This window comes from Aplidium turbinatum, chromosome 15, assembly GCF_918807975.1.
Source record: "Aplidium turbinatum chromosome 15, kaAplTurb1.1, whole genome shotgun sequence".
Taxonomy (NCBI): domain Eukaryota; kingdom Metazoa; phylum Chordata; class Ascidiacea; order Aplousobranchia; family Polyclinidae; genus Aplidium; species Aplidium turbinatum.
The window spans coordinates 21,091,725-21,162,071 of NC_137486.1; the positions used below are offsets into that span (position 1 = coordinate 21,091,725).

General features: G+C 37.8%; 8 protein-coding genes and 1 non-coding gene across 9 annotated transcripts; 4 read left to right on the forward strand and 5 right to left on the reverse strand.

The window, feature by feature from the left end:
- Positions 1-10,015: 10,015 nt before the first annotated feature.
- On the reverse strand, positions 10,016-10,851 carry LOC145784248 (proteasome assembly chaperone 3-like). Its single transcript, XM_082596034.1, has one exon. The coding sequence runs from the start codon at positions 10,849-10,851 to the stop codon at positions 10,432-10,434; it is 420 nt and encodes a 139-aa protein (XP_082452160.1). The 3' UTR covers positions 10,016-10,431.
- Positions 10,852-10,877: 26 nt separating this feature from the next.
- Positions 10,878-12,825, reverse strand: LOC145784247 (DNA-binding transcriptional regulator BolA-like). Its single transcript, XM_082596033.1, has 2 exons — positions 12,555-12,825; positions 10,878-11,081 (listed from the first exon to the last, which is right to left on the reverse strand). Exons 1-2 carry the CDS (start codon positions 12,813-12,815, stop codon positions 10,878-10,880), a joined length of 465 nt encoding a protein of 154 aa, XP_082452159.1. The 5' UTR covers positions 12,816-12,825.
- Positions 12,763-15,470, reverse strand: LOC145784250 (large ribosomal subunit protein bL33m-like). The gene is made up of 4 exons (XM_082596036.1): positions 15,408-15,470; positions 14,088-14,106; positions 13,622-13,728; positions 12,763-12,901 (listed from the first exon to the last, which is right to left on the reverse strand). Exons 1-4 carry the CDS (start codon positions 15,424-15,426, stop codon positions 12,828-12,830), a joined length of 219 nt encoding a protein of 72 aa, XP_082452162.1. The 5' UTR covers positions 15,427-15,470; the 3' UTR covers positions 12,763-12,827.
- A 5,917-nt stretch (positions 15,471-21,387) lies between these two features.
- Positions 21,388-31,416, forward strand: LOC145784609 (centrosomal protein CCDC61-like). The gene is made up of 11 exons (XM_082596469.1): positions 21,388-21,573; positions 22,085-22,167; positions 22,302-22,468; positions 24,709-24,861; positions 25,375-25,474; positions 25,942-26,058; positions 26,944-27,026; positions 27,555-27,758; positions 28,307-28,414; positions 28,923-29,078; positions 30,534-31,416. Exons 1-11 carry the CDS (start codon positions 21,417-21,419, stop codon positions 30,730-30,732), a joined length of 1,527 nt encoding a protein of 508 aa, XP_082452595.1. The 5' UTR covers positions 21,388-21,416; the 3' UTR covers positions 30,733-31,416.
- Positions 31,417-33,296: 1,880 nt separating this feature from the next.
- Positions 33,297-37,994, reverse strand: LOC145784576 (optic atrophy 3 protein homolog). The gene is made up of 2 exons (XM_082596424.1): positions 37,856-37,994; positions 33,297-35,358 (listed from the first exon to the last, which is right to left on the reverse strand). Exons 1-2 carry the CDS (start codon positions 37,992-37,994, stop codon positions 34,940-34,942), a joined length of 558 nt encoding a protein of 185 aa, XP_082452550.1. The 3' UTR covers positions 33,297-34,939.
- A 6,971-nt stretch (positions 37,995-44,965) lies between these two features.
- Positions 44,966-50,014, reverse strand: LOC145784060 (uncharacterized). Its single transcript, XM_082595816.1, has 2 exons — positions 46,805-50,014; positions 44,966-46,016 (listed from the first exon to the last, which is right to left on the reverse strand). Exons 1-2 carry the CDS (start codon positions 50,012-50,014, stop codon positions 45,957-45,959), a joined length of 3,270 nt encoding a protein of 1,089 aa, XP_082451942.1. The 3' UTR covers positions 44,966-45,956.
- A 2,516-nt stretch (positions 50,015-52,530) lies between these two features.
- On the forward strand, positions 52,531-56,112 carry LOC145784061 (trypsin-like). Its single transcript, XM_082595817.1, has 6 exons — positions 52,531-52,570; positions 52,951-53,104; positions 53,329-53,476; positions 54,549-54,666; positions 54,812-54,954; positions 55,963-56,112. Exons 1-6 carry the CDS (start codon positions 52,531-52,533, stop codon positions 56,110-56,112), a joined length of 753 nt encoding a protein of 250 aa, XP_082451943.1.
- A 1,087-nt stretch (positions 56,113-57,199) lies between these two features.
- LOC145784905 (U5 spliceosomal RNA) lies at positions 57,200-57,311 on the forward strand. Its single transcript, XR_014291074.1, has one exon. It is a non-coding gene; the product is annotated as a U5 spliceosomal RNA (small nuclear RNA).
- Positions 57,312-61,967: 4,656 nt separating this feature from the next.
- Positions 61,968-66,722, forward strand: LOC145784854 (uncharacterized). The gene is made up of 4 exons (XM_082596694.1): positions 61,968-62,056; positions 63,300-63,385; positions 64,471-64,611; positions 66,085-66,722. The coding sequence occupies exons 1-4, from the start codon at positions 62,002-62,004 to the stop codon at positions 66,322-66,324; spliced, it is 522 nt and encodes a 173-aa protein (XP_082452820.1). The 5' UTR covers positions 61,968-62,001; the 3' UTR covers positions 66,325-66,722.
- The last annotated feature ends 3,625 nt before the right edge of the window (positions 66,723-70,347 follow it).

Consider the following 70,347-nt stretch of genomic DNA (forward strand, 5'->3'; position numbering starts at 1 on the left):
GATGGAGAACCCAGGGCACTTTTAGATTGGGGGCCCCCCATACAATAAATTTTTTTGCGCCGTCGGTGCGAAAAACTTTACAAGGTAACTTGAAAGTCACCCACACCAATGCCTTTATGCCAAGCTTAGTCACCACACCTTGTAACTAAAAATTAACCTTGAAAGAAAAAGGAGGCATTTTGCAGAAACTTCAAAGGCAGAGAGACAATAATAATACAAAATCACATGTTTCTATGTCGGGAGGCCCGGGGCAACTTCACCATCTGCCCCCCCTAAGTCTGGGCCTGTCTGTGCCCATTTAATAAACGACAAATTTTGAAAGAAACGTTTATCTTTGGACTAAAATCATAGGTATTCTGAATTGAGTAAAATTTAACGATTTCAGGTATCATACTTGCAGAGTCTTTGAACAGTGGTGCATATTGGCTCACTAATACTCAGTCCTCGAAATTAGCGGCGGCACACGGCAATTGCCGTGGTAAATGCCGCCGCAAACGTCATAATGGCCATTCTGCTACGGCAATAAAAATGCCGTCGCAAAATAAGCATTTAATTCGGACAAAAATTGTTCAAAATTTCTTCCTGTTTGATTTACTCGCAGCGTGAGTTTAATCAGCAGAAACATCGCACCAAGACCTCACCTCGGACTATTTTACTTGCTGTGAGCACTCACACAGTCTTCGAAATTAGGATATTTTTACTTCGCAAAAACGTTGACGAGGTCAAACGTCAAAAGTTGAAATTGCCTCGGCAATTGCTGTGAACGTTTATTTGTACCAAAACAATTTATTTGTACCAAAACAATTTATTTGTACCGAAAAAATTGTACCAAAACATGTAAAACGAGAAGAGAAAAAAAATATTCGAATAGTCTATCACGACCGCACTGTTTGATTTGTTGTGATGTAATAATACCAAAAGTAGCGATAAAGCGAGCAACGCGATACGCACGCTGTTACGTAATTCACGTTAAATAAGTCACGGGGGGGAGGAAGTAAGTTAATTTTGGGTTGGTTCAACGTTCGAGTCAGCACAAATCGATTTAATTTTGCCGGTGGGTTATAATGCGTAACAACAATGCCCAATAAGAAATTTACGTTTGTTTTACATTAATTCGACATCTAGCGACGTTGAATTATCATGAAATAACGTTAATTGCTCAATCAGGTACCGGTAACAAATCAAAAGCTCTCTGCGAGAAGATTGCCTCGATTTACGTATACACTCACATATTTTCGTCACAATTAGGATACTGCGAGCAACACAAAGTCTGTTGGATAAAGAACTAGTCAGAGTCGGAATCATCGGAGGATGAGGTTGTCGCGTCGTCACTGAAATACTTGAAGACGCAAAACTGCCCTTTCATGAAGGCGATGCCATATCATCGGAAGCATTACTTTTCTTTACTGCCAAAGAACCATTTATTCGATGAAAGAGTAACTTTTGCGTAACAATTAAGCCAGTATTTGTAAGGTTGCAAACTTTTTACAGTTCACAAGAGCATTGTCAGCGCATAAAATACAGTAGCTTGCGTAATACTCTGGGCTGCCGCCGTGTGACACGATGAAGTGCATGAAATTTCGTTTGATTAAAGCATACGGCATTTGCCGCCGCAATTCAAGGTTTGTTGATTTGGCGACGGCAATGTTTTTGCCGTCGTAGATGGAAGCTAATTTCGAGGGCTGAATACTTGAAATGAATGTGAGCAACTAAACTACTCGTTTATTCTCAATCAATGTACAGCTGTATGAAACACGATATTCAATGCAAGATCAAATTGAAACTGTGTTTTAACAAAAGTCTGCTGTTTTGAGTGGTGGGATGGCATTCGCTTTCTGACAACCAGGGCTGCGATTTTTGCTTTTTTTGGTGACGAGGTCACTCGACACGCGCCATCACTATTCGACAAACGCCGTGCCTTACGAAAAAAAAAAACGGAAAAAAAAGTGGAAAATAAAAAGGAAAAAAAAACTGAGAGAGAACTAAACATCGTCAGGTCGAGGAACAATCGGAGGGGGGGAGACATCACGTGATGCAATCATAAGAGTGCTGGCTTACGTAAACTTTCCTTCGCCAGGTACTTCAAAGCAAGGTCTAAAAGCGACGCTTCACACGAGAAACTCCCAAGGCGTCAGCGCCGCCATTTTGAACACTGCGGGAGAATGCTTTGATCGAAGTTCTAACGCCTGGCATCAAACATTTCGCCACACACGTTTTGTGCTATTCGACACAACGGGTTTCTTTTATAGATGAAATAACCGAAGTAGGCTACTTTAAATGTCAACGTGTTTGCAAGTTTGTATTTATGTTTGACTTATGCACTTGTTGTTCCAAGATTGCAGAAACGTTTTGCAATGTGAATAAAGAATAGTGGACAGATAACCACGGTTGCAACTTGACTTCCATCCACTAAAAGGGTTTCTGTGATTACGTAATGGGCGATTTTGCATTTGCATTCACAAATGCACACAGGGAATGGGGAAATGTTGCATGGCAGAAAATTTTCACTAAGGATGAAAGGAAAAGTATATCGGAGCTTGTGCGGCCTGCAATGCTATATGGTAGCGAGACATGGGTATTGAGAGAGAGTGAACTGGCAATCCTGAGAAGAACGGAAAGGTCAATGGTGAGAGCAATGTGTGGGGTGAAAACGAGAAGGGAAAAAAGGACTGAAGAATTGTTGGATATGCTAGAGATGAGAGAGACCATAGACCAACTGGCAAGGGCAAATGGAGTAAGATGGTATGGACATGTGATAAGGAGGGAGGAAGGAAGTTTTCTTAGAAAGGCACTAGATCTAAAGGTGGATGGGAAGAGGAAACGCGGTCGTCCAAGAAGAACGTGGAAACAACAAGTGAAGGATGAATTTAAAAAAGTCGGACTGAAGGAGGAAGATGCAAGGGACAGGGTGAAATGAAGAAAAGAGATTAAAACAATTGCTGCGCGGAAACAATCGGCCACCCCCACTAGTGGGGAACAAACCGACGATGGATTATGATGATGATATGATGATGATGACACAACCCAGCTGGCAAAACCCGTCGTTTTTACATTGATTCAACGTCTGCAGACGTTGAAGCGAAAAAATACACTAGAGTAGTCTATCACGAGTCACGACCGCACTGTTTGATTTGTAGTGTTGTAATAATACCAAAAGTAGCGATACGCACGCTGTTACGTTAAATCACGTCAAATAACTCAGGGGGAAAAGTAAGTTAATTTTGGGTTGATTGAACGTTCGAGTCAGCACAAATCTATTTAAATTTCCTGGCGGGTTACATTGCGTACCCAGACAGCAAAAATCATCATTTTTACATTGATTCAACGTCTACAGACGTGAAGTCAATGCAAAAATAACGAATTTTGCTGCCTGCGTAACAATGCCCAAGAAGAAATTTACGTTTGTTTTACATTAATTCGACATCTAGCGACTTTGAATTATCATAAAATAACGTTAGTTGTTCAACCAGGTACCGGTAACAAATTAATATCTCACTGCGGGATGATTGCCTCGATTTACGTTTACACTAACATAATTTCGGCACAATTGAGATACTGCGAGCAAACACGAGTCTGTTTGATAAAGAACTAGCTGTCAGAATCGGAATCATAAGACGCTGTATGGGAGGATGAAGCTGTCGCATCGTCACTGAAATACTTGAAGACGCAAAACTGCCCGTTCATGCACGCGCAATGCCATAAATTATGATCAGAAGCATTATTTTTCTTTTCTGCCGAAGAATCGTTTATCCAATTTTGTACTACTTTTTTAACTTGACCCCGTAGCTTTTCTAATTCCGATTTGTTTCTGTCATAAAATTCTTTACAAATTTTGCAAAATACCACACTAACTTCCTCCTGTTTGATATAATCTATAGCAGGTAAATTCCACTTTTTAACTGTATCTTTTTTCACGATGATTTATATTCGCAACGACACCGGTAAACAATAAGCATTCGATGAAAGAATAACTTTTGCGTAACAATAAGCCGGTATTTATTAGGTTGCAAACTTTTTACAGTTCACAAGAGCATTGTCAGCGCATAAAATAGCTTGCGTGATGCTCTGGGCTACCGCCGTGCGACACGCGATGAAGAAGCGCATAAAATTTTGTTTGATTAAACATTAAAGCATACGGCAATTGTCGCAGCAATCCAAGGTGTGTTGATTTGGCGACGGCAATGTTTTTGCCGTCATAGATGGAATCACTCAACCAGCGTGCGATTAAAAACTTAAAGTAAGTGATTCTGATACCACACAACTTGTGCGGTAACTCGCGGCCAAACGCTTATAATCTGACTCTTGTGACGTCATATTACTATTCGACAAACAAGCGTAGAATTTTTGGTCGTTCGACAAGAAAGAAAAAATCGCAGCCCTGCTGACAACACTGCACAACACAAAAAAATTTAATAAAGCAAAAAGTTGTTTCTGGATATTTACAGGGCATTGAGCGTGAATATGAAATCCGTTTTTCTCCATTTCTTTGTAATTTTGATATCAAATTTTTGCAAAACTGCCTTATTGCACACTATCATGTAGCATTTGGAATATATACAAGTTACTGTACATAACAGAACGTTTTGTCAATCATGCTTGCCTGTAGTAGTAGGTTACAGTATAATCTATATTCACTTTATTTTTGCCTTGTATGTTTGCAACATTGCAGTACCGGTAGTGGATCTAGAAGCGAAGTTGGAAGGGCACCAGATTTTCAGTAGGCCTAACGTAAAAATTTTAATCAAATTGATTGAACAATGCAAATGTTGTGGTTACAAAATAACAAAAAGACTAACAGGGGGCAAGCCCCAAGAAAAAGTTGGCAATCTTTATCTTGTTTTTGTCTGCTTTTGCATGTGTTGTGCTTCAACATTAAATTTTTTCCTTTTTAAAAGTCAAACTTTGTAGCTGATTTGATTAAATCCATCCAACTAAAAAGCAAATTTCTGTAGAAGTTAGAGTCGCAAGATTTGATTTAAAATTAAGTATCCAATCCTTTTTTTCATGGCTACAGAAGAATTTCAATAACCTATTTTTTAAAGAACTTTTGCCTTGTCTTGTAGGCTATAGTAGGATCACGTAGCCTTTCAGAGAAATTTAAAATAACCGTCCCAGGTTGCCTTACAGCATTGTAGATACACAAGGCACATTTCACTTCATACTTCTATTAACAGTGGAATAGATTAATTTATCTGTTGACTGGTTGGGTGAGCAATGTGTTTTAGTACAAAATACTGGCACATTTTTTCTCAGATTTTAGGGCAGATCCAGGAAGTGGTGTTGGGGAGGGATGATTTTAACAAAAAACAATGATGTGTAGGTCGACATAAATCCGACTTTACAAATACACCGTGAATATATTTACTTTTCTGTGTTTTAGGGAGGAGAGGGCGATTACTTCTCTTTGGATCTGCCACAGTTCTGTTAGACACAAAAATGCACACCTGTTATAGGCTACAGTACTAAATATATGTGATTCCTATCTAAAGTTTGACCGATACCGATATTTATGAAATTTTTAGGCCAATACCGATCTATTTCAACCGATATATATCAACTACGAAAAATTTGTTACTAACAAAGTTATTAAGCAACAAACCAAGAAAGTTTATGCATTGGTTGCTGTAATGGAAAAATCATTCTTAACACTAATCACAAAAAACATTAGAACAAAAAAGAAACAACCAAATGCAACATTGTTTTGTTTTCAATTCAATAATGAAAGTTCAACAGCTTTAAATTGTATTTGGGCATATTTCAAAATTTTGTGACAGAGGAAGAAAAAATAAAATTGTAACGCAGTTAAGTCTGAGTAGCTTCAAGTGTTAGGGTAATGTCTCTACAGCAAATATTTAACCTCACTTTGTTTTTATCATTACAGACAAACTTTTTCTTAATTTCTGAAATCTCCACCTGCTTACAAGCAAATTTTCATTAAAATTTCACTTAGAATGGTGGAGGGTGTAAATGGCTTTTGTTTTATTCTATTCGTCTAATTTCAATGTATCTAGAGAAGTCATGTATATATGAAACAGTATAAAAAAAATTAGCTGTGTGTTTGATACATAGTTTAGAAAATAGGTATGCAAGTTTGGTAAGCCACACATGTCTGTCCGTTACCAAAAAACCTCAAAAAAGTTTTTTTACAAACAACTATATGTTTTTTTAACTTCTAACATATATTGACTATCTCACATTTGGTAGCACATATCAACCCTATACAATTATCTTTCCTCCAATTTTAATCACTACATTTATGGAAGTTTGATATTGTGTCTGTCCGTTACCATATTTTTGATGAATTTGTGTACATTGTAATTAGGCTTTAAACACCAAGACTGTCAAAGATGACTGGGTATTTAGTCATAAAGGGAAGGTGGGAACTAGCCCTAGCACATTAGACCCCCCTTTATAGATTGAAAAAAAAATTTTAAAGTTAAAAAAAAATATATGTAAACGTTTTTTATTAAAAAAAATTCCCATTATAATTGTGATTCGTAAATGAAGATCATGTTTTGAGTCAGGAAAATATCAAAGATGTTTGACTGTTTGTTCTAACAATTGTTGGTTACTTGCTGCAAATGTCATTGACAAGTTTTGATTGCAAGTGAAGAGAGTAACTGTCAAATGTTATTCCAAAGTCAACATATCTACGAATCTACGGAATCTAGCGGAATCTACGGAAAATGTTTGCGGAAACTGCGATCAGCGAGGGTTAGGGTTAGAGCATAGATTAGCCTATGGTTAAGGTTAGCGGAAACTGCGATCAGCGACTTCGGCTTTGTGCTATCTTTCTCTCGATCTTTTCAGGGGGAAAATTTTAAAATGTTTGCGGAAACTGCGATCAGCGACTTCCGCTTTTTTTAATTTTTTCTTTCGATCTTTTTAGGGTACGAACTGAGGGTCCGAACTGTTCAGGGTACGAACTAGGTTGCATCCCAATTATGTACCGTAAAGGAAGTGGCTATTTTTCCACACTTAATGCCATGGTTACAATCAGGTGTTGCCAGAGTTAGGATTAAAGTTAGGAATGGTTAAGGTAAGGGTTAGAGCTAGGAATAAGATTAGGGTTTTGATCTTTGCCCAGGACTAAAAAAAATTTCCAAAATACAAGTTTTTGTTTTCAACAGCTTTAAACTTTTCTCAAATTTGGGCAGAATTCCTGATTTGGCAACACTATTGAGGCTATTACTACACTATGTAGTGTAAACACAGTCACAGCCTTAAGTAAAATGCAAATTTGCAGTCGACTTCCTGCTGTCTACATAGCAAGAAAAATCAGTGAAGACTGATACCTAGTAGTCCTGATATTCCACTGCCACTCACTAACAAAACCATTCACCCCAGTATACAGAATATGAGTCTCCTTAACTCATACTTGCCCAATCTGCATTCTGCAATAAAGCAGTCCCGTAATTCATATTCAGTAGGTACCGGAACCCAACCTTTAGCAGCCTGGCGCCCTGGCCTAAACATAGATTTAGCAACCGAATCTGGTTTTCAAACATTCGTTGAGTTTTGCTTCCACTACCTTATGTCGTAGTTTTTACTCGACAAGTTGAAACACGCTGAAACAACAAATAATAAAGACATCTGGTCGGACAAAGAAAAACAACATCACTCACCTACTTGCACGACTTGCACCACAGCCACCAAGAAACCAGACAAGACCAATACAAAGAAAAAAACAACAAGAACTGCGCTACCAAACGGACAAAAATAAAACGGGAAGAAAGGGAAGAGAAAACATTGTAGGCTAGAGATGTTTTTGGCGAATATTGTTTCATCTGTTCATATGCTCTGACATTTGATAAGCTCTGCTCAGTCTGTAGAAAGGTGGGTCTTACGAAATATAGGCTAATAGGCCTGCATCGTTTTAACACGGCCCCTTCCTCCGCTGATCAAAATCACAAACCCAGCAGGATACAGAAAGGTAGCCTATACTTTTTCAGTGATAAAAACTCAGTCCATACAAAATTATAACTTGCACTGACAAAACACGCAAGGTCTGTTTCAACGTTTTGTTCTTCCTTCCTGTTTTCCACGAATTTGTTTTGTTTGTCATGTTCAGTTTGTTTTTATTTCCGACCATCACTGTTGTTCATCATCATCATGCCTGTTGTTTTCGTTGCAATAGTCCCAGACGAAAACACATCGAAAACTCTCACATTCAGCTCGAAACGGTATGGAAAAAAGTTTTAACAATAAAAACATAGTTTTTTCGTAAGCTACCGGTAGGCTATTTGTAGAAACTGTTTTATGACAAAATATACATTACAGAATAACTTAAGTTCTTGGATGAAGAATGTGGCTACCGGTATTGGGGAGCTTAAATTTTAGCTGGGTAATTAGGCTATGCTTTCTATTGCCACCTTTCTGGTTAGCTTCGCAAATAGCCTACTACATGATGGGAAGCTAAAACCCACATTGCTGACAAGACTTTTTGCAGTTCCGCAGGCCGTAGCCCTAAACAGAGGAGTAGGCATTTTTCTCTGGAGGTAGCGTGGCTTAATGTACATAATTAGCCTACGAGAAAAATCAAGGGCAATAGTCGAATGGCGTCATGCTGCAATCGACGGTTTGCCTTCAAGTGTCTTGCCAAGTATGTAGGTAGGCCTATAGGGTGGGCTACATGCTCTTGAGCTGTGTCGAACCATGCGGCCGTGCAACCTTTTGCAGTAGCTTACGGCTTACAATCATAACCGTAAAATTGATCTTGAACTGAAGCGAAAATTCAGTTGTCAAGCTACAGATTAGCATGTGTTAATATACGTAGGCTGGTAGGTCGCCCTAGCCCAGTTTTAATCTGGTGATGTTTCCCTTACAGAAGGTGGCTGGATACACTTTCATGTGCCGTCATCGGCTTCACACCAATCTGTCTAAACTTCTAAAACGTAGTTTTTGTCAAGCCGACCTTGCTGAATTCAAAAAATTGCAAAAAAAATGACCACCCTCCACTCAAGTGAAAATCTCCCTACTATGCCTTAGAAAAACCCGTAATATGCAATCTCCTCTTGACTGCGGACGCTATTATGGTCAGCCCTTAACAGCTTTTTGTAGTTGCTCATTTGCACTTTATTGACTTGATCGTGTAAACTTTTTTTTTTGATTAAGGCTCTGTAGAAGCTTAATGCTATTGCCTACTTGAAAAAGCTTTGGTTGGTCAACCCGGTCAGTGAAATATCTGCTTGTTATTGAAATGTTGCCCGTAGCCTTCACAAGTCCATTCGCAAGGTACCGCTAAAAGGTGAGTTGTCATTGAAATACATTTTTCAAGATTAACTGCAGACAGCGCACACCATTTCGGCCTCCTCAGTGCAGTATGGTATGGCCATGTAGATACCTCCATGATTGTGATATTTTCCCATTTGTGGAACCTAAGCTCCAACAATGGTACTACTGCCAGCCTTGCCAAAAGTGCTCAAACTGCAAGCAGTGAGCTTTGCGCAATGCACAGCAATTAAGGTTCAGTTCAGTTTGTTTTTATTTCTGACATATTAGGCCACGATATTTTAACGGCCCTTTACTTTCATGGAGTGAACATATTCACAATTATTGTTACATTGTGCTGTAGGAGAAACTCCCCTGCTTCAACAAACATCAACTTCTCTGGTTGGGACAACACCCAATAAACTCAGTTGATAATGAAACTCTCCTATTATTAAAACTGTTCCAAGGCAAATGATATCAAGAGAGTACCAGAAGCATTCATGCGAAGGGTTCGATCTCTTACCAAGCACAGCCTGGAAGAACTGCGACAGTTGGCTGAAAATCACTAATTATGGAGACTTTTGACTGACGCTTTTTTGCACCAGTTGGATGCAAAATAGCGTCAGTACTCAGTTAAAATATTACGATCTACATATTATCATTATCTACACATTATCCTGTATATCGACCCCAGGACAAATATGTGGACCTCACAGTCACAACGCCCGATAAACACACAATCCATTGGCTGCTGCGCCTGGATGTAACAACGTAATCTGTGGCGGCTTCAAACGCAAGAAGAAGATCACCGTCAACCAATTTTAATTATACAGGCCATGAATTATAACAATCTAAAATAAAATAATTAAGTGACCTTGCAGTCTACAAGTTGTAGCCCAGGGAAGTCAAGGACGTTCTAGGTATCCCTGGTAGCCTACGCACTACACCAGCCTACCTAGTAAACAACAGAACACTTGGTAAAAATCCTCCAACGATCAGTTAAGTTCCCAAGCTGCAAGCTACTTGGCACATAAATGACAGACAAGATTTCGTTTATACATTTTTTTTTTAAACACAGCAAACTTTGAGAACGTTAAACTCAAAACTTTCACAAATACCACTTCAAAGTGGAATTGGCTGACATGTTCATAATTCATTTGAAGCAAAATCGTTTAATCAGCCACAGAAAGAAATTTACTTCATAATAAGCTTCAATCAGTGTCAAAGTTTGCACCAAACGTCACACTGTTCAACCAATTTGCAAATCTCAGCCAGGCGGTTAGCTGATGTATCCGACACTGCCAAGGTGCACAGAAGCGGCTTGCCTTGGAGAGCTGTGGGCGCCCCATCATTGGCTGTTGGTTGCGACAACATGTAGACAACTTCGGCAATGGCGCGCGAGAACACGTGATGTTCCAAGTTGTCATTTCCCATCAGGACAGTGGTGTTGAATGAAGGCTTGCCGCCCTGCTGGCTGTGACGAGGCGTTACCGATACCAACGTTCCCAGCTTCTTAAACTCGGTAATGATGACAATATTTCTGTCCCCAAAAGAGGCGCAGGCCACGTCAATCCGGGAGCCGCCAATCAAAGAATAGGTTGATTTAGTACGCAGCTGATTTTTAGAACCACTTGAAGACATTGTTACTGTTACACGAAGAAAGTTATTTATTTGCGATCAGCCTTAGAACCACCAAGACAAGATGGAGTCTTGGCTATCTCGTGACCCGATTCCTCCCACTGAGCAGGAGTTTTAGCTTGAACAGAAAGAGCGTGAATGTTTTCCTTCAGTTCGAGACTCAACAGACCGTTCACGGTTCGATGACGCTGGATAGGGGACTTCCCTTCGAAGGCTTCGGACACAATCACCACCTAGCGGCAACAAACAAATGTTTTTCACTGTTACATGACTTTAAACTGGCAATTAATTTTCTTCTTGGTACAAATCGTGACGGTTTTGTTACTTGTTTTTGTCGACTTCTATAGCACATACTACAATTGTAAAAATACAAAAACACTGTAAGTAAAAAAAACGAGGACGTCACGTAACATAATGTCACAATCAATATGCGTAGCCACACGGTAGGCAACATTATACTTCCTTGATTGGGAAGGCTATTTAATTGTGTAATTCTTGCAAGGTGTTATTGTCTATTGTTGTCCTAAGGTAACCTTTTGCTCAAGTGCCACGCAACCCTAATTGCAAAACTTGCTTCTAAAACATTTCGCGTTTAAAAGCATATAAACTGGCTATAAATTGTCCTGTAATTTGAATGGTATTTTTATGAGGGTAAATGAGACGATGAGATATTACGAGTGGATCAGAGTCGTGTTACTGTAAAAGTTGCTGTCGAAATTATTGGGAGTTTATTTTGATCATCTGTTGGAAATGCTAAGCAATTCGTAAACTCCTTCAAGAATTTCATTAACAATCTCACAAGTCAAACTACCATTTAATGGACTGTTTAACGTTTGATATCCCAATAAACTACGACATTAATCTTCTCAAAGTCTCTTTACGTGTAAGAGATAGAAAAAAACGTGACACACAGCAAAGATTGCGTAATTTTGCAAGATATTTTGACGGATTGTTGGAATATTTATCCCAGGACTGAAGGTGAGCTATTGCGGTTTGGCGCACTTCTAGAGGTTTTAAACCACCAATAATAATCAACATTCAACAGGTAACCAAGATTAAAGTTTATGCTTAAAGTGATGCTGCCTGCGCAAGTGCAAACTATTCCGCCATTACACCAGTAATCACCGGGTGGAGTTGAAGCGCGTTGCTCAAGCGCAAAGAGGAGAGCTTAACAATCGTTGCTTGACCTCACCGTTTCTTCGTGGTGTGGTTGTCAACTTCGAGTGTTGACAAACGTATTGACTTGGACATCACCGCACAAGTTAGATGTGCTATGCCAGGACGTTTCAAAGCTTTTTTTTATAATGCGAGCCCATTTGAGAAACCAATTTTCTATGAAATCCCTTAGTGGGCAGTTTCCAGTGTAACCTACCTACTCCAGGCCATTTTTATTTGTTTGGTGACCCTAAAATTACGATCTGCGATCCCGTTAAGGGTCGCGACCCATACTTAGGAAAGACTAGTGCTACGGGACAGAAGTGAAACGTTAGCATTTGTTTTTTTAGATGTTTTAGTTGTCAAACAAAAACATTGGTAGATCGTTTACAGACGTGATTCATCTTGGTGGTACTGTAGTTATGTCTGCCCAGGCAGCAATTCAATCGTTTTTTACATTGATTCAACGTAGAGGGTTGCATTGCTGTTGTTGTTTGAGTGAAAACATTGTCCAAGGGGCATTTTCTGCTAATATGTATAAGATACTTTACCTTAAAGTGGCTTTCTGATCCTTTAGGTACGGAGTGCTTGTAGCTTTCGTTGGTCACTTCAAGGAAGCTTGGTTTGAACTCTGCTCTTAACTTTTCTTCCAACGTTAGCTGAACTGGACCAATATTGCTTTGATCCATAGAAGATGCAAACTTGGACAAACAAAAGTGTCTACTGCTCTGTAATGGCAGACGATTTCTAAGCAAACAATTGCTACCACGTTTGCAGGGCAATTGTAAAAGTCTAACGGAGAGAGAGGACATGAAACTGACAAATTACTTTTTGCCGAATATCTGGTCTGGGATTGATCGGAGTTTCTTCGTTTCGACAAACAGAACGTGATCTTGCACTGAAAAGTATTGAATGGAGAAAGTCTATTAATCAGTAATAGGCTAATTTCTTTTTCAATGAGCAATACATCAATTACAGGGGTGTGCAACCTTGCAGCACTGCTGGGCCAAACAAAAATAATGTTTACTAAATGTTGCAAACTTGAGGCATAAATGGAAATCGTTTAGTGGGCCACACATTATTTAAAATCGGGACCTTTTCGTCGGCCAATAAGTTTAATCCTGTGGACCACATTAGGCCCACAGGCCATGGTTTGCACACCCCAGTCCGCTAAATTATGTAAAAAATTTGAAAGTATTATAGAAAATTGGTTATTTGTATTATAGTACAGTATTATATTTAATATTATATCATAGAAAAGTAGGTATATACCGATATTGTAGAACTTAGCATCATTCAAATTTTTCAAAACAACTGTGAATCTAAAAGTTTATGAGGCTCAGCTATGCTATGTACGATACTAAACACTTCACTGAAATTTTTATTTCACCTAAGAATTTCAATACTTGATGTCATTGGATAAAACTGTAATGTTGAAATATTACTATAAATGAAAGTACAAGTAAACTGAAGTAAAAGGTATTTCATGTGCTGAAGCATAACTTTTTTCAATATGCAAACCATCCCAAGCTTGCACCTTTGATAATAAGAGAAATATAAATGCTTCTTATACCAGGTGGTACAAAATTTAATAAAAATATGAAAACACAAACTTTACCTTCTTTGTCAAATCGCAACAGAACAGTCTTTGGCGCTACTCTTTCTCGTATGTGAATAAGAGACCGACCAGTACCAGCCATAGACTCAAGTCTTACTAGAATTCTCCTAAAATGTTAATATTGAAACTTGATAATATGCAAGTCATATACAGCATTGTTAATTTTCTAAGCAGATAATATGGTATATATCCTTTTGAACCATTTAAAAATAAATAAAAGCCTGATTTGTTGATATTATAAATTATATAATTCTTTCTCCTAAATTGACAATTTTAAGTTAACATAAGCTTGATACTTTTGTTCAAATAAAATTTATTCATTTTTCTTCTAAGCATAATTGATTCAATCAAGGTAGAGGTTGCTCTGTTGAGCCATTTGTTATTGGTTGATTCGGTTTTCTTATAATTACTTCGAGAGCAGACCTTCTGATACCTTCGCATGTAGCACAAATCAATTCACACTAACCTGGACTTTTTGTTGAGCACTGAAAAAGAAAAATTGCAATTGTTTAATTATTATCTAACAACTCCTCAACAAGAGCAGTAAAGCAACATCTTTTAAAATGTGGATGTATTTGTGCATTGGTCACCTCAGGCACAATACGTTTCACTGGCATTTGTGTGACTCACAAGTAGGGATGCCCAAAGTAGAATAATTGCCTATTCTAGAATTATTCTAGAATTTATTTTCGGATCTAGAATTTCGAATCCTATTCTAGAATCCTCGGCGTAAATTTTAACCTTTTCTTTTTATTGAGAAAAGTCACATAGCGGCATGAAAAAGAAGCTTTGCAAAGCCATCATTTTAACAAGTTCTCAATCGTTCACAACAGTGATGAATTGCAATGTAGAACGTTTATCTCCTCCGGATGCTGCCCTGTCAGCCTTGTTATGAGTTTTTCAATAGTCAGCCCAGCGCTTGAAAACGATCGCTCCAAAGAAGCTGATGTTGCTGGAATGGCCACGTATTTTGCAGCTAAATTGTGCAAAAGTGGGAAGTCTGCTTTGTTGCAAGACTTGCAGGCGTATTTTTTCAAAATTTTTTCTTTTCTCCGTATTATTTCCGAATCCAATTACCCGATAAAAAAGCGGTTTTTAGATTCGAATCTGGATGGATTTGAATCTCAAGGATTCGAAATTCTACTTTGGGCATCTCTACTCAGAAGCCTGAGCTTATGGTGAACCTAAAATTGCACATTTGTATAATTTTCCAACCTATAGGACATGTAGACCTAATAGATCCCAACACTGATACAGTGCACTGGTTGCAGCAGTTGAGATACGTTGCCTGAATTATTGCTTCATAAGCAAGAACAAGAACTTAGATAAGCAACTTACGGTACTTTTGCAATTTAGCCTGCTATTAATCGCAAACAAATCTGCCTTGTAGAATATTCAAAGCTTGCACGATGTATAAATATTGAGGTCTGTATTGAAGACTACCATGCTTCAAACATTCTAAGCAATGCCTTGTTTCAAACAATGTTTTCATACAAACACAACAATGATTTTTGTTAGAAAGGTTTTTTTGTTATTGTTGAAGCTGCTGCAACCATTAAATCTGGCAACCTTTGTCTGGGCACTTATGGACTGTGTATACACAGTCTGACAGTTTCGATACCTGTTGGACCGCAGAAACTCCTGGACCATTACTTTTTACTTAACATAGCCTACTGTAAGCCTAGGCAACTATACAAAGTTAAAATTAACCGTCACTATGAAATGATGCATTTGAAGATGCAACTTCTTATTTATCTCAAGCTGTAAGTTTAGAAACAATACTTACATGCATTAACTAATCTCATGACACAAGAGGAAACAATCAAATTTAAACAATGCCTAACAAGATTCCCCTGAGAAAATTTGAATGCAATTTGAGACATCAACAAGACTAATTTCAGCACATATTGTATAAAACATAGAAATGGGTAGGCAACTCAACTGCTTTCTATAGGTTTGTGTAGCACAGTCGCCTATCCAAATGAGCTATTGGGGCACCGGGCACACATATTATGGAGCTAGGCTAGCATGTCAATTTAAAAAACAGGTTGGTGAAATACAATTACTGTACTCATCATAATTTTCAGCGCAATCTTCCTATGTCAGAGTTGCCGGACTATCAAAAAGTCTTAAAGCCAAAATAATACAAAAAAAGGCCAAACCAAGGAAAACATAGGATAAAAAAGACCAAATGGATTGATTGAATTTTTATCCTCGGACCGGCAGAGCTTAATCCTGGCAGTTTTGCATACTTTTAGAGGCTTTGAATCACTGACGCAGGCCCGGTCACCGAGATTGACAGAGTGAAGTTTCCGATTGTTGAAGTCTTGTTGCTGGGGAACTACTCCATCCATTAGATGCCGCTGAATGGATGGAATAGTTTGTTTTGTTTTATTATCTTTATCCTGCATTGCGGGAAAGCGGACTTGAGCGCTATGCATCGGTGTACGCCTTCCGACGTACACCTGACCCACGCTGCAGCCGACTGCAATGTCTGTTTCCGGCTGTCTACTCTACTTATGACTTAAATTTGGTACTACCCATTACTCGAAATCGATCACTGGGTAGAGGCAATTATCGTAAAGTTTCTTGCCCAGAGAAACAACAGCAAGTGCGGGTGGCTGGAGTCGAACACGCAGGCTCTCGACTGCGAGCCCAACGCGCTAACCACACGGCCACTCCTGCCGACAAAATAGTTAACGTGCCGCAGTCCCGTGCGTTGCTCAGGCGCACACTCCGAGAGTCGAACCAGCGCCGCCTGATCTTGAAGCTTCTTTGTTCCAGAAGTCACGCGCTAACCAACTGAGCTATTGGGGCTAAAATGCACTTTCATCTGTCAAGGTTACGATATATGAGAGATATTGATTATTAGCCTATGCATTTCGAAGAGTAAATTGAAAAAAAGCCAAATTTAAGGCCAAATGTATAATTTCTAAGGCCAACAGTCTCTAAAAATAATTATTATAAGTCTCTAAAAATAATTATTTTTAGAAACTGTTTTCTGAAAACTTCCTCAAAAATATTTCGGAAAACTTCCTTGGTTTCATATTATCTGAAGTCTCTAAATAACAGCCAAATTTGAGGAATTTGGCTTTAAAAAAGCCAATCTGGCAATCCTGTCTACGTCGCACTCATCCTGTGGTGTTGCTAGTTGTTCAGCTTTTTTTATCCATTTAAAATTTTAAATGTAAAAATTAGGGTTACTCGAAACGAACTTTTTCCAGTCAAAACGAAATTTTGCCACCTTTTCCTTTTGTAGGTTTTGTTCTTGTACTCCATTGTCAAATTCATCATTACTGTTATACTCGTTACAATATCTATCCCGATAGCTCAATTGGTTAGCGCGTGACTTCGTGAACGAAGAAGCTTCGCTGGTTCGACTCTCGGGGTGTGCACTTGAGCAACGCATTCTAAGGACTGCTCTTAATTCAATGAATTTGTTTCCCAACAAATAGATGATAAATGGAGTCTGATTAACCTCAGAAAATTGAGATATTTCGGACACATAGCCTACCAAGCAGCAACTGGTTGGAAAATTCAATGTTGACTGGGATGGTGCAAGGCGAACAAACAAAAGGACAACAAAAATGAAATATTTTGAACAAACCAATATTATCAAAAAAATTACGGGAATAAAAAGCATGCTGGAAGCACTAATAAAAACAAAAGACAGAACAAAGTGGAGGCAGTTCATATGGGAGATCACAGCTGATCTTCTCTCGTTTGACTTGTAGTGGCTTAGATTGGCAATGCCTCATCGTGCAGCCATGATACGGTAGTTGGGTCCAGTTTGCGAATACCAAGGATTCCACTTGGGGGCCGTAAGATTTGCTACTTGTCGGTTTGTTGTCATCAGTCGAATCCAGGGCTCACCACGTGGAGGTTGATCAACAGCTGATCAAACATGATTATTTTGTTGAAGAAGAAGAAGTCTGAAGTTTGAGTAGGCTAATCTCTGCTTATTTTTGAATTAGATTTTGTGTTTACGTTATCTTCTTATTTTAAATATGTTCTTTCTCGTGCCGTACGTATTTTAGGCGCTGGAACGTTTGTGTCTTTTTGTAACATTTTTTTTAATGGCAAAATCGTCATTTCTGTAGGGTGGCAATTAACTTGTAGCGGGTGCTGCTTTTCAGCATATCCACATTACCACATATAGGCTACACAGCCATCAGTGGGATGGCAACATTCCTGGGCAAAGTCGGCAAGGAATGATAGGACACGAGGTCGACTACGCTGCTGTATTGTTTGCTAACTCAAACTCAGACGGTCAATGCTTGCTCACAATGTAATCGTTTACAATTTTTAATCTTCGATCCAGCAACACAAAAAATTAAAGAAAAACACCAGAATGGTTAAAGCTCCACCACCAAAAACTGGATACAAAAATGTTGTCGCCTCTGCATTATTAACAGTCTTGATTCAGACGTTATAACTGCTGCACCAGAAATCATAATGTACAGACTCTGAACATAACACTAAACTGATTCAAACGTCACACTGGCCGCGGCAAAAAATAGAAGCAGTAGCAACAACGAAACTGATATAGGCTACTGATTTAGAATTACCAAGACTGATTTCTATATTGAAAAAGAATCATGATTTAAACTTCTTTAAGAAGGTTGTAGTGTGGAATGGCGAGTTTTACATACGATCACACAACACAACACGACTGCAAATCTACATAACAATGAACCAGGGTAGGAATTCGGCATAGCGCCTTACAAACGGTTGATTACTGAAATTGAATTCCCGATTACTGAATTGAATTCCCGAGACGTGCAATTATGCGCTCAAGGCAGAACCTTCTAGACAAATCTAGTGACGTATGCGTGTGACGTCAGAAACGACAGAGCTCTCTAGCGCTACAAACTTGTAGACCGTATGGACGTTTATTGGTTCTCTCCCTGTAATTATGGGAACTTTTGCATTGTGTATACCGTATTACCTGCATATTTCAAACGTGTAGCCTACTATGTTCTTTTTCTGACAAATGAACCATTGCTTGATTGCTTGAAGATTTACTATAATTTTATTTAAATATATTAATGACTGGACAGAATTTTACTGCAACTTCCTATTAGGCCTAATATATTTCAAAACAGCAAAAACTGGCGCTTTATTTTTATCGCCTTCAACCCTCGAAGAGAGCAAGGAAGTGCAAGGAACCTGATGATAAATTATTTTTTTAGTTTTATTTTGTCGGTTTTCACTCTAGATGTTAAAGCTTTGGTAGAGAGTTTGCTTTGTTGAACCATAGAGAAATAAAACAAAGTAACTTCAGCGGGTTTAACATATTACATACACAAATATAACATAATTAAAATAAACTTAAGCGTTTTCGACACGTACATGTGTCCTCATCAGGAATTACATAGGCTATCTGCAATATAAATAAAATGAAAATTGTAAAGTAAATTGGACTTTGCACTATAACTGTAACTGTATACTAACGACACTCCAGACTGAAAAGCACAAACTGAACGAGTGACACAGGAATGATTACAAATAAATTATATGGTGGAAACAGATCACATGAGGTGTAAACTACAGGCATTTGACAAACAATTAAGGGTATACTTTCGTTTCGTTATAGCCTACTTTCGTTTCCTAAAAAGGGTAGGCCTATAGCCTACTTGTGAACTAACTAAAATCTATTTCTTCAGGCGTGTCTTTGGTTCATCAGCCATGAAGGTGTTTAAAACTTTATTGAAAAAGTGGGAAGGATATCCATTTAAATAAAACATGTTTTTCAATTTTTTGATTTCTTTCTGAAACAACTGATTATCAGAACACACCAAACGAGCACGAGACAACAGACACAAAATTAAACCAGATTTCTATTTTTAAGGGCATAGAGCGTTACAATTTAAAAGCAAGCCAGTGTTGGTAGGTTTTCGCCAAATCCAGGTGTCAAAAGAATTGGGTTTAATTTCGATTTCAACATCAAGAAAAGCGATAGTATCATTAGATTTTTCAAGTGTAAATTCGATCATCAAAAATGGCAAAAATATCATCGACATAACGTAAATACAATTTGAGATAAAAATCACGATAGAATTCAAATATTTTGGTTTCGATGTGTGCCAAGAAGAAGTTTGCCAGTGTTGGGCCCAATAGGGAACCCATGGTGACGCCATCTATCTGTTGAAACAAACTATTGTTGTACAAGAACATGCCTTCTGTGGCTAATTAAATGTAATAATTTTATGAAATATTTTTTCTCAATGGGCAGTCGATTAGGTTGGTTTTGATTAAAAGTATGGTCAGCAATTATAGTACCGGTAATAGTTTCTTTTAGAGGCACGTTGGTAAACAGAGATACAACACCAAAACTCACCATGCGACTATTGGGTGGACACTTAAAATCTTTTAACTTTTCCATAAATTGTTTAGTTGAATTAAGCATGTAGTTATTAGGTATGTACGGTTTTATAATTTTGTCTAAAAATTTAGCCAGTTTGTATTCCGGAGTGCCAATCATGGAAACGACTGCTCTCGCAGGCTTGCCTGGCTTGTGAACTTTTATTAATCCATATAATTTTCCAGGACAGCTACCGGTTGGAATAAGAGATTTAACAACACTTTGATCAAATTCTTTTAGGTACTTTCGAATGTAATATTGAATTGACCTCTCCTTTAGAAATAATTGGGTGCACTTTTTTATTGTCTTCAATTTTAATAAATTTTGTGTTATCATTAACAATTTTGTCCAGTTTTTCGGAGTAGTCTTCAGTGTTCAGTATTGCTGTGCCTTTACCCTTATCAAACTTGCATACCTTGATGTTCCGTTTTTTTGAGAGGTTGCTCAAGGTACGGTGAAGCGCTTTGTTTCGTCGTGTAGAGCACATTCGGTTGGCATCAGACATAAAGCGTCGGACGAGAAACTTGACCTGGTCTTTTGTGTCGTCATCGATGGGTATGTCTGTCTTTCGCTTTATTGATGCTACCAGCTGCTCTACAATGTGATCTGTTTCCACCATATAATTTACTTGTAATCATTCCTGTGTCACTCGTTCAGTTTGTGCTTTTCAGTCTGGAGTGTCGTTAGTATACAGTTACAGTTATAGTGCAAAGTCAAATTTACTTTACAATTTTCATTTTATTTATATTGCAGATATGTAATTCCTGATGAGGACACATGTACGTGTCGAAAACGTTTGAGTTTATTTTAATTATGTTATATTTGTGTATGTAATACATCATGTTAAACCCGCTGAAATTACTTTGTTTTATTTCTCTATGGTTCACTCTAGATGTTTATTCCAATTTTATAAGAATATTCTATAATTTATATGTACTGTATTGTCATTTTTCGTATATATTGTATTTATAATAAGTTATTCCGTCTTGTTTTGATAGTTTGTTTGTCGTATCCTGGCTTACACCCGGTGGTTGAAGATTTAGTTTAAGTGGACGGGAAGGCAAGGAAGCCAATCCTCGTGTCCCCCTTCAGGCATGCCTTTAAGTGTCCTGCCAGAGACACAGCCGCATGCTCTTGAGCGGTGTCGAACCGGCGCCCTTTCGATTGCCGTTCCAAGGCTTTCACCACTCGGCTATGCAGCCTCATTGATAGTTTTGATAGTTAACAAAAACAATCGTAGTGTTGAAGAAAATTCAATCTTTTTTTTAATATTTCCTTTTTTTGTTTTGTTTTTTCACGTATTGACCGGTTACCATCATTTTACACCATCAACACAAACACCGGCGGTTTGTTTGACAGAAATTAGAATTTTTACGATTTTACTTGGGATCTGAATCTGATGGTGAATTGAGTCTATTCGGTGCAGAAAGCATGGAGCAGACTTTTAGAGCAAATGGTGAATATGTATTTCGAGGAATTGAATACCGTGTGAGCTTTCAAAGTATACAAAAATCCGGTCAGTGTTTATCCGTAGATGTTGAAGATAAAGTAACTGGCGACCAGTGGAAAGGGCTATTTGATTCTAATTGTAAGTTTGGCATTGTTTTAGTCGTAATATTCCTAGTTTTAAATAAAATTTGTATGTAACAGCAGTTTATTTAAGCAAACAATAGATATTAAATATATATCTATGTCCAGCCTGATCGATAGCTTGCTGTAACTCAGTTGGGTAGGTGGTCATCTTTGTAAAAGAAGAAACACCAAATTTAACTCTTTAATGTTCATTTCATTATCACATTTCAAGGACTGCTTTCCATTTAGTGGGACCTGGTGAATAAAAAAATTACAGGTAATACTTCAACAAAAATTAAAAACTTCTTTGCAACCACGATGACTGGACTGCGTGGTTCCAAGTCCTTGCAAGCATGCCAAACCGAAAGAAGCATGGTAAGGCTTCGTTAATGAAAAAAAAAATCAAATCACTGAATGTCTGAGAAAAATATGCTATAATACCAATGTAATATATTATTAAAATAAAATTGCATTGTTTAAATCATTCCTGTTTTGTTTTCAAATTGAATTTTTTATTATCCTTGCAGATATTGAAGATTTAACTCGAAAAACCGGAAATTTTAAACAGTTTGATGTATTTATGTCAATGCTGGAAAGTGCACTAGATAAGGTAAATGAATTATTTAATTTGTTGAACCTTTAAGAATGTTTTTAAAACTTGTATAAAGTTTGCCTTATTTAAACGCTTAAATTAAAAATGTATATATAATAAACATTTCTCATTATTTGTTAATTTCATTTTAGACCACAGAATCAGTAACACTTGATCTTCTCACATTTGCGGACTTGGAGCTATTACGAAATCGAAAAGCAGTTTCTGGTGGATATCGTGCAACGAAACCAAGAACCACCTCCCGTCAACAAGAAAACAAACGATATCTTATTCTTATATATTCAGTTGAATTTGACAGGTAATCATTTACTTTCAGAATAAGGTAAATTTTGAGGTTAAATTAGTTTATAGAAAAGGTGTGTGAATTTTATCGAAGTATAATTTTAAATTTTCTATCTATTATCAGTATTTTTTTAACATTAATATATGTTGAAAAGGTTTTGTTGCATTTGGTCTCGGACATTATTTGATTACACAGGCCAACAAAAAAGATAAAAAATTTTATGTCTGCAATGTAAGATGTGATTTGGGGTATATTGAGGCTGCTGATTTCAAAAATCACATCAGATTTTACCCATCACATCAGGTTTTTGAGATTTTTGCATGATATTTTTTCTCATAATATTGGCTTTTTGGCCGAATTTTCTCTTACTGTTACCGTTTTATGAAGACCTTATGAGCCAACAGTGTTTGAAAATTTGTCATATTCATGGAAATGATTTTATTTTGTAACATTTTGAGATGTATGATGACACCATGACCATTGGAGTGACCGACCTACCTTCCGAAGGTACACTAGTCAGAAGCCCCCCTAGCTAGATGGTCCACTGGTCAAAAGAGTCACCTAGACCATCTGGCTAGTGGACCATCTGTCTATGGTAGACCATACAACTTATGTATATCTTCTGAGAACTTTCCATAAACCACCCCTTACAGGCAGAGTTACATTCACTTTTGCCTGAATGCTTAGTTCCATTCTACTTTTTGATATATAACATCGGTTTTATCTTTTTCGCTGAACGTGGAGATTTAAGCTTATGTGAAACTTGTCTACGACTCATTTTATTTGAATTTTCATGTATTCAGATTTTTTCATATTAGCAAGGTGTTAATTCTGTTTGTGGTGTGAATAAGTAGCAGAATGACATCTTCAAAAAAGTGTGAAAATGACCCTGATGTTCTTTGTTACATATGTGGCAGTTATAGGCTACTGTTTCTAACCAAAGGCAAACCATAACAAGTTTTGTGAAACAAGCAATCAAGCATAGGCTACATACTTTAAAATTTGCCTGGGTGATCAGGACAAATCGTGGGCTCCACACATGCTGCATGTAAAGCTTGTGTGGAAACCCTAAGACGATAGATCAACGGAAATCCTAAATCCACTCACAACATTCACAAAAATCATGCAAGCGAAAGTTTGTCCAGAGTAACGTTTCCCAAATGCGCATGTGAATTTCCTTTTTTCTGTAGAATTGAACCTATTTTTAAGTGTCTATTCTATTCAATTTTTTTTTTGCTGGCGCAAACATAACAACGAATGACATTACAAACACACAACTGTAGCACCAATAAAAGGAAAAGATGGCAAAGCCAAAAGGTTTAAAATATGTATTGGGGATTTGCAAAGCCACCAAACCTACTTCTTAACACGAAAAAAATAACAATGTAGCCTACTCTTGTAAAAAAAAATGATGAACGTTTAATGTTAGCAGATAAACTTTAAAGAATTGGGTTCAAGTTATCACACTTCAATAAAATTAAAATATAAAAAAAATAAAACAGGTCTTGAAATACCTCACTGTTTTCATTAATATTATGTTTGTATCTCTTGTGTAGACTTTAGACTTTATCGTGATGAATTTAGACTTTATCACAGACCTTGTTGACAAAAGAGTTCAAATTCCATGAAACGCCATAATCTACCCATATAGATCAGGAGTCGATTTTACCCATTTTTACCACAACAGCATTCAGATATCATAAAATCCTGATGTGATACAAAAAATCTGATGTGATTTTTGAATTCAGCACCCAAAATATACCCTGGAATGACATTTACTATGCTGACACAAAAAGTGTGTTGGCTTGTGTTATTGTTGTGGATCATGCAGTTTTCTTCTTCTGAAGTATGGTGAAGACTTTCCAAAGTTTTTAGCTTTCATTTTGATGTCCACCCGAAAGTTATTTGACAGGTTTAATTATTATAATATTGTGGAGAACTTGGTATTATTTTTAGAAGTAAAAAGGCAAATAAAATGTATTGGGGGGTTACCACATTAGTTTTGATAATTTTGCTCCAAAATGAATTTTTAGCAATTTTAAACTGTTTTGGTTAAATGTTTGCAAATTAGTGCATTTACCTTGTACCAAAAACCAAACCAGATAAACTTTTCCCAATATATCGTAATACAAAAGGTCAATGGTATTTTATTAAATGAAAAAAATGTTGTTACTTTTAATTTTTACATCCAGTGCAATACCAAAAAGATTTTTAAATTGCTGATTTACTGTAAATTTTCACTTTGGATGTTGCAGAATTCATTACCCCTTGCCTCTGCCATATCATGGAAAGCCTGATCCTGTGCATCTTCAAAATCTTGTGAAAGAACTTAATGATGAAATTAGCAAGCTGAAGCGAGGAAAGAGTAGTGGTGATTGTGATGGGGAATTCATGCGGCTAAAAGAAGAGTAAGTGTTTTTGTGATGATTTGCATGTGTATGCTAGACGAGGTGATTTGTTATGCATTATATGACTTCTTATAGATGTTCTGAATGGTGCTTGGCAATATGTTTGTTAAGTTGAGACTTCTGAATGGAATTATCCTAACTTCAAGTACTTAACCTCGGGAAATGTATTCAGATTTGAGTGGTCTGAATCAGTGATTTTCAAACTGTTTTGTTCCAATGGTGACGGAAACATCATTTTCACTTTGGAAACATGTGATGAATTAATGTATTAATGAATTTAATGTGATGCATAAGCTTGGTGGTCTTTACAAAAGAGATTTGGCAAAATCTTAGTAAGGTTTTGCCAAATCTCATAATGGGTAGCAAATGTTGCTTTGAATATACTTCATTAGTGGTTTATTATTTCTACCCCCAATCGCCCCTTTTTTGTATCCATTAATTTTAAAATCCATTTAAGATTTCCTTGAATTATTTTGCTGGGGTTAATTGAACTCTGTTACATTTTTCTTTTAGCTACAATGCAATCCTTCTTGAGAAGCAAAGGTTAGAACAAACTCTCATTGAGTTGAAAAGTGAACTGCAGAGTGGAAGCAAGTTGTCCGTTTCCAAAGAGGTTTGCTTTTTCCACATACAAAAGAAAAAAATGTCTGTTCTTGCCTCCCCAAACCTTATTAGTGGCCAAAAACTCAAAGTGCTCTATCTCTACCTCCAATGAACATATTTAAAAAACTTTTTTACTGTTACCATTTTTTACTATGTATAAAATGTGAAAAAATCAGAAAAATGTGTGACTAGTAGTTACAAGAGGTATTTAATTATAAATGGAATTACTCAATTGTGAAATAGTTGTCGTTGAAATCAGCAAAGTTTTGAGCTTAATTCTAACAAAATTACATGCCATACTCAAAGAGACTTTGAACCAATTCCCGGCCCTAGTCATGTAAAGTTCGTTTAAAACTATTCACTTTTATTTGAAACTTGAAAGTTTCTAAACATGTCTTTGTTTGTTTTGCTTCATAATGTTTGTTAACTTGGAAGAACTGAAAGTAAACAACAACAACCACACTGTTGCTGTTTCAGGTTCGTATATTAAAGAAAATTGTGCAGAACCTTGAGATGGAAATGATGAAAGAAAAAAACAGATTTCAACGCTTGATTTCAAAGAAAAGTGCAGAGAACAAACGATTACACACAGAAGTAAGGCATTTTTTCAACTCCAACTTTATCGCAGGCTACATTAATGCCAGGTTGTCACAACTACGGGAAGTTGATAGCCAGTGTCACCCGATTAACTGTCCGCGTCCAGGACCACCCACACGTTCTGATACGTCCCACAGTTTCATTACGTGGTGTGGATGGTCTGTTGTTCAGCCCAGATTCTGAAAATACGTTTGATGTAAACAAAAAATTACTGTGAAGAAAGGCGTTCTTCCCGGCTATCAGCACAAGGCTGATTACTCACTAGCACAGCGAGCTGCAGTGACGCTTCGCTAACCAGAACGAAGATTTCTTCACATTGACCTACCCCTGGCACCTGCTGGTTTTGTTGGCTCTTTCTTTCCACAAAGATAAGAGTTAAACTGACTGGTAAAGCGGCGGTCGATTACTCAAGTGGCAAGAATACGGTGCGATACTGATGAGCCCAGCCTCATGGGCGAAACACGTGTCTATCGCTGTCTATTCGATGCTACAATCGGCTGCCAAAATAACTTAAAAAATTACTTATGCACAATTTCCAGCGTAGTAAGATATCGCACACACTTTCATTCATTATGATTTATCCAGAAAAAAAGGATTTCCTAAGATATCATCACCTATTTCACTTGGTGAAGATAGTTGGCGTTCTGTTGTATATGTGGTTGTGACCTCTGGCCTGTCGTTTCAAATTAGGGAATAAATAAATAATAAATACTACGTAGAGGTAATAGGTAGTAGAAGGAAACCTGAGCATCTAGTTCATCAAAGACCGCATCGGCTATGATACTGTAGTAGTAGAGTTAATAGGTTTTATGACTTTAGTAAACAACGGATTTGTGCTCTGGTGAGACGTGACCTCAATTATTTGCATTCGATTGTTTGCAGCTGCAAGATCTGTCAGCAAGGGAGCGAACGTTGAACATTCGCGTAAAGAGCCTTACAAACGAGCTAGCCTTGTACAAGCGCCGGTGAGTTGCTCATGGCTCTGCTTCTGTCGAAGGTATTTTAAACTTAAAACGTTTCAAAGCAAATCAAAATTCCACTATACAAAAGCAGCCAAGTCTAGAACCTATGTTGTTGTAGTTTTGAAGCAGAGCATTCTGTATATTGAAGCAGTGCATAAATACCAATGAAGTAAACGTTGCAAAAATGAACCTTGGATGGCAACGAGGGATCTGGTTTAACGGATGGGTTCAATGTTTATCAAAATACTGTATAAACGTTGGTTATTTCGGGTGAGCAATACCACTCATGATCAATGATCATGTGGTGCCGATGTGTTGACCTAAATGTAGTTTTTAGATTTTGATAATTTTCTATATATATATAGCTTGTTACTTTCAACTTACTTTCTTACAGAGGTTTCAGATGTCTTTTTAATTGCATATATGTTGCATTTTTTGTTTTATTGTTGCCGATTTTACTTTATTGTTTTATTTAATGATCTATCAATGACGAATGGATGATAATGACATCACAATAATTGGTTTGTCTAGAACTCCAACAGCAAACTCGAGTCGACAGATCCACTCCAGGAACTCCGTCTCTCGGCCCAGACCCGGGTCGACCACCCTCCGTCCTAGTTCCAGGGGTTCGCAGTCCGGTTCCTTCTACCAGCGCAGGTCCACGTCACGTGATCGCCCACCGTCAGTCACCCGTGACCGATCCTCCTCCCGTGAGGCTCGTCCATATTTGCAAAGGTCAGAGTTCACTCCCATTGTTTTGTCGATTTCATTTGTAAACGGAAATCTTTGCGGTTGCTTCCAAACTTGTATTTTTTCCAAATTTATGAAAATAATAGTAGAATCCTTCGCTTTCATGCTGCACAGTATTCCTGCTTGCACTCTCTTTGTACGCTCTATATAATCTTTGTGGTGGCTTCTAATTTTTTTGCTAAAAACATAGTAGTATTTTTTAGAAAGGTTGCAAGTTGTTGTACTTGCACCAGCATCTCACTGTGGTGAAATCTGTAATGGTAGTTACTAGTGAATAGTATTTAAAAATCCTTCTACGTCTTGCAAGTATCGGTTGCCTACATCAAAATGGCTTAATTGTCGTTTTACAGAAACATTTTTTCTTAATCATAAATTTTCGGTATTTTGTCAGTGGCGTACGGTCACCATTTTTTTGGGGGTTTACTATTTGGTTACCCAGATCAAAATGTTTTAAGAGGAAATGGCTTAGTCGCCATCATCTAATCCAAATCGTGACTCATCATCTAATCTAAATCAACCCGTAATTGTTTCAGTGGCGGGTACAAGAGCAGAACTCCGACTCCAAATCGCTTCACGAGATTCAATCCAACTCTTTATAATGAAGAGAAGAAGAGGAAGTTACAAGAGTCACAGGAAAGAATGTATGTTCTTCCGTCTTTACGATAGAGCAGCAATTCTTAACTTTTGTAAATTTCTTCATTCTGGACAATCACTTGCATCAACTCGCAGCAGCTCCACATGCTGTTTACACAGACAGCAAAAGCCGTCATTATTACATTTACAGATTTTGCTGTCTGGGATAGTTGACAGCTCAGTGGTAACGTAACTTGTTTGTTCAAGTGATCTGTCAAGACTGTCAACTTCCAAGAAGAGGCGAGTTGTCGCATGTTTGTTATAAATTAGTTATTCGTATTTTTTTTAAGCTTTGCATTCACTTTCAGCACAATGTGATCTTTCAATTTTCTTTGTCTACAAACACAGGAGGTGCAAATTATTATTCTTTCTCAACATCATTGTTATGAACCAATTTAATCATTTAACTCTGCTTGAGAATAATCTTATTGATGACGTTTGACGACAAGACTTGAAGCTTTCAACCATTCATTGGTTTGAGAGACGACGTCAAAATTAATGAATGTGACGCCATAGAAAACGACGGTCTGGGAGCTGTGCGAGGTCTTCTAGCGACAGGAGAGGCCGAAGCAAAACCAGGGTCGGTGTTGCCAGGTTGTCGTCCGGATCAAGAAACCGCAATGCTTCTCTAGAAAGTAGAAACTCTTCTGATAATGGATCGATAACTAGAAGGTTAGTGGAATCAGGGTTGAGAAAAACCCGGGTTTTTTTAAAAAAGCCCAACCCGCCCGGGTTTTTTTTAAAAAAACCCGGGTTTTTTTGGGTTTTATTGGTTTTTTTTTTAAAAGAGTAGATTCATGCTTATTTCACCTCAAAACTACTTTTTACGAATGAAGTGCCTTTCACTCACAGTACATGCTTGCATAACTCAATAAAATAATCCACTAGGGCTGTTGTTGCTTGAATGTTGCATCATCCATTAATTTCAAGATCAAGTTGGATGTTGCATCATCCACTGATTTCTATACCAAGTTGATGCTACCGTGGTAGAAATCACATTATTGCATCATTTGCTTTAGATTTGAAGGCAAGGAGCATTTATGCCATCATGTTTAAATATTTTTTATCATTTATATATATACATTATATATAGTAATGGATGAGCAATTGCGTGGTCAATGGCCATTTAGGCAAATGCTCTGAAAGAGCCATGCGTTAGAATCCAGAATCTGTAATTGGTAAATAGCCTCCTAAATTGCATTACACATCATATATACAGACTACAGTAGAGTAGTACTTTCACCAGTTTAACTATAAGGCATTCTTGCATAAATGAGTTTTAGTGTAGTATACACAAAGTGACATTACTTGATTTTTGTGTACTGTACATTACAATATCCACTGCGTTTTCAGTTTATTCTTGGAAATTTACTTCACAATCACATCCTTAAGTCCTAATTTAAAGTTTGTTTTAAGTGCTTTGTAGTGTTTTTGTTCATTTTTTTAATTTTCTTATAAAAACTGGACAAATATGATGCTCTGGGTTTTTTTATGGGTTTTTTTTGTTTTTTTTAAGTGGGTTTTATTAAAAAAACCCACCCGGGTTTTTTTGGGTCGGGTAAAATACCAACAACCCTGAGTGGAATGGTTGTTTGCGACATGCTGTGCCTGGTGTTGTGATGATTATGAACAGACAATTTGCAAGAGTTTTCAAAACAAGTAGTGGTTTACAACGTTAGCGATATTTCTAGATTCCATGTGAACACAGTCGGACACGCAAGTTGCTTATATAAATTCGTTATAAAACTATTCTACTCGCCTGTTAGGTTTTGATACTTCTTGATGACATGTATAATTGTATAATGTATATAGTATACATCGTTTACACATTATAAAGTTTACATGTGGGACACTGTGCGGTATGAGATGACGTTATTATAATATGCCATGTGATCATGCTTGTATTCTATACCAATTCTCAAAGGAAGTCCATTGTTGTGTAAAATTTGATGGGTGCAATAAATTGGGTGGGCATAATTGCTGCAGGAAAGGCGGCCGAGAGAAAGAAACTGGCCACCCTACTCTCGTTAGTGCCGAAGGTTTAGTATAATGAGAACCTTATCTTCTTATACCCAACACTTGAATCAAGTATGGGACCACCTTTACCTTTTTACTCTACTTTTCCAGGCCGACTAAATGGGCAGACAGTCCCATATATCCCGACGAAGGTCGTCGTCTCTCAAGCACCCCCGACGTCGACCACCACAGGCCGGGGAAGAGATCCTCTCGGCAGAAGAGAACCGTCACAAACGATCCAGACATCGACGAGATAGACGCGCGATTAGAAGCCCTGCAGCAGTACATGCGGGAAATCGAGAAGAAGTGACTCCCTCATGTGGAGATGAAGACTCACTGACGCCATCCACATAAGGCAGTAAACTCAAAACCTACTTCTCATTGATAGTCACAATGTACCGACGGAGACGTCACAATTCGCCGTGACGTCTCCCAGAGTTCCGACATGATTGGCCAACCGGTCATCATGGTACTTTAACTTATTCAATAAGTAGCATGTTTGTCACGGACATGCAGGGTTTTGAAAATTCTTGTACCACCGCCTTGCGTTTTTGTAATGAGATGGGCACCAAGAAAATCTTTCAGATTGAAGTCATTTCCACTTCACACGTGCACCAAGCGACTCACATGACTGGATATTCCGAGAGTTCTCACAAGCCCGAGTGCAAATAACCTCTGGCGTGCTTTTTTGAATCAAGTATTATTTGAACCGTACCGTAGCTTTTTTCTTGTTGTGCACCAATGATTATAGCGAGGTCTGGATGTCCCGTTTCTCTACTTCTGTTATGCGACGTATCCTTGCATTACATTTCAACGTTTGACGTTGCAACAACATTTCAACGTCAAACGACGTTTTATTCGCGTAAAAGTGCCTTTTCAGGTTGCTGTATGAGACACCGCTATTTTTAAACGACGTAATGTAGTTAGAACTTGTGCCTTTGATAGCTTCATATATTTTTCTACACTGTTAACCAATACACGGTTTTACAATCCTGACGCAAACTACCATTTGATGGGGGAAGCCTACAAGACACATAGCTCATGAACATAGGAAGTTTTAATCTTAGCTGGAACGTTCAGCTTGAACCACAAGCATTGCCATTGTTGCGTGTTTTCAAGTTCGACTTCAGCTATTATGACGTATCTATTGCGAAGTACCGTTTTCAATCGACATGTACAATTCGGCTGTTGTGGCACTCTTTCGAAGCCCCCTTCAGGTGCCACCGCCCACCATAGGTAAATTCTACTGCATTTTGATCAGACAGCATCGAAAAAGCGACTAAAGGCCATTAGATTTGCGACTGCATACCCCTGCGGCTGTTCTTTTTTTTCCCAACCTGGTTCCCAACCTTTTTTGCTGCTCGTACCCCTTTGTCAGGTCAGAGCATTCTTCGTACCCCCCAAAAAATTCTGATTGAATTTTTCTGATATAAATTACTAAATTAAATTGCCTTTATAGCTCAATTAAACGTTAAATCGGTATTTCACACAAAAATAAATGACATGTCAGTTATTTTGTTTGTCACTTCTCAGTGATATATTTTTTGCTGCTTCATTGATAAATTTCGCTCAAACGATGGTTCAATTTTATTCAAGGCAACACGTAAATCATCTTCCGGTTGCAAACGATTTCTGTACTCATTCTTGATATACAATTATACATCATGGTCGAAAAGCCCCTTTCACAGTACTAACTTGTTGAGCAGAGAATTAACACTGTCAAGGCTTTCATAGCAACACACCAAAAATCTTCTAACTTTGATTTTTCAAATAGCAGTTTCAATTTTGGGCTGCTTTTCATTTCGATGATGTTCTCCTTCAAATTATCCTCATCCAACATTTTTTGTTAAATCAAAAAGAAATGGATTTATAATCCAATGCTGGAAACAATTCAATTCAACAGCAGAAAAGTAACCATCGAAAGAATCAACCAGCATCTTCAAATGGGAAATAACTTCATTTTTGACATTTTGCACCAAAGAGTTATTTGCAATTTTCTCAAGAGAAGGAAAATTAGCAAGGTTTACATTTTCAATTCTTCGAAACCATAGGGATAGTTTTAGCTTAAAAGCCTGATTTTTTTCACAAACTGTAACCACATTTATCTGTTGACCTTGAAGCGACAGGTTTAGCTCGTTCAGGAGATGCATGACATCAGAAATATAAGCCACGCTTTGAACGAATTCATCACTTTCAAGTGAGGCAGCCAGATTAGAATTTCGATGTTGTAAATACAACTTGATTGTTTTTCGAAGTTCAAAAAATCGTGACATCACTCGACCTCGAGATGGCCACCTTACTTCAGTGCAGAGATGTACGTATACGCCGCAAATTCTACGCCGCATACTTGCGGCGTTGATTTTTCGTTTACGCTAACGCTTGCGGCCACATTTTTTTGGATAGTTTGCGCTTGAGGCTACGCCGTAAAGTTTTCGCGGTTTTTTAGCGCATAGCGTCAACGCATACTTTTTAATGTATTTTTTTTCGCTACAACACGCCAGTCGCCAATACCTTCCAACGCTGCAGTTGAAAGAAAGTTTTCAATGGGCAAAGATATATTGAAACCAAAACGCAGCAAAATGTCAGATGAACACTTTCAGATGCCTGTGTATCTTCGTGGAAATTCAAAATAAAACTTGTTTGTTTCGAGTGGTTTATACCGTGTGAATGTTTGGCATCTAGCAAACAAAATTAGTTTACGCTAGTGTATGCGCTGACGCCGCCAACTTTTTTTACAAGTTACGTTGACGCATACGGCATATTGTTTTTCGCGGAATGGCCCGTTTCGGTGAGTCCGATCCCTTAACGGTTTTTTTTTTTTAAATTATCGGGTACCGTAGCCTAATTATCATTGCTGTTTTAGGGTTAGGGGTTAGCGGTTAGGAACTCACCGAATAATGCGTTTTTTTTGTATGCGCGTACATCACTGCTTCAGTGTGGAACAGCAGAATGTCGTAGTGATTTCTGGTTTCGGCACAAAAAGATTGAAAAATTCTGTGACTCGTGTCACTGTAAAATCTCTTTGAAAAGCTGCTCTGTGGCCCAAGGATCTTCGTACCCCCAAGGGGTACGAGTACCCCCGGTTGGGAACCCCTGCTTTAGTGTCTAGCACGTAACAACAAACTGTGATCACGTGACAAACTAATATCAGTGATGACGTATTAGTGACGTTGAAGTATAATTTATTCAATCACAAATGTACCAATATTTGCAAAATAATATGACTCTTCCTTGGAAGCAAGAACCAACGAATTAATATTGTATGGCATCATGTCTGCATAAGTGACAAGATTGCATTGAAGTGAAACGCAGGTCACAAATATGAAAACTTTTAAATCAGACCCAAGTGACCTCACTCGGTGTTCGATGGTGGAAATACGAAGTCGAGAATAAACTGGAGAATGACGAATATCAAAAACATGGTTAATTTGAGTTTCGATACAAATTCTAGTGACCTAGTCGGATAATCTTTTTGAATTCCAGCCGCCGCTTACTAACCGAAGTGATGATAAGTTTTCAAAACGTGACGCACGTTGTCTAAATCTCGCACAAAAACAATCAAGAAACGGTGGAGCAGAACTTCCAGTACAAAGACACCACCAGCGCTGGAATTGTTGCAATAAATCGTTGGCACAAAGAGTTTCCTGACTTCTTTGCTAAAGCGACTTGAAGAGCAAGAAATAATTTCACTAAATATTGAATTAAAAGGTATAAAAGCGCTCATTGAACTAAAATATAAATTTTTAATAAACACTTAAATGGAAATAACAATTCCACGCTAAGAAACGTATAAATAAACCATGATGGTTATTTGTAAAAAATACTTAATAATCAACCATCAATTTCATATTCTAACGAAATCTGCAATAAGTCTAGCACAAGACAGAGATGAAATCTTCATCAGTACTTTGCGGGTGCAGTATGAGTTCAACCAATGGTCGGATTCACTGCTTTAACAACAGGTTCTCACATCTCATTAGGACCACAATGACCCGAAAGATGACAACAGGCCTGTAGAGGAAAGTTCGCACGAACCGGTGCAAAGTGGCTGAACCTACCATTGAGTTCAATGATCATGAACCTGAAGTTATGAGGAAGTGGTTTGATATGCAAAACGTTTGGGCGCATGAAATCGTTGTGATGGGCATGGGGGTGCTGTTTACACAAATGAACAGCTCAAGAAGCACAGAAGGTTATAATATTGAGGTTAAGAGTATCCTGCTAACAATTTCATTATGATAGCACTAGCTGTGCAACGTGTCCAGAAGAGTTGTGAGTTGTTCAACCAATGCCACCATAATTTTCATGATGACGCCAAAATGCTCAATTGACCTAACCTTTAATCTAATTTAGACTATCGCGTGTCGTCTTCAATTTTGCCACGTCTTTTGCTATATTTAGCAAGTTTTCTGGTCGTTCAAATTCATGTCAAATATTTTTTAAGCAATTGACCTACTCTTAAACCTTGTAAGTGTCCTTCCCGTGCTTCTAGAAAACAACGAACCGCTCAGATCTGATCAAGGTAAAGTCCGGTTGGACTGGTTCTTTACTGTTGATGTAGCTGGAGACTTAATTGATTTCCCATAGCCAGGCATTGCAACTATTGTTCTGTTTAGTTCGCGAATACGGGCATCAAGTTCTTGTATTGTCAGCCCCATGTTCAAAACCTTCCCACGAAGTTCCAATATAGTCAGTTCTACTCTCTTGGCATCTTCTGATTCTCTTATCTCTTTTTTCTTCTCCGTAGCTGCAGAAATACTTTGCTGCATCAATATAGCCATCAGGCCTATTGCAAAAGTGACAGAATTGGCGACAATCTCAGCACCAAGTTCAAGTGCTGCTTCATCAGACATTCTTGCAGATCGTTCCAGTTGTTCTTTGTTTCTAGTGATGCCTTGGGTCCATAACCTCACCCTGACAGAGCTCTTGTTGTAAGCTGTGGAAATATATCAAAAATACAAATGCAACAACAGATGAGTTTCATTGCACAGTTGATCATGAAATGTGTGTCATGTATTTCTTTCGGAAAAGTGAACAAAAAACCATTATTTTATTATGGATTCAAATAGACAGAATACGCTTGTATTAGGTTGTGACTGGTGTTGGACTTGCATACAATGACAAACCGTAACACAAATCCTTATTCTGAAATAAAGTATAACTGAGTCACTGTCATTCATGGTACAACGGCTCCCTGTTTGGGGAAGCCAATGATGGAATATAATCTGCAGGCCTCGAAATATCCGGCGGTCATGACCTCCGGAATGACATCGAATGTCTGCCGAAGCCAACTCATTGGTCGGTCATAAATGACCGTTGACCGCCGCAAAATTCTTGACAAAAATAGAGCTAATTCAGCAAAATTATATTTTAAATTTGAATTGTTTGTTTGTTTCACGCGAACAAATATGGAGCTGAAACAATAATAGTACAGGCAATTGCTTTAAAGATCACATTAGAGTGGCGTGGTTAACGAGCTGATGGCAAAAGTAGCCATTTTTACATAATTTCAACGCCTTGCAATGTTACCTTGAAATAAAGTTGTCTGAACTTTTCGGCAGGATATGTATTCTAATTTTAACAATGAGGATTATTGCCAGGCCTTAAAACTCGTATTTTTTTCCGGCAGCCATCGTGGCCTACCGGGAGCTCCTTCTCGGCCAAATCTGCGCGCTTGGAGGCCAAAATACAAATAACAATAGCACAAGTAAATAGAATTAAACTTGCAACAATGCTAAAATGATCACTTAGCGTTGTTGCAGTCTAAGCGACGTCCTGCAAATGAATCGTGTACCACGCAATAACTGCTTTATCGGGATTGTAATCCGGTATTGCTGGACCATTTAACGACACTAAATTGTTTCGACTGCATTACCGAATACCGCATTTCATAAATTCTGACCATTTATACCGTTATGATGTCACCATTGAGGGTGTGAAGTCACTAACCCATAGCGGGAACATTTCTCAACTATGAAGAATGAAGATACGTGTTTCCCCTCGGATGTCAACTAACCTAGTTCTTGTTTTTAACAACGATTCAATGTCCGACAACATTGCATCGACATAAAAACGACAATATTGCCGAGGCGATGTAAATTAGCACTTCAGATTAACACTTTGTTAAAATAAACAAAGACTATAAGACAAAATACAACAACAAAGACAAAATAAACTTAGGAATTACAAACAAGACTTAGTCAAACAGGCAAATGCACAAATGTTTTTTTATTTTTTATTCTAGATTACTTAATAAGCGAAAAATTTGTCTTGTTTTTGTTCAATTATGTTCGTCTAATACTGCTCTATAATCGTACAAAAAATCGCAAACCTGCGATTTGAACGCTATTAATCGTGCATTCGCGCACAATGAATGAATGAATGCGCGTCGCGCGTTGGCCTAATGCGCTCACGCATTTGCGAATGTGCGGGTACAGCTGGTGATCGCAACTGGATATATTCCATAGCAAATGTTCCCGGACAATACAACAGTGGTGATTATAACGCGCTGACCTAATTCTGTGTCACTCTTAGATACTACATATTTTCCACAGTTAATCTACGCTCATTCTATTGCAAAATTAAATAATTGGCTAGAAGAAACCGGCGGCCAAACTTGGCCGACTGAGAAGGTAGCAGCGGCGGTCATTCAAGCACTACTTAGCGGCCATGGCCGCCGGCTGCTTTAAGGCTTGTATTGCGTTACATTGATCGTTTGTTAAAAAGAAACGTCACAGAGAAGCAAGTCTCAGCTGGGTTCCGCACGTGCTTAGGCGAATGTGGCGACCTTATTCACGCTGATACTGATAAAAATAGAATTTCTGCACAGAATACGACCCCGCGCCGGCAGTAATCGCTTGGCACAACGATTCTATAACGCAAAAACCACGGAATAAGTGATCGTAGTTGCTTTTGTAATAAGGAAATTTGGATTGTTGTTTTCAATTGTGTTTATTGCGTCATTACACGACTGTCATTAACGCACTGATTTATTTGCAAGCAATCTGCTCTAGTATACTTCAGGGTTGGTTAATTAAGCCATCAACCATTGCAGAGTTATTCTGTTGTAGAAAATCTTCTTCTACAAACACGACTACAAAATACTGTAGTGTGATTTCGTGCAAAATCTACATGCAAAAAATATGTCCGGTTGAGATATTAAATGTCCGCTGAAAGGGCCAGTCCGGTAGGACATGCTTGACCGCCGGAAAAAAGTACAAATTTCGAGGCCTGAATCTGACATCCCTTGGAAGAGTCAGAACCACCATATTGGGTTCTATAGGAAGGTTGGGAAAATGTTGCCATCTAACATTTGAACAGTCTTTTTGCTTCTGACATTCATTCCTAAAAACGTGCAAATCATATGCAACATTGTTATTTAACTATCATTGGTGTGTAATTTTATTTATTAATTAAATCATAAGTAAACTTACTTTGGGCCATTGGTATAAAAACTTTATCTTTCCAAAAGGGACTTTTTCGAACATTTCTTTTCAAGACGTTGACCATAGGCTTGGTGACAGACTTGAATAATTCAGGAATTAATTTGGACAATGGAATGCCCAGCACCATTTTTGTTAGCACTACAATGACAACAGAAGAATGTTAAAGAACCGTTTCATAACTCAAAACTGAAAAAGAAAACAGCAGTCTACAATCTTTTTTCTGTTTTGCGTCTCATTTCCTGGATGTTGAAATAGAATGAGGTCTGGCAAAGCACATCCTCGGTCTCCACTAATCACAAACTAGGGGGCTAGTATTAGTCATCTACCACCACTTCCTGTCATCATTTATAGTATCAGACCATGTCTTCCTGGGTTGTCCAATGCCCAGGCTTCTTTGGTCTAGGAACTGGCACATCTCGGCAAAACTTGTAAAAAGGGCATCACCGGTGGCCCACCAGGCCTTTTGTGGGTTGAGGATTTTGCACAAAGTAGTCACAAAAAATTTCACTGTAGCTCATTGCAGTAGCATTGCTAAAGTTTCTAGCACCTGAGACTTTGATGCCCCCTAGTGAAAACTGTGAGCCATCAAGCACAATGCTTTGCCAGAAATTTCAGATTTTCAGAACAAGAATTTGGTGCTTTCTGATACTGTGCCCACTGCCTACAGACAAATACCACCCTTCAACAATACCACTGATTACTTGCCTTTTGCAGCAAAGGTGCAAAACTTGATTAGTTCCAGCACTTGCCTTGCAAGTACAATTACTACTGTATTTATAAAGCTGCTCCATGATACTAAAGTCAACTATCGTAAAAATGCAGAAGGCAAATCTTGGCAATAATTTGTCTTGTTAGTACTATATGACTATGTTATAAAACCTGAAAAATAAACTTGATGTAAAGACAGAACAATATTTGATACGCTCAAGCCTCAAGGTGAAGCACTTTATATGTTATTATACTTCAGCATAAACAAACATTATGTTTGCCTAGCAGTGGACTTTTACCAAAAATGATATTTGTAAGACGAAACAAATTTTGAATGTTTATACTCGGAGTTAGAAAGCCTTGATTAGTAATTCCTGGTAGTTTTGTATACTTGTAGAATGTAGACTGTAGAGGCTTTTGATTGACGCAGGGCCGGTTACCGAGATTGACAGAATAAAGTTTCTGATTGTTGAAGCGTTGTTGCCGAGGAATTATTCCATCTATTAGGTGTTGCCAAATAGAGAGCAGTCCTTAGAATGCGTTGTTCAAGCACACACCCCGAGAGTCGAACCAGCGCGGCTTGACCTTAAAGCTTCTTTGTTCACGAGGTCAGGAATTAACCAACTGAGCTATTAAGCCAGACAAATTTTAGAAAGTCTTGTCTATCATGCAGGATAAATTTTAGAAATTCTTGCCTGTTTTGGAAATTTCCTAAATTTCTTTTCTATCAAATTAAAGGGGTACTAAAGGAAAAACCTGACTTGGCGATTTTCCACGTTCTTTGTGTTTAACATGCTACCATAAAACGATTTTCAATAAAATTTTGCCCCATTGCGGTCTGACCACCATTGTGGGCGTGCTTTTGTCAGAGCTTTCAAAATGAGATTGAGCCTGAGCAACGAAGCGTCCGACTGTGCAGTCTACGTCATAAAGGCTAGCAATCAACCGATCACGCAATAATTGTTACTGCGGGCGATTTGACTGTAGGCTATGTATGTATTTACATCAAAACAGCACATTTTAACATCAAAACAGCAGACAGTTTGCTCAAAACATCAGATTGGTAACGTGGCTTTTGTTATTGCTGGCCTTTATGACGTATTCTCGAGCAGTGTTTGCACGTTTTGGTCATTTTGAAAAAAATGAAAATAAATGAAACTCTGGACTTTGGGCCTTGCCAGCGCCATTGAAAACAAATTTTTTTCGGTAATTGTTTTTGAAATGTATTCTTGAATGTTCAGTTTACTCATTTTAATGCTTAATTCCGGTTTGAAATTTTCCTTTAGTATGCCTTTAAAGGAATGTGAAATATTTGTTTAAAACCAGTAGGCTATTACTGCTAGTACCGTAATGTAGGTTATAGGCTACCGGTAGCATTCCTGTATTTCTACCTACATTTACTTTTGTGTATCACTGTTGATACCTCTGTTAATCTTAATATTGTTATTATCTTTATTAGTTGTTTACTGTACGTGATTGAAAGATGAATAAGCACTCTGCTTTACAACATCTCATACCTACGGTATATTATTATTATAACCACTCTGAGAAAAATTCGTTTTTTTTGCAAATTCTCTTATTTCCTCGCTTTTAATGATGTCATCATTTTTGTAACCGCTATTTCCTCACAAATTCCTCTTTCATCAATTTTGAAGTCAGATATATCTTCAAAAGTCGAGATTTTCTCATAAAGTCATAACCGCAACCAGAGTCTGGACGACTCCAGAGGTTACTAAATGAGGGTTGCCAGACTTGACGCTTGCAGCAGATTTAACAAAAAAATTTGAAAAGTTTGAATATCTTTTTATATGAAACAAGGCATGTGGCATTGCTTCAATATTTGAAATTTTGAATCGTGACAGATTTTAATACAAGCCACAAGAATACAATGTGCAAGCTTTCAATACGCTGACAGTATGGCTTGTTTACGCTTGGTGGCAGGTTGAGTTGCAAGTGTAAGCTGCTTGTTTGAGTCCTAGTTGAAAAAACATCGTCTTTGACTATATTTTATGTAATTTTGTGCTTCCTTTTGTCAATGGAAATGTGTATACAAATTTGAACTAGGTTTTGATAGTCAACTGGTCCTTCTGAAACTTAGAAAACGACTTGGCAACGTGGGTGCATTGCAAGTGAGAATTTTTGTAATTTTATCTTTTGTAATTTTTGTAATTTTATCTTTCCCTTTTTATTCAATGAAGTAGTGTGCCTGCCTCTGCACACTAGTGTGTATGAATGTGTAGTTAGATTTACTGTGATGGGGTGGTGGCTGACTAGATGACTGCTTATGGTCTTTCGCTACCATCCTGATTGCGCCATAATCTAACCAACAGTTGTACAATGCATTGTTTTGACAATTACATTTTACTCTGATTATATGTTAATATATGGCGCTGTTAAAACAAAATAAATTGACTTGACTTGACTTGACCTGACTTGACTTATCAAAGTCGATGAAAAGTAATGTAGCCTACTACTGGAAGTCAAAATGACTGTGAAAACGAACATTTTCACCTTTCAGAACCACAATCGTTTGCAGTTTGCACTGCCATTTCCACGTTATTAATGTTAAGGAAAAACAAGTTCTGGGTGAAATTTTGGTAGGCACTTTAACATGCAGATATCCAATCCACCATGAACCAACCAGATGTTACGTTGTCTGTCCAATTGTGACCATTCCAGCATTCAGCCAGAGACTTGATTATTACTTTGAACTTTGTTCGGTAATTACAGAAGAAAAAAGAGCTATAGCAGTGGTGAGAATCAAACCCACGTCAATGAAATGACAAGCCTACCACCGCCCTAACCCTCTGCGCCAAGCCAACCGATGGCAAAGCGATGACTTAATTTAGCTAGAATTTGCGTTTTTCCTTTGTTCTTTCTCAACGCAACCTCGATGACGTCATGAACAGCGTAGCTTCTGATTGGTTCGTGCTGGATTGGATATCTGCATGTTAAAGTGCCTACCTGAAATTTTATTTTATGCTCAGTGCTTCCATCAAAAATCTTCAAAAGCGTATTTTTACTCTAAACTGGAAACTAGCGGGTGACGGAAGTAAGGCTGAAGCAAATATGACGCCTTTCCGTCTTTGCTACATTGAGAAAAAAGTAGCGATGCTGCTGCAATCGCTACTCTAACACAATTGTACCGCCGCTTATACCACTTTCGCTACCAAAAACGCAGCGCAGTAGTGGTGGCGCTACAAAACTATTACGCTGCTGGTCATCTCTGCATGTAGACTATAGCCGAGGTCTATGTCCAGTGCAGTGGTGAGATCTTGGTGAGTCCAGTGCAGTGGTGAGATCTTGCATTAGGAATCTTTCTTGATTTATCTAAAGCATTTGACACCATTGACTATAAAATATTGCTAGGTAAATTGTATCATTTCGGAATAAGAGGCGTGACCTATGACTGGTTCATGAGTTACCTGAGTAATAGAAAACAAAGAGTGGTTTTCAATGGCACACTATCTTCTAATGTTAACAACATATCCTTGGGTGTCCCACAAGGGTCTATCTTAGGCCCCCTTCTATTTCTGATTTTTGTAAATGACTTTCCTAACTGCTTTCAACATGGAACTGCAATTATGTTTGCTAATGACACCACCATTATATATAAAAATAAAACCGTTTCTACTGTGTATGATATGGCAAATCAAGAGCTTGTATGCATAGATCAATGGCTATTAACAAATCGATTGTCTCTAAATGTCACCAAAACTAAACATTTATTATTTTCAAGTCAAGGAAGCAAATCACTATCATGCAACCCACCCTTGAATATTCGAAAAAACAGCATAGAACAAGTTGCTTCAATAAAGTTTCTGGGAATAATTGTAAACGAACATTTGTCATGGAAATCTCATATGGAAATCTTGCTTCAAAAAATAAGATCAACACTGTGCGTGACAAAAAAAATTAAGCCTTTCCTAAACAAACAAGCACTTCTCTCCATTTACCATTCTCTCGTTGAGAGTCAGATATTATATTGTATCTCAACATGGTGCCATGAAAACAAAACTACATTTCAAAAACTGCAACGTACATGCAATAACTTTCTTCGTATTGTATTTGACATTGACGGCAGAGAAAGCATAAAAGGTGTAATGGAACTCAATAATTTAAAATCAATTTACCACATGAAAAATACAGAGATTGCAACTTTCATGTTTAAATATTCAAAAAAGCTACTTCCCACAACATTCAATGATATAATTAAATCAAATATAGTTATTACTATCTGAAGCCTTTACAAATTGTTTCACCTAACGGATCATCAGAAGGTCTTATTCAAATAGAATCTGGTCCTTCTGAAAAGATTCTATTTGAATAAGACCTTCTGATGATCCGTTAGGTGAAACAATTTGTAAAGGCTACAGATAGTAATAAGTATATTTGATTTAATTCGCTCTGCTTTGCCTTTTTGCTTGGCATTGAGCACTTTTTGTAGTATTAATAGTTTTCATTGTTTCAATGATATAACTATGTGTAAACAATCAAGTAGCCTAACAACAAGAAGTAACTCTTCTTATATTCCTATATATTGCAGAATTAACACTTGCAAACAATCAATAAGGTACATGGGGCCAACAGTTTGGTTTAAGCTTCCAACTACTAACCTATAAGAAATGAATGTAAAACTGTAAAAGGCTTTAAATCAAAAATGAACAAGCTAAATCTTCCTTAAAATAATCCTATCTAAGTATTACATACACCAAACATACTAATATATATATAATACATATTTATTTATTTTTTGCCCAGCAATGATAGACCAATGTGTGTAGATTTATTAGCAAAATAGTAAGGTTGTAAATACTCCTACTGGCTTTCTGGTTCTTGTGTTTTTTGTCCACAGAAGTTCTACAGAGTCTGCAGAAGTTTTTCCATCCTTTTTGACCAATCGCCATCTTTCGGTGAAGCGGTGGTCATGTGCTCCAACCAGTTGTTTTATATCAATATCTTGGACTGGATCGTCATCCTATTATCTGTTTGTTTATCTATTTTTTCTAACGTAATATGTCGAATTTTTTTTTTCACTTCTATTATGGTTTAACGTGTAAAACATATGGTAACCCAAATTTCTTATATTACTGTGACATGTCACTACTACATCCCAGCTAGCGATGCCTGTCATTTTTGCATTAATTCAACGTTTGCCAACGTTGGATCGGTGTGGACGTGACGAGTTTAGCTGACTGGGGTATAAAATTATCGCTTTATCAACGCAACTTTATACCAAAGCACGCTTGATATCTTCAAGACATAACTTCCCTGGGTATAATTGAATTTCCGCAAGATGATGATGTTTTTTTTTTGCTAGTTTGTTTTATTTGTTTTCGTCATTGATTCGTATCGCCAAGTTGTATCTATTTTGTGATTCGTGCAAGGCCTGGTGCGTTGCGCTTGAAATGGCTTTGCCGTGGTAGGATTTCTTTGTGGGGTTTTCTTTGCCTGCCTTGCTCTTCTTTACCATGAGCTAAACGCATCAAGACGTGTTCCCCTCACGACCATCAGCACTCTTGATAACGCACCATGGCCGATCTTCATAGCAACTGTTCATACAAATCTTAAATATATCAGCTAAAGCTATTTGGGCTAATAAAACTATAGCCTAAATATATGTTGTTGTTTTTTTGAGTTTTTTGTAACAGTTTCTTTTTTTTATTTTCCCTTTATATCTTAAATTTTTCTGAAGATGTTGCGACCGTGCCAAATTTCTCAACTCAATAACTTACTTCGGTCACAAGCACGTTTTAACGTTCGCGTTTTGTCGCTTCTACCTTTTTTTCAACCTTTGCTATCTTGACGTGTATTGTTTTTGATATGATGGTCAGAAATAAAAAACAACTGGACAATGGAATGCCGAACTGAACTGGAACAGTTAGCAACCGGTTTGCATTATCTGAAATTAACCACATCTGACAATCCTGCGTAAGGAGATTCTGTGGTTGGTTTTGAACTGTTTGAGTTTTGAACTCAAAAAAGTTGGTTTTGAACTGTTTCCACAAACTTTTTAGGTTGGTTCGACTCTCGGGGTGTGCGCTTGAGCAACGCATTTCAGGACTGCTCTCCATTCAGCGGCACCTAGTGAATGGAATAATTCCCCAGCAACCACACTTTAACAATCGGAAAAATTTCACTCTGCCAATCTCGGTAACTGGGCCCTGCGTCAAAAGCCTCAACAAGTATGTGAAACTACCAGGAATAACCTACCAAGGCGTTGTCAGTCCGAGGATAAAGATTCAATAGTAAAACCAAACACGAACAAATAGTTGGTAACTGACAAACAAACACTTCATTGGAGGACAAAATGATATTAGAAACAAATTTCATGTTGTCTTTCCGACCATCAATGCATAAAGCGACCAACATGTATAAGTTTGATTATTATCTGTTGTAATTTTAAAGAGAGGTCAATGTCAACATTACCACCACAATGTTATTTTATGATTTCCATGATATCGATAGTTCGTCATCAGATTTTCACCAATCATAGCGAATGTTTTCCTTTGAAAAAACTTAGTTAATCAGCATGAATTGCAGCATAACGCATTTGGCAAACAAAATCAAAAGCACTCTTAAAAATTACGAGTTGCATGATGCAAACCAATAAAGAGCCGATGTGGTGTGAGCAGGGCTGTTGAGAGGATATTTTTGGGCCAGGTACCAATGAGATCCTTCACGCACCCAAATCAAGGAATTTATAAGAAAAACGCACTGCATCAAATAATACGCTGTTGCTTCCGGGCTCCTTGAAAAGGATCCGGGCCCCTAAAATTATTCCAGGCCCGGATCTAAAAGCCCCTTGTCAACACTACTGGGTGTGGGCAATTAACAGGTAACAGAGATTTCATCGCTGCACAGCATGACGTAAGGATGAAAGATAAACGACAATGATCTGAATGAACAAGCCTGGCGCACTAAAATATAACAATGTAAAACGGAGTTGTAACGTATAACATAGCTCTGCTGCGTTTCAAAGCAAAAATGGATCTTTTACAAGATTATTTTTACTTTTGACATAGCCTACCCAGACAACAAATTGGTAATTTTTTACATTGATTCAACGTCTGCACACATGCTTGTAAAATGCGGAAGACTAGCAGGTAGACAACATTTGTCAATGTAAATCTGCATCTTACTTCTTCTTCTTCTTTCGTATGAGAGGTTGGTTTTTGGACTACGTTTCATTGGGGTCAAATGTCCCCCATTTGCATCTACTGTATATTAGTTAGGCCTGTAACCTACGCACGAGTTGTCCTCAAGCCAACGCCGTATCTGTTCCAAAGGCCGAGCTACTTTTCATTGTAGCCTAAAGTCTGATACGGTTCGGAAGGTCACACTTGCAGACCAGTTTTGTGATAAGATAGTTTTGTCAACTTCAAAGTTTTGAAATCAGTTCCAAGGATGAGTTGAATCTTCTCAACATGGCGAATCCATTCTGGAAAATAAATGTTCAAAAACTGTTTTAAGAAGTGCTATACTGACGATACAGAGCAACACAAAAAACTAACTAGGATAGCCTATTTTGATGTTGTTCCAACAGAAACATAATATCAACCTTCAATAAGTAACAAAAAAATAATAGGAAAAAAACAAGACATGAAAACAAAATGAATTGTGCAATAGAAACCTAAGTAGAGAAAAAAAGAAACAACAAAGGTATGCCAATATATGCAACAACACTTTAACAATCGGAAACTTCATTCTATTCATGTCTGTATCCGGGCCTGCGTCACTTATTCAAAGCGTGGAAGTCGCTATAATACCGGTAGCATTTTATAGCGACGTCCACGTTTAAAGCGTCTGCAAGTAGCTTATGGTGAACTTGCTTTTGAGCCTAAGGATAAAGATTTTTGAAATCAATTAAACATTCCTATTATCCCCTTCCTTCTCTCCACCATCAGGAATGGAATAATTCCCGGGCAACAACACTCCAACAATCGGAAAACTTCACTCTGTCAATCTCGGCCAAACCAACCATCATCAGGGCCCTTAAAAGGATAATTTGGGTCCGGTAGCCATAAGATCCTCAATAAAGTACCACTTCTAAAGGAACGGACTGCATCCAACGAATACGCGGTGGATTTTTCAAGCTTCTGGGCCCCTATAATGATCTCGGTCTCAGAAGTACCCCTCTGGAACCCCTGACGGTGCTACTACCTATCATAATGAACACAATCAGATGTGTTGAAAATATTCACCTGGCATTTAGCATTTAAAGCTTACATTGTTCCCCATTCCATTAGAATAGACAACTACGATTTTCTCCTTTGTTACGCTTGTTTGGTTATTCAAAGAACGGCGTAGTCGTTGAGGTCTATGGAGAGGCTGAACTTGGTCAAAGGATTTTGAAGTTTGTGGTGATAGACTTCTCCAAACTTTTTCATTCGCAGTCTTTCTTTGTTCTATGATGCTCGTATCAAGTTTTTCTTTTTTATTTCCTTGATGAAAGGCATGACTGGGAATAGAGGACACATCTTTAGAGCAGGAAATATTTCCGTATTTTCCATTCTCGGATTTCACTTCGAATATATTCCCAAGTTTATTTGACCACTTCACCGTTTGTGAAGTCCCTTCCAGTTCTTGCATGATGCTGGGAAATAAAGGCGTTTGTAATCTTGGCTGTTGGTATGCGGTTGGTGCTCTGTATTCCTCTAATTGTGGATCGTGGTCAACGATGGAGGTTCCTGCTGCTGTGTTATAATTTTTCATCACAATGCACTCTGGATCAGTGTGCGAAAGATACGCTGGGCATTGCGAAGCTGTATTTGTTTGTTTGTTTTGGGTATCCAGCCAACAAGGGTCGGTTTTGTTTGATAAAACTTTCTTCCTGAGCTTCAGGATCGCTGGAACTTCTTTTCGATAAGTTTTATCTCGAGATATATTCTCGCCATCCAATTCTTCGTCTTGACAAGGAAGGAATTCTTCGTCTATACGAAACACCGATAATTTTTTTTGTAACCTTCGGCTGTTTTTAAGTGCCCGTAACTCTTGTATTCTTCTTGCAAGCGGAGTCTTGTCAATGATGCTGTAAGTTTCACTTTTTGCAATTGTCGCTTGGCCTTCAATAAACTGTGGCTGAGCTTGACGCTTAAAAATCTTTGGTGTAGACAATGGAGTTCCAACTTGGGATGAAAAATTAGTTGCGGCGAACGCTTGTTTGGCTGGTGTTGATGGCTTGAGATTGCTGGTCGGAATAGTAACAGTTCTGGTTGGCACGAGGGGAATATCGTACATCTGATGCAACTGCTTCTTCCCAGATGTAACGGTTAGCTCTTTTTGAGTTCCAGTTGTCAAGAAAACTTTGTTTTCTATTTGTGACGCAGAAGCCTGTTTCCGTTTTATAAGTTCATTCGTTAATTTTCCGTTTTTTTCTTTTCCTATTCTATGGTGAAGAAACTCCAAAATAGAATTACGTCTCGGGCGCATAGTGGAAGGCTTAGAAGGTAATTCTTTCATCTTGTCAGTCGCTTGACTTGTCGACACAATTGACACCAGCGCTGGAACACCCGACGCGATTTCTCTTTCTTTTCTTTCCCGATGAACTTTCTGTCCAATATTAGTTTCTTTTTTAAGCAGCCTTGCTTTGTACGGAACGTCAAAAAACAGCTGAAATCTATTTTTACTTCCAATGTATTTTGTCTGGATTTTTTTCTCGTCGTGGGGTACAAGATTGGGGCTAACGGTCCCACTTTCTTTTGAGGTCAAACCTCGAAGCCAAGATTTCCTTCGCCCCTTGCTAGCCGTAGCAGGTGGAGTCGGAAGAGCGTTGCAATGAAGTGTGTCCATAGAACTCTCATTTATTGATTCCAGCTTTGGAGATTCCGGAGCCTTTTTGTTTTCCCCACCGTCCCTATTCCCCCCACTGTTTGGTTTTTGAGTTTCTTTCCTTACCAATGGAGTTTGCTTTTTTTTGGAAGACGCAATGTTGCTTTCTGCTTCTTTATTGTTTTTCGTATGTTTTTGCAAACTTTTGTGTTTGCACTTTTCTAAAATCACTTTATCTTCTTTCTGATCTTTGGAAGCTTCTTTATCTGCCTTTTCCTCAGTCTCTTTTGCATCAGTTACAAACTCTTGCGATTGTGACCTCTGAATACAATCGCGTCCTACGCTATTTGTTGTCGCGCGAACTAATTCATGAGTTTCAGGTAGTTCTGTTATTTTATTTTCTTGTTTTAAGTTCGTTGCATAATTGCTGTTGGGGTCACTTTTTGTGATACTTAAAGCATCGCTCGAGTGCATATTGACGTTTGTTGTGCCACTCAAGACATCGCTATGATTTTGACGTAATAAATTCAATTGTGTTTCGCTTCGAGTGTTCTTGAAATAAACATCTGTTTCTTCTTCATTGTTGAATTGGTCTTCCATGTTCTCGCGTCGTTGAATTTGTTTCTGTTGGTCACAAATCTTGGCGTCTTCTTTTGTGACGTCCGAATCAATTATGCTTTCTATGCTCTTGATTTTGGGATGCTTGACTATGTCGTTACTGTCGCCATTATCGTGGCATACTTTGTCACAAAACTCATTTGCCGTATCTACTTTATCGATTGTTTCGTCACAATAAACCTCTTTATTTCCTGATTTTCCAATAACTTTGTGTTTTATTTTCTCCTCATCTTCGCTTTCACTCACTGATGCGTTAATTGGACAGTTTGTTTCCTCCATCGTTGCAAAGCTTTTGTTTTCGCTCTTGATTTTTGGATGAAAGGAACTTTCCGGCGTTTCTTCAAGAGCAGTTGAACTGTGATCTGCTTTCACACTATGTTCAGTGGGAGTTGCTGAGATGCAAGCATCAGATCGTTCCCTTTTCGTCATCCTTTGTGCCCGCATCCTCTTGAAGACTTTGTTTATCAAACTCGCAGGTTCCTTTCTCGCGTACGTGGAGGAGGATCGGGCGCTATTGGAAAACCAACTTTCTGAAGAACTTGAGAGCCCGATTTCTAAAGCTGAGCTAATGTGTAAACTTTTGTTAGCTAACAATTCTACCTTTGTGCAGCCTTCTCGAAGCTTTCTGGACGTTTTGTCGAAAGATATGTGACTGGTTTGATTCAAATGTTTTTCAGGCCATGCCTTTTTAAGGTTGTGTCGAAGAGGTATGTTGATGCTATCTGAAAAAAATTCTTTTTCTTCAAAATTGTAAGTTTTATGAGACATGCTTTTACTTTTTGAGTCTATTTCAACACTTCCAGTTGATTCTTCATATGAACAAGTTTTTTTACCGTCTTTATAATGTTTATAAACGTTACTTTTCTTAACAACAAGTGGTGGTGGTTTTGTAACCAGCATATATTTGTCTTCATATTTATTTGGTTTCAGTTTAATAAGCGTGGAATCATCTTCATGGCTACTTCTGCTTGTTTTATTTTCCGCTTGTTTTTTCTGTTTTTCTTGTTCTTTTCGGTGAAGATGTTTCACCAGATAGCTGTCATCTTCCATTTTATGTTTTCCAACATTACCTTCAGTAAATTAATCAGCTTGATCCACGAAGTCGCAGAACATTTTTCTTCAAAAGTTTACTCATTTCACCTTCACATATTCAACATAACCATTTGCTTCTATTTTTCAACAAAACGTTATTATTTAGGCTACGTTGACAAATGAAAGTCTAGATAAGATCTTGGTTTTTATATTCTTGCACCTCTTTGTTATTGGTTTGACTTTCATTATTGCGTCACAAATTGTGTGAGAAACCAACAAGAAATTAACAAGGTTCACAACTTTTGCATTCAATGCAAACACTGCTGTGGATTCAAGCACGGTATGGCATTTGAATTTAGCGCATGCCCAGGGCCGTGTAAGCACCATCTCCCCATCTCGAAATCCACTAATTGGCCCCTATGTTTAGTGATTGCTCTTAAAGATAGGACCATAATGCGCTTATAGCGGCAAACTCTTTCAATGTGGGAAAAAATTACATTCATCATTTTAGCAAAGAGTAAACAACTTTTAAGATTTTATAGAAAAAAATAGTTAATAGGCTATGCCGACAATGCAGAAAGTGATGTACAAAAAAGTTGGAAGAGAACCAGAGTTTTACCAAAGTAAAATTTATTACATAAATGAACAATACAAGGCAAAACTTAATGCCCAAATAAATGAAACGGAAAGGGGGTGTGGGGGGCTTGTCTCCCCCCAAAAGATGACAAATATAATCTTGTTTTAGTTTCTTTTTAGGCATTTTCAGGAGAAATGTGTTTTTATCAAGATGTACACTTTGTATGTAACCAAATTCGTCAAATTAAAATTGGATTAGGGTAGAAGTTTTGTTTAAATTTAAGTTAGCTTACCATTTCAAAAAATTTTATTCACTACCACAGAATGATTTCAGTAATTTATTTCTTGAAAGTTTGTATAGCCAAGTGTGTTGTAGTCTTTCAGCAGGCTACAACTTCAAAAATTTTACCCCGAGGTGTCCCCATTTTCACAGATAACATTTTCACCTCATAACTTATCTCGATTTACATTGAACTTTATCAATTTAATAACTTAATTATTAATTAACTATATAGGATATTTGAGTTAGCAGTGTTTACTTCGAAATCTTGCATCATTTTGTTAGTTTTTTAGACAAAAATCCTTTCACTCTCTTAATCCCAACTATGCTTGCCCAATATCGCCGAGATGAACAAAATGTGGTCGAGTGAGCGATGCAAGCAAAACTTTTGGCAAAGTTAGAAGAAAAAAAATTGTAAAATTACAAGTCGAAAAACGCTGCAAGAACTAAATATGAGTGGGCCCATAGTTAGAGGTTGGCCCCCAGTCGGGGATTTGGAAAGGTCTTGCATTATTCAGTTAGCTATTGACAATCGAGCTTCTGTAGTTTTTTATATTTTTTTAAACAGTCAAAAAACATTAGAGAGACTAAAATGAGTAGACCCCTAATCAGCCATGCCACCCCAGGTGGAGGTACGGGGGCGGTTAAAACAGCCCTGCGTATGACAAAAAGCCTTTAATAATTCCTACGTTTTTAACTTCCAGGAACAAATTACTAGGAGTAGTTTATTGTTCATTTCAACCTGCTTGGAACTAAATGTAATCGTCATCTGCCAATGTTCTAATCCATGTTGCGATGTTAAGTGTAGCTTGAAACAACAAGCTACACTTAAAGTCTGCAAGCTAAAAATACTTGGATGCTGACTTTGCTAAGCAGTTACTTCAATCTGAACCTAAATTAAATCCATTGAATAAACATTGTTTATTACTCAATGTTATAAACAATTAATGTTACAATCTTTTTATTATCAAACAGCTGTTGAAAATCTATTCTAGAGTCTAGGCTGTTTTATTTATATCTGCAACTGATTTTCACGAATCAGATTCCTCATTTATTCTTGCCGCAAGAGATAGAACACAGTTTATCCAGAGTTTGTAACTTAAAGACTGCTTTTATGCAAACACGTTCTTAAACCATGTATTGATCCTTTTCTTATCTTGCGTTATTAAGCAAAGTGACTTCGCCAAGTCAAGTGTCAAGTAAGCAGATTTTGAAGTGGTTTACCTTTGGTGTAACCTAGCCTGTGCTAAATCAGACTAATACAAGCTGAAAACACAGTTGGACACTCTCAATACGACCTTAATTGATTTAGTGAGATTGTCCAATTACCAACATCAAAAATAGAAAGTAATTGATTCTATTTGAATAAGAGTACTGATGAATCCATCATTACGGCGGAAAATGCTCTGCACAATTTTTTTTATATACAAAACCTGATTATTTTTTTCATTTATTTATCAAAACCAAAGTAAAGGATTTGTTTCGGTAGTGGGGATTTCCATTAAATTTCTCACAAAATCTGATTGTGTTCAGTAAACTCTTTGCATGTTCTTTTACCAGGTATACTGCTTCGTTATGACGTCATACTTGCACCTGTTGTCTCTCACGTGACGTCATCATTCGACAGCGAGGACAATTCTGTAAATGAAAATCATTTGTTAATATCTTTAAGTTCATAATGGAATGGCTGGTGTTGGTAGCTGCGTTATATTTGCCTGGTAAGTTTATTAAGAGTCAGAAATATGAATTTCAAAAAAGCAGCTTTATAATGTAAAGTGACCAGGAAAGGCAAGGAAGCCAATCTTCGTGTTAACTTTTAGGCATACCTTTAAGCGTCTTGCCAAAGATACAGCCGCCTGCTCTTGAGCGGTGTCGAACCGATGCCCTTTCGAGTGCCATGTCAGTGCTCTCGCAACTCAGCTAAGCATTTTCCTGATGTTTGATGTAAAACAAACACAAAGTTGGGCTTGGTATTTTATTTCCAAAATTTGAGGATTGTTAACTAAGCTTTATGCTGTCATTTGAAGTTTGGTTTAATGTCAAATGCTTGAACCACAACAAAGTACGTAAATTGCTATCGCTTTTCTTTTTTTCTTAGTTATCGGAGCATATGATGATCGAATTATTGGTGGAGTGCCTGAAGCTACCAACTCGTCTCCACATGTTGTCCATCTAGACACATATTCCTTGTTTTGCGGGGGTTCTCTTATTCATGAGGAATGGGTTTTGACGGCCGCCCACTGTTATTTGGGGTAAGTGTGCACGATACCTCAGTGTCCAGTGATGACACAGTAGTGAAGCGATTGTGACACCATTCTGTCGCGCGAGATCCATTGTGCCCATACCAGAAAATGTTAACTTTGCTGAAATTATTACACATGGCTGTCGCTTATTTGCAGTAAATCTCAGTACTTCTACACTGCGTGTTTTAATTGTAATATTCCTCTTCTTTTACGTGATGTCGTAACAATTGCAGAAGCTCCCTTTTCAACGTCGTACTGGGTGATTATGACTTGTTGAAAGACGAGGGAACTGAGCAGTACGTCCTTCCATCTAAGGTGATTCCCCATCCACAATATGATTCGTTCACGAAGGAAAATGACGTCATGTTGGTTAAGCTGAAGGTAATTTGTCATAATAGCCTATTCTTGTTTCAATTCAATAATTATTTTTTTTACTTTCACAACGGTTCATACTAAGTTTCGTCAACAAAGACAAAGCTTTAATGTTATACAGCTTATTTGTGTGATTATAAAGCGATGTAGCGATACAATGTAAACCAGAGGCTAGCCTAATCTAACAAAGATTTAAAGTGCCTAGTCGTTGCAAATAGAAGCAAAATTAGCCGACTACGGTTTAAGACTCGACGAGTGCAGTTGGGAGACACCCGTTAAAGGCATTCTTATTTACAAGAACTCTGTAGCCTATAGGTTAGGTTAACTACCGTAGCCAGTTGAACTGTAACCTTATGGAATGGCCAAACTGTCAGGTTCTGCGACAAGGTGTAGTGTAGCCTACCTAAACTTAAATAGCCTACGATGGAGCCATAACAGAGGCCCATTTGGGACTTCTGATTTGCGACCGAAAGTTGTAGTTTCAGAAGTTATCGCACGTGTCGTGGTTGTTCACTCTGCGATAAATCGATTGAATCCTTTTCCTCGGACTGAGAAAGCTTCTTGCAGAGCTTAATCCTGCTGGCAGTTTCGCATACTTGTAGAGGTTTTCGATTGTTGAAGTCTTGTTGCTGGGATTTATTCAATTATTCCATCCATTAAATGCCGATGAACGGAGAGCAGTCCTTAACGTGCATTGCTCAAGAGCACACCCCAAAAACTGAACCAGAGCCGCTTGATCTTGAAGCTTCTTCGTTTTAGAAGTCACGCTCTAACCCACTGAGCTATCGGGGCAGACTAATAAACAATATTTTCACAGGAAAATATTATGAGTCCAGTAAAAAAAGTTACTAGAATTGTTCAGTTCGGTGGCTAATTAGAGCTCTAATTTATCTGAAAGATATTCATTCAAAATTAAGCCATGATCTACAACAGTGACCGAACACCTGCAAAGCTAGGTTATACCAACTAAAAGGTCAGAATTATGTTTCCATAAGAGATTTCATTGCTTAAAAACTTTATAAAGATGTTTTCTCCACCGGCAAAACAAATAATCCTTCAATTTATGTAATAATCATTGCAGGAACCAGCGAAATTGTCCCAAAACATCCAACCGATATCGCTGGTTGAAGCAAGTCTGGAGCCTAGCGAAGGAGACCCTTGTACTATTTGCGGCTGGGGAAACGTACAGACCGCTGGAAGTGAGTTGCATCTATCTTTTAAATAATGCATAAAAAATATTTTTTCACATTTCTGAACGAAACCACAAGCCAACCTAAACTAAGTTAATCAAAAATATGTTTGGATTTTTAAATAATATTTCAAATCTTTCGCTTTTTTATTCAGACGATTATCCAAATGTTCTACGTTGCGTCGACTTGCCAGTGGTGTCTGCGTCATCTTGTAATGACGTCACATCGTACAATGGTCTCATCAAAGAAACAATGTTTTGCATTGGTGACGTGACCGGTGGCAAGGATGCTTGTGACGTAAGTGATAACCTCACATGGAGGAGGGGGCTTCAAGCAAGAGTTCAGAAAGATAAATTGTACCCTTGGAAAAATAACTCACATTTCGGGTTGGTGTAAATAAACTTATCAACGGCATCAAACAAATAGAAGAGTATAACTTACAACTACTTCAGGTAAAAGCAGAATACTGCTCGGTGGCTTAGTGGTTAGTGCTCTCGCCTCTGAATCGGTAGGTATGGGTTCGATACCTTGTCGGGTCATACCAAAGACTTTTAAAAATGTTAGGCTACTAAATCTAATTCCAGCTTGGCACTGAACAATGGAATTGATTCGGGTAATAATACATTCACTTGCGCCTCATTTATATATACGGCTGCACTGACACTGTCTGCTTGGTAAAGCGCTGAGGAGCAACACATTCTGAGATGGATACAACGCTATATAAAAACAAGCTTTATTGTTATTATTAAACACCACATTGTTTATTTCAATAACTGAATCTGCGTTTGTGGTTTTAAAACCTTTACAAGTAAATGGGTTAGATATATTCGGTTCTGTATCCACTAGGAATCATATTGAAAAGAGTTTTTTCTAGTCCTACACTCAATCTGTCAATGGGAAACTTGTTTGAAAAGCTTGTTGTTTGTTGTTTGTTTGTTTATCTTTATCTTGCATTGCGGGAAAGCGGACTTGAGCGCTATGCATCGGTGTACGTCTTCCGACATACACCTGACCCACGCTGCAGCCGACGGCAATGTCTGTTTCCTGTTGTCTACTCTACTTGTGACTTAAATTTGGTACTACCCATTACTCGAAATCGATCACTGGGTAGAGGCAATTATCGTAAAGTTTCTTGCCCAGAGAAACAACAGCAAGTGCGGGTGGCTGGAGTCGAACATGCAGGCTCTCGACTGCGAGCCCAACGCGCTAACCACTCGGCCACTGCTGCCACAGCAAAATAACTATTAGCGTTATTTTACGTTAGACTACACTACACACGTTTATATTCACATTCTGTATTTTTAGGGTGATTCTGGGGGTTCCGCCGTGTGCAAAGGTGTCTTAACTGGGGTTGTTTCATGGGGGTATGGTTGTGCGTACCCAAACTTTCCTGGAGTGTACGCCAAAGTGTCGTCTCTCGCCAATTGGATCGAAACTACAATAAAATACAATTGACCCTTGTCGTCATAATTGGAGACACTGCTGATTGTAATTAACGCAATAGGAGAGGTAGAACGAAAGTATTAAATGTAGTTTCAAACTTGTTAATAAAAGAAAATTTGAAATTTTAATTCGTTTCGATTCCTTTCAAAAATTCTAATGGCTTAATTTTAATTTCTTTATGCTTTGAATGATTGATTGATTGGCGTTTATCTTGTTGCGAGTATAAATACACACATTCATATAATACAAAGTCAATTAGTACAAACGGTCACGTAGCAATCCAGTAGAATGTAAACGACTCTTTAGTTCGATGGTTTTATTGAGTCATTTTTGAGCATTTTATTGTGACGTTACTGACGTTTCATTGTGATGTCATCAAAACTTCATTGAAATGCTGAATCTTTTTTATGACGTCACAATATGTAATCGCAAGGCCCTACAGCTGAGCATGCCAAAAACTGCAAATGCAATTTGACAAAAAACTAGACCTGATGAAAGAAAAGCAATCATATTTTTGGATTCATCATCATAAAGAACATTAGGAACAGTCAAAACTTTAGCAGCCTTGCAATTTACGCAGCAGAAGAAAACAGTGAAACGACGGGTCCTGTAGAGAAGCGAAGTGCAGAAAGAAAGTCATGGAGGAACGCCGCGAAAGGCAGAAAGCCAGCAAGAAAGTCAAAGCAACGCTGAATGTCTCATCCGGCCACTATTCAGTTTTCTCTAAACAAACTTTTAAACTTGTTAATAAAAGAAAAATTGCAATTTGCAAATTCTCACCCGACGTATTCTGACGCCTGCCCTGCTCTCAGTTTGTTATGCCAAACGTGTGATTTATATCGTTTTTATCAACATCGTTTTCAAGCATCAGTTTTCCTTAATCAACAAAAATGGCAACAGTTTCAAAAGCTGGCCCATATGTTGAAGGAGTAAATAAAAAATTCAAAGGGATCAAATGTCAAAAACTTATATTGTGTAAATTACAGTCGTCGCGGCTGCTATATCCAACAACTCTTTTTCTACTCATTTTTTCTCTTATTACGTACCACAAATCGCGGCGCGTCGCGATAGAACATTAACAACGCGAAAGTAACCAACTTTACTCTGGCTTCTCCACACAGCATAAATCTTTCGCCTTTTACTAAAGATTTCCGTGGGAAGGAGCACCACAATGAGTCTTAACTTATTTTTCGACCTCACTATGGTGAGGTTTTTTATTCGCAATAAAAAAGCTTGAGTTGGTTAAAATCTGCTTTAAAATAGTGAAAATAAGACCGGGTATAGAAGTCAAACGTACCTGTGTTGCGGTCACGTGATGGAGACGTGGGCGCTGCCCGCCTTTAAAACTTTTGCCAGTGACCTTTTTGCGTTTACGGAAATCTAAGCCCGTTCCGCCATTCTAAATTTTGCGGACGAGTCGCACAACAATTTCGATCCACACTTTTCTTCCACAGGCACCTAGACTCCCCAGCTTGGCCCCCGCGACCTAAGCTGGTGGACTTCCCTTCCGGGTGCATCGCCACCCCATAATCACGCCGCTCCCCGCTTCCGCGGGGCGTGGCAGGCTAGTTCTTTAAAGTCTCTGACCTGGCTATGTTTAGCCTATTGTGTTCTTCTCGCCGTGTCAATTATTTTGTACTCGAGCGTTGTTGGCAAAATAAAACAGTTCATCACCGTTTTGTTATGCAACAATTGTCACGCCTACTTAGGGAAAGACATTGAAGATCGCTCTAGCACACATTCAACTTCGAAAATATAAACCGATTTCCCAAACAACAGTTCTTAGTAATAACGACGTCACACTTTCTCATGTTTGCTCAGTTTTCTAGTTCGGCCCGAGGTCACGTGACATCTGACTTTTTGTACACAATAATATCGCTAGGTTGAGGCTTAATATTTTTTATATAAGTTACACTCATCTGAAACAATTTAACGACAAGACGGAAACAATCATCCATGCAACTTATAACAGGAATATTGGTCTATTTATTTATCTGAGGCCGTCGATGCCTGGTCCAGGCAAGACAATTGAAGAAGATAAGTTACACTACATTAGAAAATATTATTTATCGCGTACCGTTATTATTTCAGTCACACATGCGTGTATCTTCGCCTTAGGCCGTGCAAGTTCAAAATAAACATAAAAATAACGTATTTTCCAGTAATGCCTCATAATGTTGCAATTATCTTCTCATATTTACTTTTTTAAACGATCCTGGTCAACTTACCAGGGTCAAACGTAAACTTGGTTCAACCATTAAGTTACAAATTGAAAATCTGACACCGCAGAAACAGGTTATTCTGGAAAAACAGCTTTCGAAACATCAGTTATTCTCAATCATTTGCTGCAAAAGTTGTTGAAGTATATGTTTGAAATGGTTGTAACTAATTCAGTGTCAAGTTTAGATGTTTATGTTTTTGAAAGAATATGATCGTAGACAGGCGCGGATCTAGGAGTTTTTTTGGGGGGGGCCAGAAAATTTGAAAATGAATTAAAAAGAAAGAAAAAGATAAAACAGACGTGAACAATCAGTGGCGTAGCCAGGAATTTGGGGCGTTTTGACGGCCGACGGGCGAAGCCCGACGGCGTGTTCGCCAAAGGCGACACCCAGCGGCGGGGGGTCTGGGGGGGCCTCCCCCAGAAAATTTTGAAAAAAGACGTTGAATTTGGTGCATTCTGAGAGCATTTTCAACAAAAATATGGGTATGAATATTCCTGTAAAATGGTGCTATCCGGTGGCATAGCAAAAGGATAAGATCATGTTTTCTTCAGCATTTTTTTAGGTAATAAAGCTAAGTCTCTGTTTTCTTGTTGCTAATTCCTGGCTGAGATGTTTGAATGTTTGGTATTAGCAAAACTCACTCTTTTAATGCAGTTTTGCTTAAAATTAGGCAAACTTTGTTTTAGAGACATAGAGACTGAAAGCATCATTCTCAATATCGTGACGTCACACGCGTGCCAAAGGGGGGGGGGGGTTGTAACCCCCCCCCCCTGGCTACGCCAGTGTTCACTAACTATCAGTTAGTGAACATTGATACTACGACATATACGATATGCTATAAAATAGACATTAAAACAGCCATGTTCATCAATAAATTTTGCTGGTATAAAAATTGCTAAGCATGCAAAGTAAACTTGAAATCTGGTTTAAAACCCTGTATGCAGTGTCCATGACCAATTGGATATTTGTAGCCTATGTTTGCAGACATATAGCCTACGAATAGATTGAAATTATGATGAAGACTAAAAACTATAAAACAATTCAGGTTTCAGATTGTTTCAACTGACGTCATTTGGCTCAGCGTTGGTTTCAGCTGAGCCAGCTCCAACAAATGTTGCTGTTAAAATGTATAATCGATGGATAATTTCAACCTTAATAATAACAAAAAATAATTCCTCCCCTCCCTCCCGGGATAAGAAGTTAAGTCGGCTGTGGGACTAATATCAGCTGTAGAAGCATGTCAAACCATTCAACAATTTCTCACAAAATTTCGGGGGGGGGGGGTCGGGCCCCTTGGGCTCCCCCATAGATCCACGCCTGATCGTAGACCTGCTCTGAAAAAATTGAGCTTAGACAAATACTTCACAGAGTAACATAATCTTTATTTCACTGCTGCCTTTAACAAATTTCAAAAGTTTAAACTAGAGTTCTAAAAAAGTTCTATTTATCTTGTAACAAACAATTACTTTTTTAAACTTTCTGCATTCCTTCTAGACTATAGGCTATTCTACAGTAACGTTGTACACTTCGGTCTTGTAAGATGACAGGGAGACATGTTAAGTAAATGGCATTCACGAGTTCAACTGGTAGACTACATTGTTATCTTTTGTTGAAAAACAAAACGATAAAAACGATTGAAGCGTAAAATAATCCCAAGACCCATTGCTTGAAATTTAGTTTTCTCCATTTTCAAGTTTTTTGCGTATTTATATTAACTAGCATGCTAAATTTAAAAATGTTTGTTTCCATATAAGCCTCATACTTATGGCCTACTTATATTGCAAAAGAGTTTGTTTTTGTAACAATTCGTACAAATAAATGTACAAAAAGCTCAATTAAAATATAGAGAAGGAACAAAACAAGAATGTAGGTCAACACTCACAGTAAATCAACCGTGTTTTACATTGATTCCACGTCTGTAGACATTGAATCAGTGATAAAACGGCTGATTTGCCCTCTGGGCAGAGAGTGGGTCAACCTCTGTAATTGGCCATTCAATGTTAAAGCTGTCGAAACGATGCATTTCTATCACAAGATTATGAGGGAGTCAATGATAAGCCAACATTTGCGAAACTTGAGAAGGGCCTGCCCCTTTTTAGATGCGGTTGAGACGGAGAGTGCATATGGGCTTGATTGGAACGACAAAAGCGGATGGGAATTTAGTTTGTGAATGCTTTTTGGCCTCTTTCAGGTTCCGTGAAAATCGGTTTTAATGAAATGGTTTTCTTTGTTTACAAACATTCACTCGGTAAGTTTCTTTTGGGAATTCCATTCACGATCAACTTCAACTACAAACATGGGTAAAATATATTGGGCTACTGCGTCAATTTTACATTTGAGCAGAGTTTAGTCTAGCCCCAGGTCTAACCCTAAACCCCAAAGTTTTTTTTACCTGTATAGCATAGCAATAAGCACGGTATGAGGTGAGATGGGATGGAAGACAGATTTTGGGATGGAAAGTATCAAGTTTGGAAAGAGATGGAAGAATTGGATGATGAAATTTAGAAGACAGTCTTCCATCATTCCATCCCAATTCCATTGTCGTATCCAGGCTTACACCTGGTGGTTGAAGATTTAGAGTAAGTGGACGGGAAGGAAGCCAATCTTCAGGCATGCCTTTAAGTGTCCTGCCAAAGACACAGCCGCTTGCTCTTGAGCGGTGTCAAATCGGCGCCCTTTCGATTGCTGTTCCAGGGCTCTCACCACTCGGCTATGCAGCCGACTAATAAGTTATGCTTTGATATGATAGACTGACTTCATGATATGCTTTTTAACGCCGTTTCAAGACATACAAATTTTGTAAAATGTGTTTAGAACTGTCCATTCCTCAAACTGAAATATTCCGATTTTTGGTTTGTATTGAATCAACGAGATTATTGCCCGAATGTCACTTTTTTTTTCTCACGAACAAACAAAATGCAGAATGTTTGTGGGAATAAAATTCGCTGTTCGGACAATTGTTCGAGAACGAGAAGTGGACAACATTTCACATCAATTCAGTCAGTTAAATACAGTACAAGGCTTTCAAATGATTCTATTTGTGTGAATAGTTGAACAATCAACTAAACAGACTGAGAGACATGTGGCAGCATACAGAGCGCTTTGACAACCAAAGCTTTAACTGGGATATCAGGATTAAGTGATGGTCTGATGTATGGTACTTGGAATGAAAGCGGAAAGTTTTGTAGTAATCAATGGGCTTAAACGTCCAAAGAAGTGCTGTTTCCTTTTCGTTATGTTCTAGATTAAAATGTAAGCTAGAAACAGCAGAATAGCATATAGTGGCATATACAAATGCAAAAGGCATTGCAGATGGAAGAATTTTTTGAGCTGGAATCGAAGATTTCTGTCATAGAATGGAAGAAAATTTCAGGGTGGAAGATGGAAGAAACGTCTCACATTCCATACCATACCTTGGATAAGCACAGACAGTTGAAGATATAAGACCTACTTGCAAAGCAGTGTTTTCATTGAACGATGTGGGCTGTGATACAAAGCAGTATACATTTAACGCAGAATGGCATAAACTAAGAAGAAGTTTAGGGACGAGACATGTGTAAAACCATAAGATTACTTAGAGAAATGTTGTTTCCATATTCGTTTTGACCTTAGAATTGAAATTAATTGATTTTTTTTGTGATTTTCAGCAATAAATAATTGTATTTTCTGACCATTCAAGATGCTGAAGGTTATGATCTTAGCGAGTGTCCTGTTGGCCGCCGTATCAGCTCAAGGTGAACCCGACAGCAAAATTAGTCATTTTTATATTGATTTAACGCTTGCAAGCAAGCGCAAGCGAAAAAAAGAAGAGGAGTGTATCTGCAAACCAGTGCCGGTCTTAAGGTATTTCGGGCCCTGTGCGGAATATGCTTTGCGGGCCTCAAAGACAATAATCCAATTCAGTAGCGTAGCTAGGTATTTTGAAAGGGGAGGGGGTGGTTTGACGGTCGGCCGGAGAATCGATACCCAGCGGCGGGGGGTCTGGGGGGCATCCCCCAGAAAATATTGAAAAATTACTTTGAATTTGGGGCATTCTGAGAGCATGCTCAACAAAAATTTGGGTATGAATATTACTGTAAAATTATACTGTCCGGTGGCATAGCAAAAGGATAAAGATCATGCTTTCTTTGGCATTTTTCGGAAATTAAGCTAATTAAGTCTCTATGCTTTCTATGTCTCTATATTGAGTGTGGATGCAACCTATTTTATCCCCTGAAAATTTTGTACCTTGAAATTATGTAACAATTTCATGCGTGAATTGCGGACAAAATTATTGCATTTTCTGCGTGAATTGCGGGCCTCCTAATTTGCGGGCCTGTGCGATCGTACGGTTTGCACACCCCAAAGACCGGCACTGCTGCAAACATCTATCGGATTAGTTCATGATGAAAGAGAAGTATTTACAAAGAAAACAAACTAATATACATAGTTTAACAAGTAGCTAAAGATAAAAAATATTTCAACAACCTCTCAAACACATGTAGCTTCATACAGCACGCAGTTAAAATTTCATGACTTTAGAACTTTTTTTCAAAGACAATGTCTGAAAAGGCATTTTAATAAGTGCAAGCAGAACTTTCCAACTGTTTCCAACTTAAGGTTATCTTCAGTGCAATAAAATTATAAAAGAGAACTTTAATTTAGATTGCTTCAATGTTTCATTCTTCGGATTAATAGAAATTACAAATTTAAACTTTACGAAATTCCAAGTTTATGCAAGTGATTAGAAATTACAACGGGACTTGTTTTAATTTTGACATTCAAACACCAGCGAAACGTAATTATTTTCCACCAATCAGAAGGTTGGGATTTTTCAGAAAAGTTGTGCCAAGAAATTTTTGGAACGTGTTAAAAATAAAAAAGGAAAAAGTTAAGTTTGCCGAAGTGGATTTGTATTTTCTGCACTCTCACTTATCCATTTGCACATAAGAAACTAATTCAATCTCAAACTTAATTAAACAAGTTGTGTCTTTTCAGACGATGATTTCGAGTTTTGCTTCGATGGTTCCAGCACGAACGGAGTCGGAAACTTCACCATGAAGGCTTGCCGGTTGAGTAGCCTGGTGAGTGCTGAGTTTGGAAAATTGTGACCGCATGAGGACAGTAGTCAGCTAGTCATTGTATACATAATTCCAGCTGCATTGGTTTGTAATGTGACCATTAAAGCTAAGGGACCATGTAAACAAAAGTGTATACACCCGATTTTGGTGATATTTTGTTTATATTTGATTACTTGCATGAATATTTATGATAGATTATAAGCTACGTTTATTATTACCACTGACAGAAAAAACTACATTACTATTTTTTTTTATATCAAAGGCTTTCGACACCACATAAGCTAGTGTCCTTATTAACAATTTTAATGTAATTTTTTTTGTGAATGTTTAAAAATAAACGTAATTACGTTATATCTAGCTGCCTCACTCGGCTTTGTGTGCTTATGGTACAGCAAGACAAACTTTCTACCGAAGCTCTAGCATACAATCTGTTTGAGATCTAAAACAGTTATTATAAATGATTATGATTAAGTATATTTTTTCAACCATAAACAGACATAGCAATAATACGACATTTAACAATGTAACACAAAAGTAAAATGAAGCGAACGTTTTTGAGTATAGACTAGGCTTAGTTCTTTTCAAGCCTATAAAGCATAAAAGAAAAAAACAATTATACATTGCATAATAAAATACTAGAGAAACACAGTATAACATCAAAAATATTGTTTAATCTAAACATTGAAAGACTGTCTATCCTGCTCGTATACAAAATGACTACACAGCACAACGGATCAAGTACAGAATTAAGTTCAGTTTTGTGCTTTAGTCTATCTTGCGCAATCTGCCTGGATACTTCTTCTCTGAACTTAATTCAGACAGTCTTTCAAAGTTTAGATCAAACAATATTTTTGATGCTATACTGTGTTCCTCAAGTATTTTCTTATACAGTAATTATTATTTTTTATAGGTTTGAAAAGAACTAAGCCTATATATATACTCAAAAACGTTCGCTTCATTTTATTTTTGTGTTATAATGTTTAAATGTCGCATTGTTGCTGAGCTATGTCTGTTTATGGTTGAAAAAAAACAAGCTAATAAAGTTAAAATATATTATTACAAAACAATTATTATGATTCCATTTTCAGCGGGAAGCATGTCAGACTCGAATACAAGAACACGGTAACAACACTTACCTCAAAAGAGAATGCACGCAGTGGCTGTCGTGTAGAAATCAAGCAGCAAACAATCCGGTCGATTGTTATGACGAAAAAGTTATTGGTGAAGTTGTAAGTAAGACTGACCTTAAAAGGCATTAAGTTACTTCTTTCTTTCATTCATTCATCCTTTCTTTCTTTTTTACTTGCTTTCTTTTGCGATTTCTTTCTTGCTTTCTTTTTTGCTTTCTGTCACAATCAATGTGCAAGGCCTCGCGTCGGGCTGCTTTGCGCCTTGACAGAATGTGCTGTTTTCATTATGGAATTCTTGAGCGGTATATTATTATCGGTCAATGACCAGTAGTAACCTCTAATTGTGAAGTCGCTGTTATGTAACGTAATTCTAGATCATTCTGTATCTGGAACATTCTGTTGTTTTCACAATTGCCAATATCGTTTGTCATGATGTTAAAAGGTTGTTTACGAATGGACCTCTGATTACGAAATCTGTATTATGTAACGTGTGTTTTCTAGAATCATTTTCCCTACGTGACATTCTAGAGACTTCTGTTGTTTACATTTAAATGCTGCTTGATAGAACAATGGTTCTTTATGATGTAACCTTACGTAACCTTCTCGAAGTTACTACACCGAAACAACTTTCTATAAATAGTGGTGTAGTTTGCATTATGATGATTATTATGAGTTGATTATGAGAGTTGTGTTATGAGTTGCGGATTGGTAGTTGGTGCAGAAATTATTGTTGATTGAGAGTTGAAGTAATCGAATACAAGTAGATGAGAATTGGTGCTGATATAAATTGTGTTCGAAATTAGAGTTATTTGAGAAGCCGTTCGTTAAAGTCCTTCAAGAAGTTAGATTATCATCTCACTAGTAGAACCATTCGACATTTAATTGACTGCTTTTCGGTTATAACCCATTAAACTACGTCATTGAATCTTTCCAAGTCTTTTTCCTGGTAAGAGATAGAAAGAAATCGTGACACTTTCTTACTTGCTTTTTTCTTGCTTTACTTCTTTCTTTCTTCCTTGCTTGCTTTGTTGCCTTTTTCCTTTTTTTCTTTCTTTCTTTCTTTCTTGCTTTCTTTTTTTCTTTCTTTTTCGCTTTCTTTCTTACTTTCTTTCTTTCTTGCTTTCTTTCTTGCTTTCTTTTTTACTTTCATTTTCGCTTTTTTTCTTTTTTGCTTTTTTACTTGCTTTACTGCTTGCAAGGTCCTACACATCATTGTGTTGTATTGAAATCGTGGCCTTCAAGGGATCCACCAATGGTAACGGATAAACTGGCAACATTAAATCAATCATGATTTAATTTTGGCGTATGCGTTTGGACAACAACGTTGTAAAACTAAGTTGTCCAAGCCAATAAGTTCACTTTCAACACCAGTCGAAAAATTTACTCTGTCAACCTCGATGGCCGAACTTGTATCAGTGGTTCGAATTCTCTGCAAGTGGCCGCAAAAGTGCCAGGATTTGGCTATCTCAGTCCGTTCCCGAAGTGAAATACTTTCTTATTCACAAAATGGTGCGGTTTTCGATCTTTTCAAAGAGAAACGTATAAATCAATTCATGTTTTTATTTATTGCAGAATCGCGTTTGTCGCTTCTGTTGTCAAACTTCCGGATGCAACGATTTCGACACAATCGCCGAACAAACTGAAGGAGCGGAAGGGGAGAGTGAAGGAAACGGCGGAAATGGCGGGAATGGAGGAAATGGCGGGAATGGCGGAAATGGAGAAAACGGCGGAAATGGCGGAACTGGAGGAAATGGCGGAAATGGAGGAAATGGCGGAAATGGAAATGCGGACGGTGGTGAAGCTTCCCCTTAAAGTCTCTGCAAAGCCAAATACCGACGTCATTTGAAGTGCGACAATGAACTTTTGAAATGTTCATTTTTCTTGCTATTGGAATTATTTCAATATCTCGTTGTATAAAAACTGAGTAAATAAGGTGCCCAGAAATGCAAAAAATCACTTTGTGCATTGAATAAACATTAAGATGTGGACTCTCAAAATTGTTAGTTACAGGTAAATCAAACATAAACCATTGTCTCGCATGTGAAATGATGTTTGCACTCAAGACTATAAATAGCTGAGCAACAAGTGAAAAAGGAATTGAAATTGATGTTGGTTAACAGGTTAATGTCTCTCCTCCCAATTTTGGTCAGTCCTGGTTCGATACTGGGTTGAAAAATATAAACGACTTTTTTAAATTGTAAGTAGCATACGTCTCTTTTGATCTGACTCCAGATCAAAAGGGTTGCGTGTTCAAATCACGCGGAGTTACCAGTGAGGTGTACTTCCCGGGTAGCGGATTCAACAAGCAGCTTTAAAAGGGGATTTCAAGACGACACAACGATGTATATGTCTACATTAATCTGATCTTGCAAACACACGTGAATAAAGTTTATTTTAGAGAGGGGCAATAGCCCCAATCGCCCCCTTCCCCTTCGCTCCACCACTGGAGGCAAGTGTTGTGGAACGCCAGGGCTGCCATAACGATTCGTGGTTTTCCTTAAGCAAGATCCGAAGATGAAAGTGACAGACGATGTAATAACCCAGCTAGAAAGCTACGTATATTACACGTTGATTTTTGGTTGATTTTAGGTAGTATGGTATCTTAGGTAGAATTCAGGTGTTATTAAGGAGTTTGTGTACACCAACACAAATTCACTTGTTTAAAAAACATTTTTTTAGAGACATATTTTAGCTATCATTTAGTATGACTAGTGTGTAAATATGATTCTAGAAGTTTTATCAGGGATTCTTTTTTTAATATAACTCTTGCAAAAATAACACGTGTTTTCCACGTATATTACACGTGTTCAAATTCCTATGATTATTTGACTAATTTTTAAGGTATATAAGGTAAAATTACACCCAGAAGAGGGCATACAAAAGAGAAGAAATGTTTACCCGAGCAGAAGGATGTTATACCGGAATTTTTTGTATGTTGATTATATGTTGTTTCCACGTGTATTGCACGTTTCCATCTGTTGAAAAGTAACACGTGTTTTCCACGTATATTAAACGTGTTGAAGTTCTTTCGTTCATTTGGGCAATTTTTAATCTGTGTTAGGTAAAACTACCTCCCAAGGACGGTATAAACAGAAAGAATTCTCCACTCAAGTGGATTGGTGTCAACCACGCTCCTCCGCATTTTTTAGGATATAAGTTAGATTATGTGTTTTTGTAGGTATTTTTACACGTTTTTATTACGTTATGTAAAAAGGAAACTTCATGACATTTTTTAGTCGCAAATTAATGTGATCTTTTAACGATAGTTCTTAGTGTAAATTTAAGTGGTCTCGCTTACTGATATTAAACAATTACTTACTAAGGTTTGGTACGGTAGCCACTTTAACAAGTCGAAATTCTGCCACTAAAAATGACCAGAATGAAACCGCCAACCAATCATAAGCTCTGGTTTAAGTGACGTAAAAATGGCGAAAAGAAGATGATACAAAGCAAATTAAGTGATGGATTTTTTGTCAGCTGGTTGGCTTAGGGGTTTTGTCAGCTGGTTGGCTTTCATTGACGCGGGTTCGATTCCCACCACTGCTATTGCTCTTTTTCTTCTCTAATTCCAAATAAAGTTCAAAACAAGCGTTAACTCTCCGAATGAGTGCTAGAAGGGTCACAATTGGACAGTAGCCTCTTATAACAATATGTGTTAAATAAATACAAATGTATTAAAGTGTTGATTTCAGATACGGTACGCGGAAATTAGGTAGAATGTGGGTGTAAAAACACGTAAAATCCACCACCAAATATATGTGTAATACACGTGAAATAGTGTCGACACTTATACGTGTATTATACGTGAAAATTAACGTATAATACACGACCCAAGGAAGGTAGAATCTACGTGTCAGATACGAGGAAATTAGGTGTAATCCGGGTGTAAAACACGTAAAATCCACTACCAAATATACGTGTAATGCACGTGAAATAGTGTCTACACATATGCGTGCATTATACGTGAAAATTAACGTATAATACACGACCCAAGGAACGTAGAATCTACGTGTCAGATACGAGGAAATTAGGTGTAATGCGGGTGTAAAACACGTAAAATCCACCACCAAATATACGTGTAATGCACGTGAAATAGTGTCTACACATATGCGTGTATTATACGTGAAAATTAACGTATAATACACGACCCAAGGAACGTAGAATCTACGTGTCAGATACGAGGAAATTAGGTGTAATGCGGGTGTAAAACACGTAAAATCCACCACCAAATATACGTGTAATGCACGTGAAATAGTGTCTACACATATGCGTGTATTATACGTGAAAATTAACGTATAATACACGACCCAAGGTACGTAGAATCTACGTGTCAGATACGAGGAAATTAGGTGTAATGCGGGTGTAAAACACGTAAAATCCACCACCAAATATACGTGGAAAACACGTGTATTAGTGTTGTCAGATACGAGGAAATTAGGTGTAATGCGGGCGTAAATCACGTAAAATCCACCACCAGATATACGTGTAATGCACGTGAAATAGTGTCTACACATATGCGTGTATTATACGTGAAAATTAACGTATAATACACGACCCAAGGTACGTAGAATCTACGTGTAATACACGTGAAACTTCTAGCTGGGAAGGTGATTACTGATTGCATCAAAATCAAATCCCAAATTGAAAAGTGAAGTCGCCCAAATATCTTCTGAGTTGTAAAACGACTTGCTATCAATTACATTGCGATTATTGCTGCTAGGCTCCAGACAAAGCCGGAACACGATCTTGGTTGGTTGGTTTGAATCTTTATTCTCGGACTGACAAAGCCTTGATAAGTTTATTCCTGGTAGTTTCGCATAATTGTAGTGGCTCTTGACACAGGGCCGGTTACCGAGATTGACAGAGTGAAGTTTCCGATTGTTGAAGTCTTGTTGCCGGGGAATTATTTCATCCATTTGGTCACAGCGGTAAACCATAATCTCTTCGTGGGAAAATTGTAACATAAAATTTCCGGATCCGTTCGTCTGTATGTAATGACCGAAAAAGAAACACTCTTCTGAAACGTCTATTCAAAAAGTGTTTTCCTGTAAAATTAGCCCGCGGCTATCGAAAATGGGGTGCAACGCGATACACCACTAAAACTTGTCACTACAATCCAAACTATTTAGATAAAGACGGAACTTTCGTCCAGCTAGCAAGCACTAAGCAAACAGTTAAATATGCGACTAACTTTCAAGCAACCATTTTACGAATGACTAGAATACATCGCTATATCTCAAGCTCACGTACGCAGTTACTGTGACGTCATAGTGAAACATTGTGAAGTAATTCTCAACAGGTGTGATACAAGTCTTACGAACGATGGTGCAATCTTGGCTCATTTTTAGGAAAAATTTCATGACGTAATACGCTAAGATTCAGTAGACCTGAACGGTTTTATATGACGTTTGATTTGGTGAACCATTGTCGGGAACACCATTAGGTACCGCTGAATGGAGAGCAGTCCTGAATTGTGTTGCTCAAGCGCACACCCTAAGAGTCGAACTAGCGCTTCGTGATCTTGAGTAAAGCGCTTATAAGCAGTTAATGACGGAGACTGACAAACTTTAATTGTTTTATATACGGACGTTTAGATTTTCGTTTCTAGTTTGATTTCTCACGTGCTTCACTTATATTGGTTTAAACAAGCTAAAAAAATCTGATGGAAATGTGCTGCATGGTGCTGTGCTGTGTGATGGCCAAGTTGTTCCTTACTAGAAAGTTACGCTTGGCTGAGCATAAGAGCGTCTTGAGAAACTCATTCACGACAGCTGGTGGGTATTCTGACGTAACAATGACGCACAAGCATTCACAAGGATCACTCGCGGTTGCCAC

Excerpts from the sequence above, each read along its gene's own strand:
- LOC145784609 (XM_082596469.1), top strand. The coding sequence starts at position 21,417 with ATGGAGCAGACTTTTAGAGCAAATGGTGAATATGTATTTCGAGGAATT. Across the intron at positions 22,168-22,301 it reads TGGAAAGTGCACTAGATAAG|ACCACAGAATCAGTAACACT; the intron begins GTAAATGAATTA and ends ATTTCATTTTAG. Across the intron at positions 29,079-30,533 it reads AATGGATCGATAACTAGAAG|GCCGACTAAATGGGCAGACA; the intron begins GTTAGTGGAATC and ends CTACTTTTCCAG.
- LOC145784854 (XM_082596694.1), top strand. The coding sequence starts at position 62,002 with ATGCTGAAGGTTATGATCTTAGCGAGTGTCCTGTTGGCCGCCGTATCA. Across the intron at positions 62,057-63,299 it reads GGCCGCCGTATCAGCTCAAG|ACGATGATTTCGAGTTTTGC; the intron begins GTGAACCCGACA and ends GTGTCTTTTCAG. Across the intron at positions 64,612-66,084 it reads AAAAAGTTATTGGTGAAGTT|AATCGCGTTTGTCGCTTCTG; the intron begins GTAAGTAAGACT and ends TATTTATTGCAG.
- LOC145784576 (XM_082596424.1), bottom strand. The coding sequence starts at position 37,994 with ATGGTGCTGGGCATTCCATTGTCCAAATTAATTCCTGAATTATTCAAG. Across the intron at positions 35,359-37,855 it reads TTTTATACCAATGGCCCAAA|CTTACAACAAGAGCTCTGTC; the intron begins GTAAGTTTACTT and ends ATATTTCCACAG.
- LOC145784061 (XM_082595817.1), top strand. The coding sequence starts at position 52,531 with ATGGAATGGCTGGTGTTGGTAGCTGCGTTATATTTGCCTG. Across the intron at positions 52,571-52,950 it reads AGCTGCGTTATATTTGCCTG|TTATCGGAGCATATGATGAT; the intron begins GTAAGTTTATTA and ends TTTTTTTCTTAG. Across the intron at positions 53,477-54,548 it reads TCATGTTGGTTAAGCTGAAG|GAACCAGCGAAATTGTCCCA; the intron begins GTAATTTGTCAT and ends TAATCATTGCAG.
- LOC145784060 (XM_082595816.1), bottom strand. The coding sequence starts at position 50,014 with ATGGAAGATGACAGCTATCTGGTGAAACATCTTCACCGAAAAGAACAA. Across the intron at positions 46,017-46,804 it reads CTAATGGAATGGGGAACAAT|AATGGATTCGCCATGTTGAG; the intron begins GTAAGCTTTAAA and ends TTTATTTTCCAG.
- LOC145784248 (XM_082596034.1), bottom strand. The coding sequence starts at position 10,851 with ATGTCTTCAAGTGGTTCTAAAAATCAGCTGCGTACTAAATCAACCTAT.
- LOC145784247 (XM_082596033.1), bottom strand. The coding sequence starts at position 12,815 with ATGTCCTCTCTCTCCGTTAGACTTTTACAATTGCCCTGCAAACGTGGT. Across the intron at positions 11,082-12,554 it reads GATCAGAAAGCCACTTTAAG|GTGGTGATTGTGTCCGAAGC; the intron begins GTAAAGTATCTT and ends TGTTGCCGCTAG.
- LOC145784250 (XM_082596036.1), bottom strand. Across the intron at positions 12,902-13,621 it reads GTTGCGATTTGACAAAGAAG|TGCAAGATCACGTTCTGTTT; the intron begins GTAAAGTTTGTG and ends AATACTTTTCAG.